Source organism: Salvelinus namaycush, chromosome 4 (genome assembly GCF_016432855.1).
Source record: "Salvelinus namaycush isolate Seneca chromosome 4, SaNama_1.0, whole genome shotgun sequence".
Lineage (NCBI taxonomy): Eukaryota > Metazoa > Chordata > Actinopteri > Salmoniformes > Salmonidae > Salvelinus > Salvelinus namaycush.
Window position 1 is genome coordinate 2,705,984 of NC_052310.1, and position 71,353 is coordinate 2,777,336.

Consider the following 71,353-nt stretch of genomic DNA (forward strand, 5'->3'; position numbering starts at 1 on the left):
CCCTCCCTCCCTCCCTCCCTCCCTCCCTCCCTCCCTCCCTCAGGCTCCTGCAGCGTTTGGCCTGGTCACCTTTCTGTTGCACGCAGGTTTAGAGAAGAGGCAGATTCAGAAGCATCTATTGGTCTTCTCTGCTGCAGCACCTGTTCTCTCCATCATTACATACATTATCCTGAACGCGGTGAGAAGAAGCAACAAACTACTTTTTAGTGACTTAGAACAATGTGCTATCATAATGGGAAGAAATGAGATTTATCTAATGGAAACCCTTTATAGTCATTGAAGTAGGAAATGATTGAAGATTGTGGTGAACTTAGCCTGGTTCTGAGAATTGATTTTTGCAGTCTTGCCAATAGCTGACAATAGAAGTTGGTAGGACAGCAAGCCTGGGATCAAGCTACGGGGAACTAGTTCAACACTGAAAGTTATTTGATAACCAACAGTAAAAGTTATCTGAAGGTTATTTTGTAATGTCTGTGTGTTGTGTGTTTCTTCCTCCTCCTACTGTAGAGTGGGGGTTCAGCCCAGCACCGTCTGAGCGCTACAGGTGTCGGGATGCTCTTCTCAGCCGGAACATTTCTCTATGTTGCTACGGTCCATGTACTACCAGAGGTCAGCTCCAGGGGGCAGCAGCAGAGCTTTGTAAATGTAATCTCTGGGACTGGGCACCTCGACGGGACTGGGACCGGGCAGCAGCAGCAGAGCTCTCCCCACCTCCATGGGACTGGGACCGGGCAGCAGGGCGACCTGGGGGTCCTGGAGAGCCTCACGCTGATACTGGGAGCAGGACTACCTGTGTTACTAGCCCTGGGACTACATGATGACTAGTCTTGTGAATCGATGCTATCCTACCAAGCACACATTCTTACATAGAGATCATTGAGGGTGTTTCTGTGCCAGATGCATTGTGTATCAGTGTCTTTTCATGAGAGGTCAAGGAGGTAGTGTTACTGATACTGACATGGGTTTGAACATACAAAAAGTACGGATAGAGTGTGTGTGTGTGTCATGCAAAATAGTGGGATCAGAGCAAGACAGAGTGATGTGTGTGTCAGAGATTTGTGTAGAGCTTTTGTAATTGTTTCTCTTGCCAAGTTCAATCTGTGTGGACATTCTGTTGAGTTTGTCTGAAAGAGCGAGGACATTTCCTGTAAGTGGATAACTGTTTCCTCATATTTGGCCTTTGTGCCTCGCCTGAACAAAGCATTTTTTTTTTTATTATGTTAGACGAAATCCAAACTAGATCAGATTTTAATCATATTGGTCATATTTCATCTTTTGTCATTTGTAAGAAAGGTTTTTGGCTGGGGTATGTTAGGTACTGAAATATTCAGGTCAGGTTGCGAAACGCCATCTTTATAAGCATTGGACGGTTGCCATAACACTGACGGTGCCTAAATAAACCACAGTGATGATTATTGATTTCTTATTTTGCATTGGATGTGATCATCTTTTTAGATTTGCTAATAATGGTTTACATTAAATATTCAGTAAAACAGTCCCGCTGACAAACCACAGCTCAGTGGACCTTCTAAACGGACCAGTGACCATACCGAGAAGAGACTAACACATTTCTCCATGGTTTACTATAGCCAGGACAATGTTGTCTGGCTACCAGTCTGTTAGGGTAACATTCCTCTAGCCTGGCTCCCAGTCTGTTTAGGTAACATTCCTCTAGCCTGGCTATCAGTCTGTTTAGGTAACATTCCTCTAGCCTGGCTCCCAGTCTGTTTAGGTAACATTCCTCTAGTCTGGCTATCAGTCTGTTTGGATAACATTCCTCTAGCCTGACTACCAGTCTGTTTAGGTAACATTCCTCTAGCCTGACTACCAGTCTGTTTAGGTAACATTCCTCTAGTCTGGCTACCAGTCTGTTTAGGTAACATTCCTCTAGTCTGGCTATCAGTCTGTTTGGATAACATTCCTCTAGCCTGACTACCAGTCTGTTTAGGTAACATTCCTCTAGCCTGGCTCCCAGTCTGTTTAGGTAACATTCCTCTAGCCTGACTACCAGTCTGTTTAGGTAACATTCCTCTAGCCTGACTACCAGTCTGTTTAGGTAACATTCCTCTAGCCTGACTACCAGTCTGTTTAGGTAACATTCCTCTAGTCTGGCTACCAGTCTGTTTAGGTAACATTCCTCTAGCCTGGCTACCAGTCTGTTTAGGTAACATTCCTCTAGCCTGGCTACCAGTCTGTTTAGGTAACATTCCTCTAGCCTGGCTACCAGTCTGTTTAGGTAACATTCCTCTAGTCTGGCTACCAGTCTGTTTAGATAACATTCCTCTAGTCTGGCTACCAGTCTGTTTAGGTAACATTCCTCTAGCCTGGCTACCAGTCGGTTTAGGTAACATTCCTCTAGCCTGGCTACCAGTCTGTTTAGGTAACATTCCTCTAGCCTGGCTACCAGTCTGTTTAGGTAACATTCCTCTAGCCTGGCTACCAGTCTGTTTGGATAACATTCCTCTAGTCTGGCTACCAGTCTGTTTAGGTAACATTCCTCTAGTCTGACTACCAGTCTGTTTGGATAACATTCCACTAGCCTGGCTACCAGTCTGTTTAGATAACATTCCTCTAGCCTGGCTACCAGTCTGTTTAGATAACATTCCTCTAGCCTGGCTACCAGTCTGTTTAGATAACATTCCTCTAGCCTGGCTACCAGTCTGTTTGGATAACATTCCTCTAGTCTGGGTACCAGTCTGTTTAGATAACATTCCTCTAGTCTGGCTACCAGTCTGTTTAGGTAACATTCCTCTAGCCTGGCTACCAGTCTGTTTAGGTAACATTCCTCTAACCTAGGTAACATTCCTCTAGCCTGGCTACCAGTCTGTTTAGATAACATTCCTCTAGCCTGGCTACCAGTCTGTTTAAGTAACATTCCTCTAGCCTAGGTAACATTCCTCTAGCCTGGCTACCAGTCTGTTTAGATAACATTCCTCTAGCCTGGCTACCAGTCTGTTTAGATAACATTCCTCTAGCCTGGCTACCAGTCTGTTTAGGTAACATTCCTCTAGCCTGGCTACCAGTCTGTTTAGGTAACATTCCTCTAGCCTGGCTACCAGTCTGTTTGGATAACATTCCTCTAGTCTGGCTACCAGTCTGTTTAGGTAACATTCCTCTAGTCTGGGTACCAGTCTGTTTAGATAACATTCCACTAGTCTGACTACCAGTCTGTTTGGATAACATTCCACTAGCCTGGCTACCAGTCTGTTTGGATAACATTCCACTAGCCTGGCTACCAGTCTGTTTAGATAACATTCCTCTAGCCTGGCTACCAGTCTGTTTGGATAACATTCCTCTAGTCTGGGTACCAGTCTGTTTAGATAACATTCCTCTAGCCTGGCTACCAGTCTGTTTAGATAACATTCCTCTAGCCTGGCTACCAGTCTGGTTAGGTAACATTCCTCTAGCCTAGGTAACATTCCTCTAGCCTGGCTACCAGTCTGGTTAGGTAACATTCCTCTAGCCTAGGTAACATTCCTCTAGCCTGGCTACCAGTCTGTTTAGATAACATTCCTCTAGTCTGGCTACCAGTCGGTTTAGGTAACATTCCTCTAGCCTGGCTACCAGTCTGTTTAGGTAACATTCCTCTAGCCTGGCTACCAGTCTGTTTAGGTAACATTCCTCTAGCCTGGCTACCAGTCTGTTTGGATAACATTCCTCTAGTCTGGCTACCAGTCTGTTTAGGTAACATTCCTCTAGTCTGACTACCAGTCTGTTTGGATAACATTCCACTAGCCTGGCTACCAGTCTGTTTAGATAACATTCCTCTAGCCTGGCTACCAGTCTGTTTAGATAACATTCCTCTAGCCTGGCTACCAGTCTGTTTAGATAACATTCCTCTAGCCTGGCTACCAGTCTGTTTGGATAACATTCCTCTAGTCTGGGTACCAGTCTGTTTAGATAACATTCCTCTAGTCTGGCTACCAGTCTGTTTAGGTAACATTCCTCTAGCCTGGCTACCAGTCTGTTTAGGTAACATTCCTCTAGTCTGGGTACCAGTCTGTTTAGATAACATTCCACTAGTCTGACTACCAGTCTGTTTGGATAACATTCCACTAGCCTGGCTACCAGTCTGTTTAGATAACATTCCTCTAGCCTGGCTACCAGTCTGTTTAGATAACATTCCTCTAGCCTGGCTACCAGTCTGTTTGGATAACATTCCTCTAGTCTGGGTACCAGTCTGTTTAGATAACATTCCTCTAGCCTGGCTACCAGTCTGTTTAGATAACATTCCTCTAGCCTGGCTACCAGTCTGGTTAGGTAACATTCCTCTAGCCTAGGTAACATTCCTCTAGCCTGGCTACCAGTCTGGTTAGGTAACATTCCTCTAGCCTAGGTAACATTCCTCTAGCCTGGCTACCAGTCTGTTTAGATAACATTCCTCTAGTCTGGCTACCAGTCGGTTTAGGTAACATTCCTCTAGCCTGGCTACCAGTCTGTTTAGGTAACATTCCTCTAGCCTGGCTACCAGTCTGTTTAGGTAACATTCCTCTAGCCTGGCTACCAGTCTGTTTGGATAACATTCCTCTAGTCTGGCTACCAGTCTGTTTAGGTAACATTCCTCTAGTCTGACTACCAGTCTGTTTGGATAACATTCCACTAGCCTGGCTACCAGTCTGTTTAGATAACATTCCTCTAGCCTGGCTACCAGTCTGTTTAGATAACATTCCTCTAGCCTGGCTACCAGTCTGTTTAGATAACATTCCTCTAGCCTGGCTACGTCTGTTTGGATAACATTCCTCTAGTCTGGGTACCAGTCTGTTTAGATAACATTCCTCTAGTCTGGCTACCAGTCTGTTTAGGTAACATTCCTCTAGCCTGGCTACCAGTCTGTTTAGGTAACATTCCTCTAACCTAGGTAACATTCCTCTAGCCTGGCTACCAGTCTGTTTAGATAACATTCCTCTAGCCTGGCTACCAGTCTGTTTAGGTAACATTCCTCTAGCCTAGGTAACATTCCTCTAGCCTGGCTACCAGTCTGTTTAGATAACATTCCTCTAGCCTGGCTACCAGTCTGTTTAGATAACATTCCTCTAGCCTGGCTACCAGTCTGTTTAGGTAACATTCCTCTAGCCTGGCTACCAGTCTGTTTAGGTAACATTCCTCTAGCCTGGCTACCAGTCTGTTTGGATAACATTCCTCTAGTCTGGCTACCAGTCTGTTTAGGTAACATTCCTCTAGTCTGGGTACCAGTCTGTTTAGATAACATTCCACTAGTCTGACTACCAGTCTGTTTGGATAACATTCCACTAGTCTGACTACCAGTCTGTTTGGATAACATTCCACTAGCCTGGCTACCAGTCTGTTTAGATAACATTCCTCTAGCCTGGCTACCAGTCTGTTTAGATAACATTCCTCTAGCCTGGCTACCAGTCTGTTTGGATAACATTCCTCTAGTCTGGGTACCAGTCTGTTTAGATAACATTCCTCTAGCCTGGCTACCAGTCTGTTTAGATAACATTCCTCTAGCCTGGCTACCAGTCTGGTTAGGTAACATTCCTCTAGCCTAGGTAACATTCCTCTAGCCTGGCTACCAGTCTGGTTAGGTAACATTCCTCTAGCCTAGGTAACATTCCTCTAGCCTGGCTACCAGTCTGTTTAGATAACATTCCTCTAGTCTGGCTACCAGTCTGTTTAGATAACATTCCTCTAGCCTGGCTACCAGTCTGTTTAGATAACATTCCTCTAGTCTGGCTACCAGTCTGTTTAGATAACATTCCTCTAGTCTGGGTACCAGTCTGTTTAGGTAACATTCCTCTAGCCTGGCTACCAGTCTGTTTAGGTAACATTCCTCTAGCCTGGCTACCAGTCTGTTTAGGTAACATTCCTCTAGTCTGGCTACCAGTCTGTTTAGATAACATTCCTCTAGTCTGGCTACCAGTCTGTTTAGATAACATTCCTCTAGCCTGACTACCAGTCTGTTTAGATAACATTCCTCTAGTCTGACTACCAGTCTGTTTAGATAACATTCCTCTAGTCTGGCTACCAGTCTGTTTAGGTAACATTCCTCTAGCCTGGCTACCAGTCTGTTTATGTAACATTCCTCTAACCTAGGTAACATTCCTCTAGCCTGGCTACCAGTCTGTTTAGATAACATTCCTCTAGCCTGGCTACCAGTCTGGTTAGGTAACATTCCTCTAGCCTAGGTAACATTCCTCTAGCCTGGCTACCAGTCTGGTTAGGTAACATTCCTCTAGCCTAGGTAACATTCCTCTAGCCTGGCTACCAGTCTGTTTAGATAACATTCCTCTAGTCTGGCTACCAGTCTGTTTAGATAACATTCCTCTAGCCTGGCTACCAGTCTGTTTAGATAACATTCCTCTAGTCTGGCTACCAGTCTGTTTAGATAACATTCCTCTAGTCTGGCTACCAGTCTGTTTAGATAACATTCCTCTAGTCTGGCTACCAGTCTGTTTAGATAACATTCCTCTAGTCTGGCTACCAGTCTGTTTAGGTAACATTCCTCTAGTCTGGCTACCAGTCTGTTTAGGTAACATTCCTCTAGTCTGGCTACCAGTCTGTTTAGGTAACATTCCTCTAGTCTGGCTACCAGTCTGTTTAGGTAACATTCCTCTAGTCTGGCTACCAGTCTGTTTAGGTAACATTCCTCTAGTCTGGCTACCAGTCTGTTTAGGTAACATTCCTCTAGTCTGGCTACCAGTCTGTTTAGATAACATTCCTCTAGTCTGGCTACCAGTCTGTTTAGATAACATTCCACTAGTCTGGGTACCAGTCTGTTTGGATAACATTCCTCTAGTCTGGCTACCAGTCTGTTTAGGTAACATTCCTCTAGCCTGGCTACCAGTCTGTTTAGATAACATTCCTCTAGTCTGGGTACCAGTCTGTTTAGGTAACATTCCACTAGTCTGGGTACCAGTCTGTTTAGGTAACATTCCTCTAGTCTGGGTACCAGTCTGTTTAGGTAACATTCCTCTAGTCTGGGTACCAGTCTGTTTAGGTAACATTCCTCTAGTCTGGCTACCAGTCTGTTTAGATAACATTCCTCTAGTCTGGCTACCAGTCTGTTTAGATAACATTCCTCTAGTCTGGCTACCAGTCTGTTTAGATAACATTCCTCTAGTCTGGCTACCAGTCTGTTTAGATAACATTCCTCTAGTCTGGCTACCAGTCTGTTTAGATAACATTCCTCTAGTCTGGCTACCAGTCTGTTTAGATAACATTCCTCTAGCCTGGCTACCAGTCTGTTTAGATAACATTCCTCTAGTCTGGCTACCAGTCTGTTTAGATAACATTCCTCTAGTCTGGGTACCAGTCTGTTTAGGTAACATTCCTCTAGCCTGGCTACCAGTCTGTTTAGGTAACATTCCTCTAGCCTGACTACCAGTCTGTTTAGATAACATTCCTCTAGTCTGGCTACCAGTCTGTTTAGATAACATTCCTCTAGCCTGACTACCAGTCTGTTTAGATAACATTCCTCTAGTCCGGCTACCAGTCTGTTTAGATAACATTCCTCTAGCCTGACTACCAGTCTGTTTAGATAACATTCCTCTAGTCCGGCTACCAGTCTGTTTAGATAACATTCCTCTAGTCTGGCTACCAGTCTGTTTAGATAACATTCCTCTAGCCTGGCTACCAGTCTGTTTAGATAACATTCCTCTAGTCTGGCTACCAGTCTGTTTAGATAACATTCCTCTAGCCTGGCTACCAGTCTGTTTAGATAACATTCCTCTAGTCTGGCTACCAGTCTGTTTAGATAACATTCCTCTAGTCTGGGTACCAGTCTGTTTAGATAACATTCCTCTAGTCTGGCTACCAGTCTGTTTAGGTAACATTCCTCTAGTCTGGGTACCAGTCTGTTTATGTAACATTCCTCTAGTCTGGGTACCAGTCTGTTTAGATAACATTCCTCTAGTCTGGCTACCAGTCTGTTTAGATAACATTCCTCTAGTCTGGCTACCAGTCTGTTTAGGTAACATTCCTCTAGTCTGGCTACCAGTCTGTTTAGGTAACATTCCTCTAGTCTGGCTACCAGTCTGTTTAGGTAACATTCCTCTAGTCTGGCTACCAGTCTGTTTAGGTAACATTCCTCTAGTCTGGCTACCAGTCTGTTTAGATAACATTCCTCTAGCCTGGGTACCAGTCTGTTTAGATAACATTCCTCTAGTCTGGCTACCAGTCTGTTTAGATAACATTCCTCTAGTCTGACTACCAGTCTGTTTAGATAACATTCCACTAGTCTGGGTACCAGTCTGTTTGGATAACATTCCTCTAGTCTGGCTACCAGTCTGTTTAGGTAACATTCCTCTAGCCTGGCTACCAGTCTGTTTAGATAACATTCCTCTAGTCTGGCTACCAGTCTGTTTAGGTAACATTCCACTAGTCTGGGTACCAGTCTGTTTAGGTAACATTCCTCTAGTCTGGGTACCAGTCTGTTTAGGTAACATTCCTCTAGTCTGGCTACCAGTCTGTTTAGATAACATTCCTCTAGTCTGGCTACCAGTCTGTTTAGATAACATTCCTCTAGTCTGGCTACCAGTCTGTTTAGATAACATTCCTCTAGTCTGGCTACCAGTCTGTTTAGATAACATTCCTCTAGTCTGGCTACCAGTCTGTTTAGATAACATTCCTCTAGTCTGGCTACCAGTCTGTTTAGGTAACATTCCTCTAGTCTGGCTACCAGTCTGTTTAGATAACATTCCTCTAGCCTGGCTACCAGTCTGTTTAGGTAACATTCCTCTAGCCTGGCTACCAGTCTGTTTAGGTAACATTCCTCTAGTCTGGCTACCAGTCTGTTTAGATAACATTCCTCTAGTCTGACTACCAGTCTGTTTAGATAACATTCCTCTAGTCTGGCTACCAGTCTGTTTAGATAACATTCCTCTAGTCTGGCTACCAGTCTGTTTAGATAACATTCCTCTAGTCTGGCTACCAGTCTGTTTAGGTAACATTCCTCTAGTCTGGGTACCAGTCTGTTTAGGTAACATTCCTCTAGTCTGGGTACCAGTCTGTTTAGATAACATTCCTCTAGTCTGGCTACCAGTCTGTTTAGATAACATTCCTCTAGTCTGGCTACCAGTCTGTTTAGGTAACATTCCTCTAGTCTGGCTACCAGTCTGTTTAGGTAACATTCCTCTAGTCTGGCTACCAGTCTGTTTAGATAACATTCCTCTAGTCTGGCTACCAGTCTGTTTAGGTAACATTCCTCTAGTCTGGCTACCAGTCTGTTTAGGTAACATTCCTCTAGTCTGGGTACCAGTCTGTTTAGGTAACATTCCACTAGTCTGGGTACCAGTCTGTTTAGGTAACATTCCTCTAGTCTGGGTACCAGTCTGTTTAGGTAACATTCCTCTAGTCTGGCTACCAGTCTGTTTAGATAACATTCCTCTAGTCTGGCTACCAGTCTGTTTAGATAACATTCCTCTAGTCTGGCTACCAGTCTGTTTAGATAACATTCCTCTAGTCTGGCTACCAGTCTGTTTAGATAACATTCCTCTAGCCTGGCTACCAGTCTGTTTAGATAACATTCCTCTAGCCTGGCTACCAGTCTGTTTAGATAACATTCCTCTAGTCTGGCTACCAGTCTGTTTAGATAACATTCCTCTAGTCTGGGTACCAGTCTGTTTAGGTAACATTCCTCTAGCCTGGCTACCAGTCTGTTTAGGTAACATTCCTCTAGCCTGACTACCAGTCTGTTTAGATAACATTCCTCTAGTCTGGCTACCAGTCTGTTTAGATAACATTCCTCTAGTCTGGCTACCAGTCTGTTTAGGTAACATTCCTCTAGTCTGGCTACCAGTCTGTTTAGGTAACATTCCTCTAGTCTGGCTACCAGTCTGTTTAGGTAACATTCCTCTAGTCTGGCTACCAGTCTGTTTAGATAACATTCCTCTAGCCTGGGTACCAGTCTGTTTAGATAACATTCCTCTAGTCTGGCTACCAGTCTGTTTAGATAACATTCCTCTAGTCTGACTACCAGTCTGTTTAGATAACATTCCACTAGTCTGGGTACCAGTCTGTTTGGATAACATTCCTCTAGTCTGGCTACCAGTCTGTTTAGGTAACATTCCTCTAGCCTGGCTACCAGTCTGTTTAGATAACATTCCTCTAGTCTGGCTACCAGTCTGTTTAGGTAACATTCCACTGGTCTGGGTACCAGTCTGTTTAGGTAACATTCCTCTAGTCTGGGTACCAGTCTGTTTAGGTAACATTCCTCTAGTCTGGCTACCAGTCTGTTTAGATAACATTCCTCTAGTCTGGCTACCAGTCTGTTTAGATAACATTCCTCTAGTCTGGCTACCAGTCTGTTTAGATAACATTCCTCTAGTCTGGCTACCAGTCTGTTTAGATAACATTCCTCTAGTCTGGCTACCAGTCTGTTTAGATAACATTCCTCTAGTCTGGGTACCAGTCTGTTTAGATAACATTCCTCTAGTCTGGGTACCAGTCTGTTTAGATAACATTCCTCTAGTCTGGGTACCAGTCTGTTTAGATAACATTCCTCTAGTCTGGGTACCAGTCTGTTTAGGTAACATTCCACTAGTCTGGGTACCAGTCTGTTTAGGTAACATTCCTCTAGTCTGGGTACCAGTCTGTTTAGGTAACATTCCTCTAGTCTGGCTACCAGTCTGTTTAGATAACATTCCTCTAGTCTGGCTACCAGTCTGTTTAGATAACATTCCTCTAGTCTGGCTACCAGTCTGTTTAGATAACATTCCTCTAGTCTGGCTACCAGTCTGTTTAGATAACATTCCTCTAGTCTGGCTACCAGTCTGTTTAGATAACATTCCTCTAGTCTGGCTACCAGTCTGTTTAGATAACATTCCTCTAGCCTGGCTACCTGTCTGTTTAGATAACATTCCTCTAGTCTGGCTACCAGTCTGTTTAGATAACATTCCTCTAGTCTGGCTACCAGTCTGTTTAGGTAACATTCCTCTAGCCTGGCTACCAGTCTGTTTAGGTAACATTCCTCTAGCCTGACTACCAGTCTGTTTAGATAACATTCCTCTAGTCTGGCTACCAGTCTGTTTAGATAACATTCCTCTAGTCTGGCTACCAGTCTGTTTAGATAACATTCCTCTAGCCTGACTACCAGTCTGTTTAGATAACATTCCTCTAGTCCGGCTACCAGTCTGTTTAGATAACATTCCTCTAGTCTGGCTACCAGTCTGTTTAGATAACATTCCTCTAGTCTGGCTACCAGTCTGTTTAGATAACATTCCTCTAGTCTGGCTACCAGTCTGTTTAGGTAACATTCCTCTAGTCTGGGTACCAGTCTGTTTATGTAACATTCCTCTAGTCTGGGTACCAGTCTGTTTAGATAACATTCCTCTAGTCTGGCTACCAGTCTGTTTAGATAACATTCCTATAGTCTGGCTACCAGTCTGTTTAGGTAACATTCCTCTAGTCTGGCTACCAGTCTGTTTAGGTAACATTCCTCTAGTCTGGCTACCAGTCTGTTTAGATAACATTCCTCTAGCCTGGGTACCAGTCTGTTTAGGTAACATTCCACTGGTCTGGGTACCAGTCTGTTTAGGTAACATTCCTCTAGTCTGGGTACCAGTCTGTTTAGGTAACATTCCTCTAGTCTGGCTACCAGTCTGTTTAGATAACATTCCTCTAGTCTGGCTACCAGTCTGTTTAGATAACATTCCTCTAGTCTGGCTACCAGTCTGTTTAGATAACATTCCTCTAGTCTGGCTACCAGTCTGTTTAGATAACATTCCTCTAGTCTGGCTACCAGTCTGTTTAGATAACATTCCTCTAGTCTGGCTACCAGTCTGTTTAGATAACATTCCTCTAGCCTGGCTACCAGTCTGTTTAGATAACATTCCTCTAGTCTGGGTACCAGTCTGTTTAGATAACATTCCTCTAGCCTGGCTACCAGTCTGTTTAGATAACATTCCTCTAGTCTGGGTACCAGTCTGTTTAGATAACATTCCTCTAGTCTGGGTACCAGTCTGTTTAGATAACATTCCTCTAGTCTGGCTACCAGTCTGTTTAGATAACATTCCTCTAGTCTGGCTACCAGTCTGTTTAGATAACATTCCTCTAGTCTGGCTACCAGTCTGTTTAGATAACATTCCTCTAGTCTGGCTACCAGTCTGTTTAGGTAACATTCCTCTAGTCTGGGTACCAGTCTGTTTAGGTAACATTCCTCTAGTCTGGCTACCAGTCTGTTTAGGTAACATTCCTCTAGTCTGGCTACCAGTCTGTTTAGGTAACATTCCTCTAGTCTGGCTACCAGTCTGTTTAGGTAACATTCCTCTAGTCTGGCTACCAGTCTGTTTAGGTAACATTCCTCTAGTCTGGCTACCAGTCTGTTTAGGTAACATTCCTCTAGTCTGGCTACCAGTCTGTTTAGGTAACATTCCTCTAGTCTGGCTACCAGTCTGTTTAGATAACATTCCTCTAGTCTGGCTACCAGTCTGTTTAGATAACATTCCTCTAGTCTGGCTACCAGTCTGTTTAGATAACATTCCTCTAGTCTGGGTACCAGTCTGTTTAGATAACATTCCTCTAGTCTGGGTACCAGTCTGTTTAGATAACATTCCTCTAGTCTGGGTACCAGTCTGTTTAGATAACATTCCTCTAGTCTGGGTACCAGTCTGTTTAGATAACATTCCTCTAGTCTGGCTACCAGTCTGTTTAGATAACATTCCTCTAGTCTGGCTACCAGTCTGTTTAGGTAACATTCCTCTAGTCTGGGTACCAGTCTGTTTAGGTAACATTCCTCTAGTCTGGGTACCAGTCTGTTTAGGTAACATTCCTCTAGTCTGGCTACCAGTCTGTTTAGATAACATTCCTCTAGTCTGGCTACCAGTCTGTTTAGGTAACATTCCTCTAGTCTGGCTACCAGTCTGTTTAGGTAACATTCCTCTAGTCTGGCTACCAGTCTGTTTAGGTAACATTCCTCTAGTCTGGCTACCAGTCTGTTTAGATAACATTCCTCTAGTCTGGCTACCAGTCTGTTTAGATAACATTCCTCTAGTCTGGCTACCAGTCTGTTTAGATAACATTCCTCTAGTCTGGGTACCAGTCTGTTTAGATAACATTCCTCTAGTCTGGGTACCAGTCTGTTTAGATAACATTCCTCTAGTCTGGGTACCAGTCTGTTTAGATAACATTCCTCTAGTCTGGGTACCAGTCTGTTTAGATAACATTCCTCTAGTCTGGGTACCAGTCTGTTTAGATAACATTCCTCTAGTCTGGGTACCAGTCTGTTTAGATAACATTCCTCTAGTCTGGGTACCAGTCTGTTTAGATAACATTCCTCTAGTCTGGGTACCAGTCCTCTAGTCTGGGTACCAGTCTGTTTAGATAACATTCCTCTAGTCTGGGTACCAGTCCTCTAGTCTGGGTACCAGTCCTCTAGTCTGGGTACCAGTCTGTTTAGGTAACATCCCACTAGTCTGGGTACCAGTCTGTTTAGGTAACATTCCTCTAGTCTGGCTACCAGTCTGTTTAGGTAACATTCCTCTAGTCTGGCTACCAGTCTGTTTAGGTAACATTCCTCTAGTCTGGGTACCAGTCTGTTTGGATAACATTCCTCTAGTCTGGGTACCAGTCTGTTTGGATAACATTCCTCTAGTCTGACTACCAGTCTGTTTGGATAACATTCCTGGTACCCAGACTAGAGGAATGTTATCTAAACAGACTGGTACCCAGACTAGAGGAATGTTATCTAAACAGACTGGTAGCCAGACTAGAGGAATGTTATCTAAACAGACTGGTAGCCAGACTAGAGGAATGTTATCTAAACAGACTGGTAGCCAGACTAGAGGACTGGTACCCAGACTAGAGGACTGGTACCCATACTAGAGGAATGGTACCCAGACTAGAGGAATGTTATCTAAACAGACTGGTACCCAGACTAGAGGACTGGTACCCAGACTAGAGGACTGGTACCCAGACTAGAGGAATGTTACCTAAACAGACTGGTACCCAGACTAGAGGACTGTTACCTAAACAGACTGGTACCCAGACTAGAGGAATGTTACCTAAACAGACTGGTACCCAGACTAGAGGAATGTTATCTAAACAGACTGGTACCCAGGCTAGAGGAATGTTACCTAAACAGACTGGTAGCCGGACTAGAGGAAAACTATTTTTTATTAATACTTTGTCATAACTATCCCTGAAAATAATAGATAAAATAGCATGACATGTAAACTGTTGATAATAAAGCTAGATTGTTTTGAATATGTCTGTTCTATTCCAATGTCAGATGTTGCTGTCACCAACAGCTTGTAATGTCACAGGTCAGGGACCGTGTCACAGTACTGTTACCAAGGGGTTCCGCACTAACAGGACTACACAGCATTAGAGCTGTTCTGTAACAGGACAGCAGAGATTACATTTACAAAAAAAGATTTATTAAAGATGTAACAAAAAATACATTTTCATGATCTAGAGTCTAGATAGATTTTTCTAGTGATTTATTTGTTGTTGTAACGTCTAGATTCTAGACGTTACAACAACAAATAAATCACTAGAAAAATACTGGAATAAAGTGTATACAAATTTCCTGAGCAACTATACAATAGCAAAACAATGTGTCTGTTGTCACTTTAATAATAAATACAAAATCTATATTTGAAAAAAAGATCCCATTTAAACTACAGTAGAAATACAGTATATATTTTCTCTACCATAACTATTTCCAGAGACAGTATATTTTATATGTGTAGTTAAATCTAGTTCCGGCCTCCATTCAAGAACAGGATTGTCTTCAAGTCAAATTGATATCAATAGTTACCTAAACTTGTCTTAAGCTAATTATTCCCTTATTATACACAGCAATCCAAACACTTTGTTTGATGAAGACTACCTCAATAGATCTATTGTTTCAGAAGTATCACCTCGTTTTTACTTGCCACTGGAAGAATTACAGGTAATTAACATAACAAACATGAATGTAGCAAAGTAGCCCAGGCCATTTACAAGCTTTGTTGTAGCTCATATCAGGACTGGGCCCTATCACTTTGTACTCGTCTCTTAGTATTTGTTTGTAGTGGTTTGTAATACTGTACGACTTAGTATTTGTGTGTAGTGGTTTGTAATACTGTACGACATAGTATTTGTGTGTAGTGGTTTGTAATACTGTACGACTTAGTATTTGTGTGTAGTGGTTTGTAATACTGTACGACATAGTATTTGTGTGTAGTGGTTTGTAATACTGTACGACTTAGTATTTGTGTGTAGTGGTTTGTAATACTGTACGACATAGTATTTGTGTGTAGTGGTTTGTAATACTGTACGACTTAGTATGTGTGTGTAGTGGTGAATGTATAAGGACAGATGTTCATATTTTTCCACGGTCCAGCAGGGAGGCAGCTAGCTGAGCCTGCAGAGCCATCTGGTGGAAAGTCCTGCCGTCCGTCGCCTCCCTCACCTTCTCCCTCATATGGAAGGAGGCGCGAGCCACTCTACGAGCCTCCTCCTGCACCTCCTCTCTCTGCCTCTGCAGACGCTCCCTCCGACGCTCCTTCAAATCAGAATCAAACTTTTTTTAATGTGCATTTAAAAATCGCTGAGACACACTTTACAGTAAAATAATAGAATGTCTGTCCCAAATGAACCCTATTCCCTCCAAATGAACCCTATTCCCTCCAAATGGAACCCTATTCCCTCCAAATGAACCCTATTCCCTCCAAATGGAACCCTATTCCCTCCAAATGGAACCCTATTCCCTTTACATGGAACCCTATTCTCTCCAAATGGAACCCTATTCCCTCCAAATGAATAAATGGACCCTATTCCCTCCAAATGAATAAATGGACCCCATTCCCTCCAAATGGGACCTTATTCCCTCCAAATGAACCCTATTCCCTTTACATGGACCCTATTCCCTCCAAATGGAACCCTATTCCCTCCAAATGGGACCCTATTCCCTCCAAATGGGACCCTATTCCCTCCAAATGGGACCCTATTCCCTCCAAATGGGACCCTATTCCCTCCAAATGGACCCTATTCCCTCCAAATGAATAAATGGACCCTATTCCCTCCAAATGGACCCTATTCCCTCCAAATGGAACCCTATTCCCTCCAAATGGAACCCTATTCCCTCCAAATGGAACCCTATTCCCTCCAAATGGAACCCTATTCCCTCCAAATGGAACCCTATTCCCTCCAAATGGAACCCTATTCCCTCTAAATGGAACCCTATTCCCTCCAAATGGAACCCTATTCCCTCCAAATGGGCCCTATTCCCTCCAAATGGGCCCTATTCCCTCCAAATGGAACCCTATTCCCTCCAAATGGAACCCTATTCCCTCCAAATGGAACCCTATTCCCTCCAAATGGAACCCTATTCCCTCCAAATGGAACCCTATTCCCTCCAAATGGAACCCTATTCCCTCCAAATGGAACCCTATTCCCTCCAAATGGAACCCTAGTCCCTCCAAATGGAACCCTAGTCCCTCCAAATGGAACCCTATTCCCTCCAAATGGAACCCTATTCCCTCCAAATGGAACCCTATTCCCTCCAAATGGGCCCTATTCCCTCCAAATGGGCCCTATTCCCTCCAAATGGAACCCTATTCCCTCCAAATGGAACCCTATTCCCTCCAAATGGAACCCTATTCCCTCCAAATGGAACCCTATTCCCTCTAAATGAAATATAAGCACCCCCTCCCCAACACCACACCCTACCACACACCTCTTCTCCTCCAACACCACACACCTCTTCTCCTCCAACACCACACACACACCTTCAACACCACACACACCCTACCACACACACACCTTCAACACCACACACACCCTACCACACACACACCTTCTCCTTCAACACCACACACACCCTACCACACACACACACACACCTTCTCCTCCAACACCACACACACATACCCTACCACACACACACCTTCTCCTTCAACATCACACACACACCCTGCCACACAGGTCCTAACCCCCCCCCCCCTAACACCACACCTTCAGGGAGAGGCAGCATTCTCTCAGCTGCCTCTCAGTCTCCTCCTCTCTCTGTACCCTGTCTAGGAGACGCTGGTGGCAGAGGAGTCTCTCCATGTTTTCCTGCTGTGCCCGCTGTGCCCTGCTCCTCCTCTGGGTGTGAGCGTTCTGGCTTGCCTGCTCCATACGACGCTGACTCAACTGGGCCAGTACCTGGACAAATACAATACAACGTTATTGTCCAATGTGAGCTGCTTAGGGTTTAAGTGCATTGCTCAAGAGCACAACGGCATCAGAGATTCTAATGCCAGCAACCCTCTAGTTGCAGGCTCATTCCTGTCAGATTTTCTCCGTATCACTGGGATTCTAACCCTATATACCCCCCCCATCTCTCTGACAAATGTAAAAGGATTCCCAGGCCTAATATTTAAGTTGAGAAAATGTGATCATAATTATTATTTTAGCGATCCATGCTGGACAAAGGTTAGATGCTGGACAGGCTAGTAAAGGTCAGACGCTGGACAGGCTAGTAAAGGTCAGACGCTGGACAGGCTAGTAAAGGTTAGACGCTGGACAGGCTAGTAAAGGTTAGACGCTGGACAGGCTAGTAAAGGTCAGACGCTGGACAGGCTAGTAAAGGTCAGACGCTGGACAGGCTAGTAAAGGTCAGACGCTGGACAGGCTAGTAAAGGTCAGACGCTGGACAGGCTAGTAAAGGTTAGACGCTGGACAGGCTAGTAAAGGTTAGACGCTGGACAGGCTAGTAAAGGTTAGACGCTGGACAGGCTAGTAAAGGTTAGACGCTGGACAGGCTAGTAAAGGTTAGACGCTGGACAGGCTAGTAAAGGTTAGACGCTGGACAGGCTAGTAAAGGTTAGACGCTGGACAGGCTAGTAAAGGTTAGACGCTGGACAGGCTAGTAAAGGTTAGACGCTGGACAGGCTAGTAAAGGTTAGACGCTGGACAGGCTAGTAAAGGTTAGACGCTGGACAGGCTAGTAAAGGTTAGACGCTGGACAGGCTAGTAAAGGTTAGACGCTGGACAGGCTAGTAAAGATAAGACGCTGGACAGGCTAGTAAAGATAAGACGCTGGACAGGCTAGTAAAGATAAGACGCTGGACAGGCTAGTAAAGATAAGATGCTGGACAGGCTAGTAAAGGTCAGATGCTGGACAGGCTAGTAAAGGTCAGACGCCGGACAGGCTAGTAAAGGTCAGACGCCGGACAGGCTAGTAAAGGTCAGACGCCGGACAGGCTAGTAAATGTTAGACGCCGGACAGGCTAGTAAATGTTAGACGCCGGACAGGCTAGTAAAGGTTAGACGCTGGACAGGCTAGTAAAGGTTAGACGCTGGACAGGCTAGTAAAGGTTAGACGCTGGACAGGCTAGTAAAGGTTAGATGCTGGACAGCGCACTAACACTTGATAGGCATTTATGGATGAGAAAGTGAACTTGCCATTTCCAAAACGGAGCTCAGGGAGGAATCAGAGATTCCATGTTTTGCTATCTGTTGCATAGTCAACAGCCAGGGTTTCATTAAATATTCCTAGGCACTATATATCCTGTATATTATTGCACATTTAATTAAAATGGATGCATTGTGCGATGTTCAACTTCAATTAATTGGCACAAATTATGCGTCAGACAAAAACCTTTGGCACAGGTGGTCACCTAAATGTATTATAGTAGACTGGGCCTAATATAGGCTAGCATACGAATGGTGGATTATTAGCCCAGCCTATGAATTAACTTCCATTTACACATCTGTCTTAACGGTTCCCAGTAGCCTAGCCCAATGTGTGTCCCAGAAGAAGCTATATAGTTGTCACTTTATTTTTTACCCCAATTTTGTGATATCCAAATTGGTAGTTAGTCTTGTCCCATCGCTGCGACTCCCGTACGGACTCGGGAGAGGCGAAGGTCAAGAGCCATTTGTCCTCCGAAACACAACCCTGCCAAGCCGCACTGCTTCTTGACACAATGCCTGCTTAACCCCAGAAGCCAGCCGCACCAATGTGTCAGAGGAAACACCTGGCGGCCGTGTCAGCGTGCACTGCGCCCGGGCCCACCTCAGGAGTCGCTAGAGCGAGATGGGACAAGGACATCTCGGCCCGGCCAAACCCTCTCCTAACCCGGATGATGCTGGGCCAATTGTGCGTCACCTCATGGGTCTCCCGGTCGCGACACAGCCCGGGATCGAACCCAGATCTGTGGTGACGCCTCAAGCACTGCAGTGCCTTAGACCGCAGCGCCACTCAGGAGGCCCCTGGTCACTTATTTGGAGCAACTCCTATTGAAAGAAGCACCTTGCTTGCTGGATATTAAACAGGCTACAGCGTTCACAAAGCAGTGGCGGGGAAGTCTTGAACGGTCGAGAGCTTCTCTGGTGTTATGTGATCACATTGGCTGGTGGTAAAAACTAAATAAACAGGAATCCTCCCCGTTCCTGTTGTTTATGTTTACAATGAAATGTATCATGTCAGAATGCCCAACGCTAGAATGTTAACAATCAAATGTATCACTTCAGAATGCCCAACGCTAGAATGTTAACAATCAAATGTATGAATGAAATTAGAACGTTTTCCTATTAGTCTAATTTGCATAAACATTGTTATTGGAAGATGGCTGTGAGGGTTATCGATTCAGGATCAAATCCTCTGATCTCCTTGAGCTCATTAATGATACAATGTTCAGAATTGAAGACTGCTGAAAGGCCAGTCTTTTTGTCAATGCCAAGGAGTGGAATGTTAGCTGAAGAGAACAGTACTCTGGCTATTACAGTATGCCAGGGACTGTGGAAATGTGTGTGCTCACTTTCCAGTATTGTTTATTGCATGTATTATAGTGTATAGTTGTGTGTATGGTTTCTGTATATCTGTGTGCTGTCCTCACCTCTTTCTCTCTGAGCTGCTGTTGGCTGTGCCAGGAGGCTCGAAGCTGGGCCCTCTGGATCTGCTCCTCCTCCCTAGCCGATCTCTCCTGCAGCTCCCCGAGCCGCAACGCCACTGCCTGGGCCCTCTTCTCCCAGGAGCGCTGCCGTTTCTCCTCCAAGGCACTCCTCGTCAGCGCCTCCTCCTCCTCCATCTGCTGCTGCACCTCCCTCTTCAGGAGGAGGCATCTGAGATGCTCCCTCTGGTTCTCCTGTTGGAGTCTCTTCCTCTCCCTCCTCTCTCGGATCACCCTGCTCCTCCTGGCCCTCTGCTCCTTCTCCTGCGACAGCTGCACCTCCTTCTCTCTCCCTGCCTGCTCTAGACGCTCCATGTCTTTGAGCAGCTGCTCCTGGAGGCATTTGCGCTCCTCCGCTTCTCTCCTCGCCATCTCTTTCTTGTCTCTTTTCCGCACCTCCTGCTCCTCTGTGAGCCTCCTCCAGCGATCCTCCTGTAGTAGCACCTCCTGCTCGCGCTGACCGGCCAACTCCTTCTCCTGGCGCTCCTTCTGCCTCCTCCGCGCCTCCAGCCCATCCTGCCACCGCTGCATGCTCTTCTCCAGCTCCTTCTTCCTCCTGCGCTCCGCCTGGACCCGTCGCACCTCCTCCTGCCTCCGGGCCTCCTCTCTCTCCTGCTCCTCTTGCTGGCTCAACCTCAGCCTGGTCTGCTCCTCTTGGTGCTTCACCAACATCAGAGCTGCTATCTTACGGTCTTTCTCTGGGACTGTCACATTCATCTTCTTCCTGATGTCTCGAGTGAGCCTCTCCAACTGTCTTTCTGTGGCTGGGGAGTGTCTGAGGTCACCAAGACTTAGGCTGGACACCATCATGTTCTTGTCAGTTGGTCTCAAGCTGTTTCTGTTTTGTTCTCTGGTGATAGCAGCAGAATAAGAGGACCTGCCATTGCGCACAGATTTCCTTCTGGGGCTGTGGTCCACAGATTGAGTAGTTCCCGTTCTCAAACCATCACAGGTGTCCTCTGTTGATTTGGGATCTTCGAGAGAGTTCCGACTTTCTACCTCGACGACAGTTTCGAGGGCTGACAGTTTAACGGACGGTCGTCTTTCTTTCGTTTCTAAAATAATCTTCTCTCTCTCTTCACGGCAAAGGCGCAAAATCCCCCTGCCTTCCCTTTCGTACGCCTCGTACAGAACTGCCAGGGCCTTAAACGGGATATCTGGGTTTACGTTGTCATCAACGAAATCGCTTAGAGATTTTATTAAAAGTTGAACGGGTTTGACGCCGAGTCTTGCACATGATTCCAACGACCGCGGACTGGTTAAAACATACGTGCTGTCCTCAGCGTCCGTTGTATCAAAGTTGTCGAGATCCAAGTGCAGCGTTGGACCCGGCGGACTGCTTTCTCCCATGACAGCTAGCTAGAGTGCTTATAGCTACTTATCTAGCTAGCGTGCTTATAGCTACTTATCTAGCTAGCTAGCGTGTTTATAGCTACTTATCTAGCTAGCTAGCTAACATTAGCCTTTACTCTGGACACCATAGCATTGCAGACAGGCAAACCAACAGGTACCACACCAAAAAAAAAATAGCAAGTAAAGTTGATATTTCTTATGAAATGCGTTCAGCATTTTGATCGCTGTCAAATAAGAAGGAGAGTCCTTTCAAAACATTGCCTAACGGTGGAAAGTTAGCGACGCTATTTTTGTTGTGACCATGGCTGCAAAACTCAAAGAAATCTCGGGAAAAGAGGGATTATTACTTCTCAATAGATTATTTGAGCACCCTCTATCGGTTGACGTTCCTTGGATGAGGTGACTCAGCTAGAAAACGCAAAAGTTCATCATCTTGACATCTCCCATTTCTATTAGGAAATTAACGGCATTTGTTATTTCTACAATACATGTTTTCACAGTGGACAGTCACAAGAAAACGGTTTACATTTGTGTTTTTTTTTAAGGAATGGCTATTTTTTGTCGCCATCGGGTGGTCATTTGTAGACATAAACGGAAAGGTACATTCACGCACACGGCGTTGGTGTTTGGTTGGAAAAATATCCGAGACGTTTGGATAATTTGACTTTAACGGGGAGGTCTGTTCTGTTTATTCTATTTCACATGACTGTTGTCAATGTTTACTGTTCTGAACTACCTTATATTTGTCTGGTGATAACCTACATAGGTTTAGCAGTGCTTGATTTAGGCCAGAGCAGCCCTGTGCGCCTTATCTGCATTTTTGGGGGGAACCGAATGCGGTCTCCTTTATAAAACAAAGTGGCCTATCACCGGACCGGATTCACACATGGCGGCAAAAAAACGTTGATTAAGGCGGGATCTGGCATTGAATAGAAATGGAGGCGGTGCATTCATATCCTGATTCCGCGTTGTTCACGTTTATTTGACAGTATGAATTCCGGTGTATATGTGCCAGTAGACTGTTCGAGTTTGAGAATGCGCTAGCCTAAATGCGCTTTTCCAAGTTGTCAAATGAGGGCTCTTATGGTCATGAAAATCAGGACCGGCTCTAGCCTTTTGGGGGACCTAAGCGAGCCCCCCCGCCCAACCAAGCGGGGAATTGACGGCCCAGGAAAAGAATGCAGTTTTATTTATTTTTAAATCCCAAATCAAGCACTGGTTAATTGACATTCCTTATGCCCAATATGATGTGCTAGGATATAACTTCCATTCGCGCTGTTCACCAACGTTTATGAAACGTTTCGATATTGAATGCTGCTCTGCACGTCCTCTCTGACCAAAACTTCCGTCTTCAAGCATTCGATTCGTGCCAAACACAGACATGCCTGCAAAATAAACCGATTGACTCTTTGAGGGCTCTCAACAAAGCCTCTCCTGTGAGTATGTATATATATTATATTATAAAGTAGATTTTCGGAAATCGAACATCTAAATGATTATGTAGTCAGCAAATTGTATACCATCTAGTCAACAAAAAAAAACATCAAGTGGGTGATTTGAAATCGCCATAACTTCTTTATCTGACGGCGGATGCTAGCTACGTTAACGTTAGCGGGTAACGTTGGAGTGAAGTTAGGTCAAATTTGTAGCAACAACAAAAAAAAACGAAAAGAAAACAACAAAACGGGAAAACAGCAAACATTTAAGGTCAGTCATTTGTATTTGAATAATCATGAATAGCAAACATTTGAAACCATAACTGATGTTTAGCTATTAACTGATGTTTAGCTATTAACTGATGTTTAGCTATTAACGGATGTTTAGCTATTAACTGATGTTTAGCTATTAACGGATGTTTAGCTATTAACTGATGTTTAGCTATTAACTGATGTTTAGCTATTAACTGATGTTTAGCTATTAACTGATGTTTAGCTATTAACTGATGTTTAGCTATTAACTGATGTTTAGCTATTAACTGATGTTTAGCTATTAACTGATGTTTAGCTATTAACTGATGTTAAGCTATTAGCTGATGTTTAGCTAGCTATTTCGGGAACATCTAGATAAGTGTTGGGCTCAATCATATTTTAATTCAGTCACTTCAAGTTTGCTAACTGAATTCCACTTTCAGATGTCCTTTTTGAAAATCATTGAGGAAAACATTTAATTGCATTTGGAATTTCAGTTTACATCCTGAATTCAAATGAACCTTAACCCTGCCAGATAGCATGTGGTGCTACTAAGTTAACCATCTCATCAACACTTTGTCCCCTCACCTTAGCTTGAAAGAAGGGGCGAAAGCCTAAACCCAAAAGGATAGAGGAGGGCGGACTACCAACCAACCAATCAACCGACCACACAAAATACCAAAACACCAGTATCCAAGATGAAGCGAGCCGGCCGAGGAGGGGATGAATCTGGTACCGGTACCCACCGTCAGAACGGTGTGTCTGGGGGGAGAGGCGGCGCAAAGGGAGTGGTTGCAGAGCGGGGGGATGCAGCAGCCGGTGGTGATGATGATGAGGCCGGGTGCAGCCCAGCAGACATGCAGGATGAGGACAATGATCCAGCACGGAGGAGAGAGATCAGGAGCAAGTACAGGGACCTCATCAACTCTGTTCAACGTGAGTAGTGGATACGAGGGTCTGCTAAATGACTAAAATGTAAAGGTAATGTAAGGTAGTGGGAACTGTCTGGAAATGGAATCCATGGGCCATTAGTTCCCAATTCTCCACACTTTTCAAAAAGTGTATTCTCCCTTTCATTGATTTAAAAGTATTGGATTGGTATAAGCATTGGCTGGAGGGAATTACCACCATTTTTTAAATCCGTAATGGGGCGTGTGCAAGGGTCCACTTCTGGAGAAGGGTGGAGAATCTGGAGGCAGATGCCGGCCTGTGACAGGTTTGTGTTAAAACTCCCAGGTGCCTGGACACCTGGCAAGTTAAAGGTCAGTAGGTAACTTTGTGGGCAACCTGACCAAATTCACATAGAAATGTGAGTTCTAGATCTGTTATTCTCATTGAACGCAAGTCTAATACAGCAGCTTCAAACAGCTGAAAACACTAGCTGTATTTTGGTTCTATTTCACAGCGGTTTAGATTGTACAATGATTCTCTACATGACTTGTTTTGCCATATTATATAATTTTTATTAGGCGAATGTGAAAGAATTTTATCAACCAGGAAATGGGGGAGTGATTTCTACCTATTGTACCTTTTTAACCAATCAATTTCTTCTCTCGTCTTCCCAGAGAACAGAGAGGACATGTTGAGTCCCACCAACAACAAACTGACAGACGTGTTGGAGGAGGCCAACAAACTGTTTGCAGAAGGTATGATACGATCTGTCATCATTCTTCCTTCCTTCCTCGAAGTAGCCACTGATCTAACATAGTCAGATTGGTGAGAGCTAACCCCTGCTTTAACCTATCTAGTAATGTCTGAATCAGTGGTTATTCAGAGGAAGGATGTTCTACTATCTTAATCGAATGTCCTCCCTGTCTTCTTCTTCTTCCTCCCTGTCTTCTTCTTCTTCCTCCCTGTCTTCTTCTTCTTCCTCCCTGTCTTCTTCTTCTTCCTCCCTGTCTTCTTCTTCTTCCTCCCTGTTCTGTTTTGTCTCCTCTCTCCCAGTCCGTCAGGCCCGTGAAGCGGCTTTAGATGCCCAGCTCCTGGTGCTGGCTACAGACCTGGGGAAGGAGAAGGCCAGCCAGCTACACGCAGAGGGTTCAGCCTTCGACCCCGCAGCCTTCGCTGAACACCTGGTGAGGAGGAAGGAGGATGGGGGGAGGTAGAGGAGGGGGATGGGGGGAGGTAGAGGAGGGGGATGGGGGGAGGTAGAGGAGGAGGATGGGGGGAGGTAGAGGAGGAGGATGGGGGCAGGTGGAGGAGGAGGATGGGGGCAGGTGGAGGATGGGGGGGGTAGAGGTGGAGGAGGAGGATGGGGGAGGTAGAGGAGGAGGATGGGCAAGGTAGAGGAGGATGGGGGGATAAAGGGAGGTGACGAAGGTGAAGGCTACTGGTTGTCAGATTGCTAACCCTTTATCCTTTGTGTTTCTGTTGGTCCACCAAGCTGTCATTCATGGGTCTGAATCGCCTGGAGGAGGAAGATGAAGATGTGGAGGGTGGAGCGAGCGGCGGCTACCTCCCCCAGGACGCCTGGCAGAGGGTAGCTAACAGAGCTCAGTGCTGCTTCAGGACTGCCCCCTCTTTCCACTATATGTAAGTGTGTGTGTGTGTGTGTGTTTAGAGAGCAGAGGGTAGCTAACAGAGCTCAGTGCTGCTTCAGGACTGCCCCCTCGTTCCTGTGTGTGTGTGTGTGTGTTTAGAGAGCAGAGGGTAGCTAACAGAGCTCAGTGCTGCTTCAGGACTGCCCACTCTTTCCACTACAAGTGAATCAGTGTGTTTGAGGGGATCAGTTTCAGCACGGCGAGGCCCAGAAGTCCTAGTATTGAGCACAAAACAAGTAGTTTGATTTGTCGATCAGTGATTCTGATTCTGCATGTAGACGAACGCAAACATCATCATCCTCTTTGGGATGCTTGAGTCAAAAGTGATTCGCTCACTTAAATATAAACGAGAACATTTTTAAAACTCTCTTACTAACTCTCTGTGTGTCTCTCTACCAGGATGGGATCGTTCCTGGTTGAGCTACCTCCACCTCGCCAGAGGGTAGAGAGACAGAGGAAAGTTCCCGGCAAGGAAGCCAAGAGGATCATGCCCACTCAGGTCTCCGCTTTAACACTGTTGTGCTGACCCCAACCTGACTGTCCTGGAAGAGTCACCAGGCCATCCCAGTACACCTTGGTTTGGTCTGGCTTGGCTGTGTATGGTCCAGTAGTGTGATATGGCCTTTTGGTGTTTTATATAGTTACTATATAGTAGGGCTTTGAAATAAGGAGATCGGTTTGATCAGCCAGGATGTATGTTTTTAATATTTCTGTCCAGCTGTTGACGAGGAGGGAAGCTCCCCTGGTTTTAACTGTATATCTCTGCTTTGGAAAATAGATTTTTATGTCAAGGAGACTAACCTGGTTAAATAAAAAAATCTATATTTTATGTCATTGTCTGTTCCAGTTGAAGAGGATGGAGGAGTCTCACCAGGAAGCTACAGAGAAGGAGGTAGAGAGGATTCTGGGATACCTGCGGAGCTACTTCTTTGACGACCGTAAGTCATGACTCTTATTATTATAAGAACATATTTATAAAGCGATTTTCAAGGACCCAAAGTCGCTTTACAATTGGAAAAAAAACGACAACAAAAAACAAGACCGACTAGGGGGAGGGACCTTAGATCCTCTGCTCCAATAGGCTTCGAGAGGAATCAAGGGTTTGTTGACTAGTAACATTTCTGAAAATATGTTCGTTCAATAGAGAACTACATCAGAAAAACAAAAGTCCAAACTGTATGTCTCTAGCATGTATGGTTTGAAAGTTACAGCCGATTTACTCAGAGAATTTAGAATGATTAGAGGGAATATAATTTCATAATGGCCATGGTCAAAAGTGGATCCTCGTCTTGGAGACTACTCAGTAGAACTCGCTGCTCCGTGGGCGGAACGGCCGCTAACTTCCAACGTCAACTGACAAGCTAGCTAGTGTGGCTGCAGGTTCGTGTGTGATAACATGAGCTTTTTCTAAATGAAATCCAAGAAGTACAAAACTAAATGTAGCCTATACTGTAGCCAAACCAGAACCTGTTCCCTCCTCCCGCTGCTGCTGGTTTTTACGCAGATTCTGCCGTTAAGGTACTAAAGTCCCTAATAGGCAACAACAGAGGTCGGCAACCTTGGAGTGCCAAGTTATCGTGCCATTTTCGAATGATCTCCCTGCCAGTTAGGATTTTTATATGCACATTTTCGTGGAACAGTTTAATTTATAATAAAGTCTCCATATCTCAAAATGTATATTATGTGGTTATTCAAAACTCTTATCTAAATGATAAAGACCTAAAAAAGTAACTTCTATTACCATTTGTTAACTGTGTAGAAATAACCTACAGGTTTCCTAATCCAGGCACTTGTAATGTCCCGTCTGGACTAGTGCATCTCTCTGTTGGCTGGGCTCCCCGCTTGTGACATCCAACCCCTGCAACTGATCTAGAACGCAGCAGCCCGCCTGGTGTTCAACCTCCCCAAGTCCTTAAATAATCCTCCTCACCTCAACCCCCCCCAATTTAAAGGCTGGCCACAATGGGGATTGTGCATGGTGGTGGAATTTGCGGTTTGCCTTCAAAATGAAGGTGTCTATTGGACGGTGACGCGGTTTGTCTATCGGACGGTGACGCGGTTTGTCTATCGGACGGTGACGCGGTTTGTCTATCGGACGGTGACGCGGTTTGTCTATCGGACGGTGACGCGGTTTGTCTATCGGACGGTGACGCGGTTTGTCTATCGGACGGTGACGCGGTTTGTCTATCGGACGGTGACGCGGTTTGTCTATCGGACGGTGACGCGGTTTGTCTATCGGACGGTGACGCGGTTTGTCTATCGGACGGTGACGCGGTTTGTCTATCATTTAGTAGAACAGTGGCCCCCAAATTTAAATAAATAAATAACACGTAACCAGCACTTGCACTTTAATCTGTCCACTCCTACAATGACAACGGAACGACTGTAATAATATATTGAATGCTTGAACAGAAATTACCGTAACCAAACAAACATTGTCGATTTTATAAATTATGGTAAATGGTGCTACTGTTGTGTCATCCCCGTGGCCTCCGCAATGGATCAGTCCACTGAGACAGACCTCCGCAATGGATCAGTCCACTGGGACAGGCCTCCGCAATCAAATGTATTTATATAGCCATTCTTACATCAGCTGATATCTCAAAGTGCTGTACAGAAACCCAGCCTAAAACCCCAAACAGCAAGCAATGCAGGTGTAGAAGCACGGTGGCTAGGAAAAACTCCCTAGAAAGGCCAAAACCTAGGAAGAAACCTAGAGAGGAACCAGGCTCTGAGGGGTGGCCAGTCCTCTTCTGGCTGTGCCGGGTGGAGATTATAACAGAACATGGCCAAGATGTTCAAATGTTCATAAATGACCAGCATGGTCAAATAATAATAATCACAGTAGTTGTCGAGGGTGCAACAAGTCAGCACCTCAGGAGTAAATGTCAGTTGGCTTTTCATAGCCGATCATTAAGAGTATCTCTACTGCTCCTGCAATGGAGCGCAATGGATCAGTCCACTCGGACAGGCCTCCGCAATGGATCAGTCCACTGAGACAGGCGTGAATCAGACGGGTGTCTCGTGTGCCATACATTTTAAATATATTTGCCACTGCTCGACTAAATTAATCTTGGTCGACCAACAGCCTATCGACCGAACAATCGATCAGTCGTCTAAATGGGATCAGCCCTACGTTCTTATTTCATCAGCACTGTTAAAGTACGAGAATATTTAATATTGTAGCGAACAATCTAATGATTAATTGTATGTCATTCATAATGGCATAAGGCTAAAGAATACAACGTGTAGACATTAATTAACTAGCACCCTCTTAAAATGACCCGTATTTCACTACATTCTAGAGCAGTGAGTGGACGCCCTATAAGGTGTAACACAACGTTTTATAAAACTCTGCTGTAGACATTTTAATTAGGGTAGAAATGATTTGATATTAGTTGGTTAAAGAGCTATTTGTGATGTACCTTTTCTCCCCTTGTATCTCCAGCCACATCTCCCATCTCCTACTATGAGTTTGTCATAGACCCCACCTCCTTCTCCCGCTCTGTGGAGAACATCTTCCACACCTCCTTCCTGGTCAGGGTGAGTGGGTTATCCTGCAGGCATTACATTCAGGTCTGGTCAGGATGAGGAGTGGGTTATCCTGCAGGCATTACATTCAGGTCTGGTCAGAATGAGGAGTGGGTTATCCTGCAGGCATTACATTCAGGTCTGGTCAGGATGAGGAGTGGGTTATCCTGCAGGCATTACATTCAGGTCTGGACAGAATGAGGAGTGGGTTATCCTGCAGGCATTACATTCAGGTCTGGACAGAATGAGGAGTGGGTTATCCTGCAGGCATTACATTCAGGTCTGGTCAGAATGAGGAGTGGGTTATCCTGCAGGCATTACATTCAGGTCTGGTCAGGGTGAGTGGGTTATCCTGCAGGCATTACATTCAGGTCTGGTCAGAATGAGGAGTGGGTTATCCTGCAGGCATTACATTCAGGTCTGGTCAGAATGAGGAGTGGGTTATCCTGCAGGCATTACATTCAGGTCTGGTCAGAATGAGGAGTGGGTTATCCTGCAGGCATTACATTCAGGTCTGGTCAGGATGAGGAGTGGGTTATCCTGCAGGCATTACATTCAGGTCTGGTCAGAATGAGGAGTGGGTTATCCTGCAGGCATTACATTCAGGTCTGGTCAGGGTGAGGAGTGGGTTATCCTGCAGGCATTACATTCAGGTCTGGTCAGAATGAGGAGTGGGTTATCCTGCAGGCATTACATTCAGGTCTGGTCAGGATGAGGAGTGGGTTATCCTGCAGGCATTACATTCAGGTCTGGTCAGAATGAGGAGTGGGTTATCCTGCAGGCATTACATTCAGGTCTGGTCAGGATGAGGAGTGGGTTATCCTGCAGGCATTACATTCAGGTCTGGTCAGAATGAGGAGTGGGTTATCCTGCAGGCATTACATTCAGGTCTGGTCAGAATGAGGAGTGGGTTATCCTGCAGGCATTACATTCAGGTCTGGTCAGAATGAGGAGTGGGTTATCCTGCAGGCATTACATTCAGGTCTGGTCAGGATGAGGAGTGGGTTATCCTGCAGGCATTACATTCAGGTCTGGTCAGAATGAGGAGTGGGTTATCCTGCAGGTATTACATTCAGGTCTGGTCAGAATGAGGAGTGGGTTATCCTGCAGGCATTACATTCAGGTCTGGTCAGAATGAGGAGTGGGTTATCCTGCAGGCATTACATTCAGGTCTGGTCAGGATGAGGAGTGGGTTATCCTGCAGGCATTACATTCAGGTCTGGTCACAATGAGGAGTGGGTTATCCTGCAGGCATTACATTCAGGTCTGGTCAGAATGAGGAGTGGGTTATCCTGCAGGCATTACATTCAGGTCTGGTCAGAATGAGGAGTGGGTTATCCTGCAGGCATTACATTCAGGTCTGGTCAGGATGAGGAGTGGGTTATCCTGCAGGCATTACATTCAGGTCTGGTCAGAATGAGGAGTGGGTTATCCTGCAGGCATTACATTCAGGTCTGGTCAGAATGAGGAGTGGGTTATCCTGCAGGCATTACATTCAGGTCTGGTCAGAATGAGGAGTGGGTTATCCTGCAGGCATTACATTCAGGTCTGGTCAGAATGAGGAGTGGGTTATCCTGCAGGCATTACATTCAGGTCTGGTCAGGATGAGGAGTGGGTTATCCTGCAGGCATTACATTCAGGTCTGGACAGAATGAGGAGTGGGTTATCCTGCAGGCATTACATTCAGGTCTGGTCAGAATGAGGAGTGGGTTATCCTGCAGGCATTACATTCAGGTCTGGTCAGAATGAGGAGTGGGTTATCCTGCAGGCATTACATTCAGGTCTGGTCAGAATGAGGAGTGGGTTATCCTGCAGGCATTACATTCAGGTCTGGTCAGGATGAGGAGTGGGTTATCCTGCAGGCATTACATTCAGGTCTGGTCAGAATGAGGAGTGGGTTATCCTGCAGGCATTACATTCAGGTCTGGTCAGGATGAGGAGTGGGTTATCCTGCAGGCATTACATTCAGGTCTGGTCAGGATGAGGAGTGGGTTATCCTGCAGGCATTACATTCAGGTCTGGACAGAATGAGGAGTGGGTTATCCTGCAGGCATTACATTCAGGTCTGGTCAGAATGAGGAGTGGGTTATCCTGCAGGCATTACATTCAGGTCTGGTCAGGATGAGGAGTGGGTTATCCTGCAGGCATTACATTCAGGTCTGGTCAGGATGAGGAGTGGGTTATCCTGCAGGCATTACATTCAGGTCTGGACAGAATGAGGAGTGGGTTATCCTGCAGGCATTACATTCAGGTCTGGTCAGAATGAGGAGTGGGTTATCCTGCAGGCATTACATTCAGGTCTGGTCAGGGTGAGTGGGTTATCCTGCAGGCATTACATTCAGGTCTGGTCAGGATGAGGAGTGGGTTATCCTGCAGGCATTACATTCAGGTCTGGTCAGAATGAGGAGTGGGTTATCCTGCAGGCATTACATTCAGGTCTGGTCAGAATGAGGAGTGGGTTATCCTGCAGGCATTACATTCAGGTCTGGTCAGGGTGAGTGGGTTATCCTGCAGGCATTACATTCAGGTCTGGTCAGGATGAGGAGTGGGTTATCCTGCAGGCATTACATTCAGGTCTGGTCAGGATGAGGAGTGGGTTATCCTGCAGGCATTACATTCAGGTCTGGTCAGAATGAGGAGTGGGTTATCCTGCAGGCATTACATTCAGGTCTGGTCAGGGTGAGGAGTGGGTTATCCTGCAGGCATTACATTCAGGTCTGGTCAGAATGAGGAGTGGGTTATCCTGCAGGCATTACATTCAGGTCTGGTCAGAATGAGGAGTGGGTTATCCTGCAGGCATTACATTCAGGTCTGGTCAGGATGAGGAGTGGGTTATCCTGCAGGCATTACATTCAGGTCTGGTCAGGATGAGGAGTGGGTTATCCTGCAGGCATTACATTCAGGTCTGGTCAGGATGAGGAGTGGGTTATCCTGCAGGCATTACATTCAGGTCTGGTCAGGATGAGGAGTGGGTTATCCTGCAGGCATTACATTCAGGTCTGGACAGAATGAGGAGTGGGTTATCCTGCAGGCATTACATTCAGGTCTGGACAGAATGAGGAGTGGGTTATCCTGCAGGCATTACATTCAGGTCTGGTCAGAATGAGGAGTGGGTTATCCTGCAGGCATTACATTCAGGTCTGGACAGAATGAGGAGTGGGTTATCCTGCAGGCATTACATTCAGGTCTGGTCAGAATGAGGAGTGGGTTATCCTGCAGGCATTACATTCAGGTCTGGTCAGAATGAGGAGTGGGTTATCCTGCAGGCATTACATTCAGGTCTGGTCAGGATGAGGAGTGGGTTATCCTGCAGGCATTACATTCAGGTCTGGTCAGAATGAGGAGTGGGTTATCCTGCAGGCATTACATTCAGGTCTGGTCAGGATGAGGAGTGGGTTATCCTGCAGGCATTACATTCAGGTCTGGTCAGAATGAGGAGTGGGTTATCCTGCAGGCATTACATTCAGGTCTGGTCAGGATGAGGAGTGGGTTATCCTGCAGGCATTACATTCAGGTCTGGTCAGGATGAGGAGTGGGTTATCCTGCAGGCATTACATTTAGGTCTGGTCAGAATGAGGAGTGGGTTATCCTGCAGGCATTACATTCAGGTCTGGTCAGGATGAGGAGTGGGTTATCCTGCAGGCATTACATTCAGGTCTGGACAGAATGAGGAGTGGGTTATCCTGCAGGCATTACATTCAGGTCTGGTCAGAATGAGGAGTGGGTTATCCTGCAGGCATTACATTCAGGTCTGGACAGAATGAGGAGTGGGTTATCCTGCAGGCATTACATTCAGGTCTGGTCAGAATGAGGAGTGGGTTATCCTGCAGGCATTACATTCAGGTCTGGACAGAATGAGGAGTGGGTTATCCTGCAGGCATTACATTCAGGTCTGGTCAGAATGAGGAGTGGGTTATCCTGCAGGCATTACATTCAGGTCTGGTCAGGATGAGGAGTGGGTTATCCTGCAGGCATTACATTCAGGTCTGGTCAGGATGAGGAGTGGGTTATCCTGCAGGCATTACATTCAGGTCTGGTCAGAATGAGGAGTGGGTTATCCTGCAGGCATTACATTCAGGTCTGGTCAGGATGAGGAGTGGGTTATCCTGCAGGCATTACATTCAGGTCTGGTCAGAATGAGGAGTGGGTTATCCTGCAGGCATTACATTCAGGTCTGGACAGAATGAGGAGTGGGTTATCCTGCAGGCATTACATTCAGGTCTGGTCAGAATGAGGAGTGGGTTATCCTGCAGGCATTACATTCAGGTCTGGTCAGGATGAGGAGTGGGTTATCCTGCAGGCATTACATTCAGGTCTGGACAGAATGAGGAGTGGGTTATCCTGCAGGCATTACATTCAGGTCTGGTCAGAATGAGGAGTGGGTTATCCTGCAGGCATTACATTCAGGTCTGGTCAGGGTGAGTGGGTTATCCTGCAGGCATTACATTCAGGTCTGGACAGAATGAGGAGTGGGTTATCCTGCAGGCATTACATTCAGGTCTGGTCAGAATGAGGAGTGGGTTATCCTGCAGGCATTACATTCAGGTCTGGTCAGGATGAGGAGTGGGTTATCCTGCAGGCATTACATTCAGGTCTGGTCAGGATGAGGAGTGGGTTATCCTGCAGGCATTACATTCAGGTCTGGTCAGAATGAGGAGCGGGTTAGTCTGGTCAGGATGAGGAGCGGGTTAGTCTGGTCAGGATAGGAAGTGTGTTTGGACTAGTCCCTGTATAGGAAGTGTGTTTGGACTAGTCCCTGGATAGGAAGTGTGTTTGGGACTAGTCCCTGGATAGGAAGTGTGTTTGGGACTAGTCCCTGGATAGGAAGTGTGTTTGGGACTAGTCCCTGGATAGGAAGTGTGTTTGGGACTAGTCCCTGGATAGGAAGTGTGTTTGGGACTAGTCCCTGGATAGGAAGTGTGTTTGGGACTAGTCCCTGGATAGGAAGTGTGTTTGGGACTAGTCCCTGGATAGGAAGTGTGTTTGGGACTAGTCCCTGGATAGGAAGTGTGTTTGGGACTAGTCCCTGGATAGGAAGTGTGTTTGGGACTAGTCCCTGGATAGGAAGTGTGTTTGGGACTAGTCCCTGGATAGGAAGTGTGTTTGGGACTAGTCCCTGGATAGGAAGTGTGTTTGGGACTAGTCCCTGGATAGGAAGTGTGTTTGGGACTAGTCCCTGGATAGGAAGTGTGTTTGGGACTAGTCCCTGGATAGGAAGTGTGTTTGGGACTAGTCCCTGGATAGGAAGTGTCTGATAGATGTTATTATTAGATAGCAGGAAGTCACTTCAAGACACTTCTCCTATTGATATGTCATGTGGATGGTTGGTGATGGCGTTGTTTGTGTTTCTCAGGATGGTTTGGCGAAAATGTACCTGGATAATCACAAACTTCCTTGTATAGGTAAGAGAGAATCTCCTATTGTGACAAAATGACTTTTCTTGCTAAGCTGTTTGGGGTAATCATTTTTCACGATAGTTTTCTTTGTCGTAAGCCGTCATTAACGTGTCTTTATCTCTGACAGCCCCTGTGGAGGAAGGGGAGGTGGAGGCTGGAGGAGCGACTAACAGGCAGCAGTGTGTCATCTCTATCAGCCCCAAGAGCTGGAAGGTAACACACACACACACACACACACACACACACACACACATACATACACACTGGGACAGGGACACACATACACACTGGGACAGGGACACACATACACACTGGGACAGGGACACACATACAGACACACTGGGACAGGGACACACATACAGACACACTGGGACAGGGACACACATACAGACACACTGGGACAGGGACACACATACAGACACACTGGGACAGGGACACACATACAGACACACTGGGACAGGGACACACATACAGACACACTGGGACAGGGACACACATACAGACACACTGGGACAGGGACACACATACAGACACACTGGGACAGGGACACACATACAGACACACTGGGACAGAACAAATGCACATGCACACACCCACTGGGACAGAACACATACACACACACACACACACACACACACACACACCCACTGGGACAGAACACATACACATGGATTTTAGCATAGTTTCTTGGAAATCTTTCTCTGTACATAATTTAGTAGATAACAGTAGAGTAGCACCTCGTATTCAACAGCGGTTAAGAAATATATTACCATCAACAGTGTTATCTTGTGTTTTAAAGACGTCAATGTTTTGTGATTATTGGTGTCGTAAAAAACAATTAGCATGTTTGACATTTTCGTAAAAAACAATTAGCATGTTTGACATTTTAACTACTACGATCATCTTTTTGATAAGCGGTTTTAGCCCCCCAAAAATTCCATCCTGTATTATTGGCATACGGTCCCCAGTTATTGGCCACCTCACTATTTTGTTAATTAAATTAATATATCTTTAACATTTTTTGTTCAATAAAAGAGACGCCAACCTCGCATCCGAAGTGTTTACTAGATAGTTGACGAGCCTCCCGGTAAAGAAAACAGGACTTGGCTCCCGGTAAAGAAAACAGGACTTGGCTCCCGGTAAAGAAAACAGGACTTGGCTCCCGGTAAAGAAAACAGGACTTGGCTCCCGGTAAAGAAAACAGGACTTGGCTCCCGGTAAAGAAAACAGGACTTGGCTCCCGGTAAAGAAAACAGGACTTGGCTCCCGGTAAAGAAAACAGGACTTGGCTCCCGGTAAAGAAAACAGGACTTGGCTCCCGGTAAAGAAAACAGGACTTGGCTCCCGGTAAAGAAAACAGGACTTGGCTCCCGGTAAAGAAAACAGGACTTGGCTCCCGGTAAAGAAAACAGGACTTGGCTCCCGGTAAAGAAAACAGGACTTGGCTCCCGGTAAAGAAAACAGGACTTGGCTCCCGGTAAAGAAAACAGGACTTGGCTCCCGGTAAAGAAAACAGGACTTGGCTCCCGGTAAAGAAAACAGGACTTGGCTCCCGGTAAAGAAAACAGGACTTGGCTCCCGGTAAAGAAAACAGGACTTGGCTGTCAACTTTTCATTGCGTAGCCCGATACGCCATCCTGTAAACTCCTAAAAATGGTTCTTCGCCAAAATATTCTTCAGTGTTGTTTTACGGATAAAATCTTATGTTTTGAGAAAGTAGATAACAGTTTAATACTAACATATAAATTGAGTATGAATAATTTAGGTAAAAAGTTGGATATTAAATGATGTGGGGTCTGTCGCGTAGTCAAATTTTACAATATACATCGTGTCCCACAAAATGTGTGTGTGTGTGTGTATATATTACTTTTTTGAAAACTCTCAAAACCTAATTTAACTTACCGTACGTAAACTGCAATGATCGGTGGTCAGCTAGCTAGAAGGGTATCTTTAGTTGCAAAATGTACCGTTATTTACCAACCTATTTAAATGTTGAGCTCGAGGTAATTTAATCCTCCAAACGCTAGAGGGTGTCTGAAGTTGGTGGGGAAATTAGAGTTTGTAAAGGAGTTGTTTGTTGTTGTTGATGATGATGTTATATCACAAGATGATCAACTGTTTTCTTCTAAAGTAGTTAAATGATGATGATGTTATATCACAAGATCATCAACTGTTTTCTAATGAAGTAGTTAAATGATGATGATGATGTTATATCACAAGATCATCAACTGTTTTCTTCTGAAGTAGTTAAATGATGATGATGTTATATCACAAGATCATCAACTGTTTTCTTCTGGAGTTAAATGATGATGTTATATCACAAGACGATCAACTGTTTTCTTCTGAAGGAGTTGGATGATGATGTTTTCTTCTGTTCTGTCTCTCTCTCTCTCTAGGAGTTAATCGAGGCCTTTGATATCACCGAGCCACTGATCCAGGTTCCCAGCACACAGCACACAGAATGATGCTGATATAACAGCGATTTCCTTTTAAAACATTAGAGCATTTTATCGACTTTAACTCTAGCTATAAATATTAGTTTTCTATTCATAGGTCTTGTTCGCGGTTTTTTGTATTATTTGATTAAAGGGAGTGAACCCAAAGACAGGGATTGTGTGTTTGACTTCAAGGAAGAAAATGAGGGTGATCTACGCATCCTAAACGTCTATTTTGCCGAACTAAAACATCACAATCAGATAAAGGAATGAGAGAATATTGCTGCTCGCCTGGGTTTTCTTTTCCCAGGTACCCAGATATACGTTTTGCTTTGCAGAAGTCTTCAAACCTATAGTTCCCCACAGTCCTTTTGTCCAAAGGGTTTAGATGTTCCTGCAAGCCTACTGTGATTTTCTGCTCCAGCTGCGTTTGATAGTGATTTAAATGCATTCCTGTGTCGTGTGTGTTTAGGGGGAAATCATTCATCATGTAACTAATGGGTGTCTAGGGGACGTTTCATGTAACTGCAGGTAAATAATGGGTGTCTTGGGGACGTTTCATGTAACTGCAGGTAAATAATGGGTGTCTAGGGGACGTTTCATCATGTAACTGCAGGTAAATAATGGGTGTCTGGGGGATGTTTCATCATGTAACTGCAGGTGAATAATGGGTGTCTAGGGGATGTTTCATCATGTAACTGCAGGTAAATAATGGGTGTCTAGGGGACGTTTCATCATGTAACTGCAGGTAAATAATGGGTGTCTAGGGGACGTTTCATCATGTAACTGCAGGTAAATAATGGGTGTCTAGGGGACGTTTCATCATTTAACTGCAGGTAAATAATGGGTGTCTAGGGGACGTTTCATCATGTAACTGCAGGTAAATAATGGGTGTCTAGGGGACGTTTCATCATGTAACTGCAGGTAAATAATGGGTGTCTAGGGGACGTTTCATCATGTAACTGCAGGTAAATAATGGGTGTCTAGGGGACGTTTCATCATGTAACTGCAGGTAAATAATGGGTGTCTAGGGGACGTTTCATCATGTAACTGCAGGTAAATAATGGGTGTCTAGGGGACGTTTCATGTAACTGCAGGTAAATAATGGGTGTCTAGGGGACGTTTCATCATGTAACTGCAGGTAAATAATGGGTGTCTGGGGGACGTTTCATCAGGTAACTGCAGGTAAATAATGGGTGTCTAGGGGACGTTTCATCATGTAACTGCAGGTAAATAATGGGTGTCTAGGGGACGTTTCATCATGTAACTGCAGGTAAATAATGGGTGTCTAGGGGACGTTTCATCATGTAACTGCAGGTAAATAATGGGTGTCTAGGGGACGTTTCATCATGTAACTGCAGGTAAATAATGGGTGTCTAGGGGACGTTTCATCATGTAACTGCAGGTAAATAATGGGTGTCTAGGGGACGTTTCATCATTTAACTGCAGGTAAATAATGGGTGTCTAGGGGACGTTTCATCATGTAACTGCAGGTAAATAATGGGTGTCTGGGGGATGTTTCATCATGTAACTGCAGGTAAATAATGGGTGTCTAGGGGACGTTTCATCATGTAACTGCAGGTAAATAATGGGTGTCTAGGGGACGTTTCATCATGTAACTGCAGGTAAATAATGGGTGTCTAGGGGACGTTTCATCATGTAACTGCAGGTAAATAATGGGTGTCTAGTGGACGTTTCATCATGTAACTGCAGGTAAATAATGGGTGTCTAGTGGACGTTTCATCATGTAACTGCAGGTAAATAATGGGTGTCTAGGGGACGTTTCATCAGGTAACTGCAGGTAAATAATGGGTGTCTAGGGGACGTTTCATCATGTAACTGCAGGTAAATAATGGGTGTCTAGGGGACGTTTCATCATGTAACTGCAGGTAAATAATGGGTGTCTAGTGGACGTTTCATCATGTAACTGCAGGTAAATAATGGGTGTCTAGTGGACGTTTCATCATGTAACTGCAGGTAAATAATGGGTGTCTAGGGGACGTTTCATCAGGTAACTGCAGGTAAATAATGGGTGTCTAGGGGACGTGTCATCATGTAACTGCAGGTAAATAATGGGTGTCTAGGGGACGTTTCATCATGTAACTGCAGGTAAATAATGGGTGTCTAGGGGACGTTTCATCAGGTAACTGCAGGTAAATAATGGGTGTCTAGTGGACGTTTCATCATGTAACTGCAGGTAAATAATGGGTGTCTAGGGGACGTTTCATCATGTAACTGCAGGTAAATAATGGGTGTCTAGGGGACGTTTCATCATGTAACTGCAGGTAAATAATGGGTGTCTAGTGGACGTTTCATCATGTAACTGCAGGTAAATAATGGGTGTCTAGTGGACGTTTCATCATGTAACTGCAGGTAAATAATGGGTGTCTAGGGGACGTTTCATCATGTAACTGCAGGTAAATAATGGGTGTCTAGGGGACGTTTCATCATGTAACTGCAGGTAAATAATGGGTGTCTAGTGGACGTTTCATCATGTAACTGCAGGTAAATAATGGGTGTCTAGGGGACGTTTCATCATGTAACTGCAGGTAAATAATGGGTGTCTAGTGGACGTTTCATCATGTAACTGCAGGTAAATAATGGGTGTCTAGGGGACGTTTCATCATGTAACTGCAGGTAAATAATGGGTGTCTAGGGGACGTTTCATCATGTAACTGCAGGTAAATAATGGGTGTCTAGTGGACGTTTCATCATGTAACTGCAGGTAAATAATGGGTGTCTAGGGGACGTTTCATCATGTAACTGCAGGTAAATAATGGGTGTCTAGGGGACGTTTCATCATGTAACTGCAGGTAAATAATGGGTGTCTAGGGGACGTTTCATCAGGTAACTGCAGGTAAATAATGGGTGTCTAGTGGACGTTTCATCATGTAACTGCAGGTAAATAATGGGTGTCTAGGGGACGTTTCATCATGTAACTGCAGGTAAATAATGGGTGTCTAGGGGACGTTTCATCATGTAACTGCAGGTAAATAATGGGTGTCTAGGGGACGTTTCATCATGTAACTGCAGGTAAATAATGGGTGTCTAGGGGACGTTTCATCATGTAACTGCAGGTAAATAATGGGTGTCTAGGGGACGTTTCATCATGTAACTGCAGGTAAATAATGGGTGTCTAGGGGACGTTTCATGTAACTGCAGGTAAATAATGGGTGTCTAGGGGATGTTTCATCATGTAACTGCAGGTAAATAATGGGTGTCTGGGGGACGTTTCATCATGTAACTGCAGGTAAATAATGGGTGTCTAGGGGACGTTTCATCATGTAACTGCAGGTAAATAATGGGTGTCTGGGGGACGTTTCATCAGGTAACTGCAGGTAAATAATGGGTGTCTAGTGGACGTTTCATCATGTAACTGCAGGTAAATAATGGGTGTCTTGGGGACGTTTCATGTAACTGCAGGTAAATAATGGGTGTCTAGGGGACGTTTCATGTAACTGCAGGTAAATAATGGGTGTCTAGGGGACGTTTCATCATGTAACTGCAGGTAAATAATGGGTGTCTAGGGGACGTTTCATCATGTAACTGCAGGTAAATAATGGGTGTCTAGGGGACGTTTCATCATGTAACTGCAGGTAAATAATGGGTGTCTAGTGGACGTTTCATCATGTAACTGCAGGTAAATAATGGGTGTCTAGGGGACGTTTCATCAGGTAACTGCAGGTAAATAATGGGTGTCTAGGGGACGTTTCATCATGTAACTGCAGGTAAATAATGGGTGTCTAGGGGACGTTTCATCATGTAACTGCAGGTAAATAATGGGTGTCTAGTGGACGTTTCATCATGTAACTGCAGGTAAATAATGGGTGTCTAGTGGACGTTTCATCATGTAACTGCAGGTAAATAATGGGTGTCTAGGGGACGTTTCATCAGGTAACTGCAGGTAAATAATGGGTGTCTAGGGGACGTGTCATCATGTAACTGCAGGTAAATAATGGGTGTCTAGGGGACGTTTCATCATGTAACTGCAGGTAAATAATGGGTGTCTAGGGGACGTTTCATCAGGTAACTGCAGGTAAATAATGGGTGTCTAGTGGACGTTTCATCATGTAACTGCAGGTAAATAATGGGTGTCTAGGGGACGTTTCATCATGTAACTGCAGGTAAATAATGGGTGTCTAGGGGACGTTTCATCATGTAACTGCAGGTAAATAATGGGTGTCTAGTGGACGTTTCATCATGTAACTGCAGGTAAATAATGGGTGTCTAGTGGACGTTTCATCATGTAACTGCAGGTAAATAATGGGTGTCTAGGGGACGTTTCATCATGTAACTGCAGGTAAATAATGGGTGTCTAGGGGACGTTTCATCATGTAACTGCAGGTAAATAATGGGTGTCTAGTGGACGTTTCATCATGTAACTGCAGGTAAATAATGGGTGTCTAGGGGACGTTTCATCATGTAACTGCAGGTAAATAATGGGTGTCTAGTGGACGTTTCATCATGTAACTGCAGGTAAATAATGGGTGTCTAGGGGACGTTTCATCATGTAACTGCAGGTAAATAATGGGTGTCTAGGGGACGTTTCATCATGTAACTGCAGGTAAATAATGGGTGTCTAGTGGACGTTTCATCATGTAACTGCAGGTAAATAATGGGTGTCTAGGGGACGTTTCATCATGTAACTGCAGGTAAATAATGGGTGTCTAGGGGACGTTTCATCATGTAACTGCAGGTAAATAATGGGTGTCTAGGGGACGTTTCATCAGGTAACTGCAGGTAAATAATGGGTGTCTAGTGGACGTTTCATCATGTAACTGCAGGTAAATAATGGGTGTCTAGGGGACGTTTCATCATGTAACTGCAGGTAAATAATGGGTGTCTAGGGGACGTTTCATCATGTAACTGCAGGTAAATAATGGGTGTCTAGGGGACGTTTCATCATGTAACTGCAGGTAAATAATGGGTGTCTAGGGGACGTTTCATCATGTAACTGCAGGTAAATAATGGGTGTCTAGGGGACGTTTCATCATGTAACTGCAGGTAAATAATGGGTGTCTAGGGGACGTTTCATGTAACTGCAGGTAAATAATGGGTGTCTAGGGGATGTTTCATCATGTAACTGCAGGTAAATAATGGGTGTCTGGGGGACGTTTCATCATGTAACTGCAGGTAAATAATGGGTGTCTAGGGGACGTTTCATCATGTAACTGCAGGTAAATAATGGGTGTCTGGGGGACGTTTCATCATGTAACTGCAGGTAAATAATGGGTGTCTAGGGGACGTTTCATCATGTAACTGCAGGTAAATAATGGGTGTCTTGGGGACGTTTCATGTAACTGCAGGTAAATAATGGGTGTCTAGGGGACGTTTCATGTAACTGCAGGTAAATAATGGGTGTCTAGGGGACGTTTCATCATGTAACTGCAGGTAAATAATGGGTGTCTAGGGGACGTTTCATCATGTAACTGCAGGTAAATAATGGGTGTCTAGGGGACGTTTCATCATGTAACTGCAGGTAAATAATGGGTGTCTAGTGGACGTTTCATCATGTAACTGCAGGTAAATAATGGGTGTCTAGGGGACGTTTCATCAGGTAACTGCAGGTAAATAATGGGTGTCTAGGGGACGTTTCATCATGTAACTGCAGGTAAATAATGGGTGTCTAGGGGACGTTTCATCATGTAACTGCAGGTAAATAATGGGTGTCTAGTGGACGTTTCATCATGTAACTGCAGGTAAATAATGGGTGTCTAGTGGACGTTTCATCATGTAACTGCAGGTAAATAATGGGTGTCTAGGGGACGTTTCATCAGGTAACTGCAGGTAAATAATGGGTGTCTAGGGGACGTGTCATCATGTAACTGCAGGTAAATAATGGGTGTCTAGGGGACGTTTCATCATGTAACTGCAGGTAAATAATGGGTGTCTAGGGGACGTTTCATCAGGTAACTGCAGGTAAATAATGGGTGTCTAGTGGACGTTTCATCATGTAACTGCAGGTAAATAATGGGTGTCTAGGGGACGTTTCATCATGTAACTGCAGGTAAATAATGGGTGTCTAGGGGACGTTTCATCATGTAACTGCAGGTAAATAATGGGTGTCTAGTGGACGTTTCATCATGTAACTGCAGGTAAATAATGGGTGTCTAGTGGACGTTTCATCATGTAACTGCAGGTAAATAATGGGTGTCTAGGGGACGTTTCATCATGTAACTGCAGGTAAATAATGGGTGTCTAGGGGACGTTTCATCATGTAACTGCAGGTAAATAATGGGTGTCTAGTGGACGTTTCATCATGTAACTGCAGGTAAATAATGGGTGTCTAGGGGACGTTTCATCATGTAACTGCAGGTAAATAATGGGTGTCTAGTGGACGTTTCATCATGTAACTGCAGGTAAATAATGGGTGTCTAGGGGACGTTTCATCATGTAACTGCAGGTAAATAATGGGTGTCTAGGGGACGTTTCATCATGTAACTGCAGGTAAATAATGGGTGTCTAGTGGACGTTTCATCATGTAACTGCAGGTAAATAATGGGTGTCTAGGGGACGTTTCATCATGTAACTGCAGGTAAATAATGGGTGTCTAGGGGACGTTTCATCATGTAACTGCAGGTAAATAATGGGTGTCTAGGGGACGTTTCATCAGGTAACTGCAGGTAAATAATGGGTGTCTAGTGGACGTTTCATCATGTAACTGCAGGTAAATAATGGGTGTCTAGGGGACGTTTCATCATGTAACTGCAGGTAAATAATGGGTGTCTAGGGGACGTTTCATCATGTAACTGCAGGTAAATAATGGGTGTCTAGGGGACGTTTCATCATGTAACTGCAGGTAAATAATGGGTGTCTAGGGGACGTTTCATCATGTAACTGCAGGTAAATAATGGGTGTCTAGGGGACGTTTCATCATGTAACTGCAGGTAAATAATGGGTGTCTAGGGGACGTTTCATCATGTAACTGCAGGTAAATAATGGGTGTCTAGGGGACGTTTCATGTAACTGCAGGTAAATAATGGGTGTCTAGGGGACGTTTCATCATGTAACTGCAGGTAAATAATGGGTGTCTGGGGGACGTTTCATCATGTAACTGCAGGTAAATAATGGGTGTCTAGGGGACGTTTCATCATGTAACTGCAGGTAAATAATGGGTGTCTGGGGGACGTTTCATCAGGTAACTGCAGGTAAATAATGGGTGTCTAGGGGACGTTTCATCATGTAACTGCAGGTAAATAATGGGTGTCTAGGGGACGTTTCATCATGTAACTGCAGGTAAATAATGGGTGTCTAGGGGACGTTTCATCATGTAACTGCAGGTAAATAATGGGTGTCTAGGGGACGTTTCATCATGTAACTGCAGGTAAATAATGGGTGTCTTGGGGACGTTTCATGTAACTGCAGGTAAATAATGGGTGTCTAGGGGACGTTTCATCATGTAACTGCAGGTAAATAATGGGTGTCTAGGGGACGTTTCATCATGTAACTGCAGGTAAATAATGGGTGTCTAGGGGACGTTTCATCATGTAACTGCAGGTAAATAATGGGTGTCTAGGGGACGTTTCATTATGTAACTGCAGGTAAATAATGGGTGTCTAGGGGACGTTTCATCATGTAACTGCAGGTAAATAATGGGTGTCTAGGGGACGTTTCATCATGTAACTGCAGGTAAATAATGGGTGTCTAGGGGACGTTTCATCATGTAACTGCAGGTAAATAATGGGTGTCTAGGGGACGTTTCATCAGGTAACTGCAGGTAAATAATGGGTGTCTAGGGGACGTTTCATCATGTAACTGCAGGTAAATAATGGGTGTCTAGGGGACGTTTCATCATGTAACTGCAGGTAAATAATGGGTGTCTAGTGGACGTTTCATCATGTAACTGCAGGTAAATAATGGGTGTCTAGTGGACGTTTCATCATGTAACTGCAGGTAAATAATGGGTGTCTAGGGGACGTTTCATCATGTAACTGCAGGTAAATAATGGGTGTCTAGGGGACGTTTCATCATGTAACTGCAGGTAAATAATGGGTGTCTAGTGGACGTTTCATCATGTAACTGCAGGTAAATAATGGGTGTCTAGGGGACGTTTCATCATGTAACTGCAGGTAAATAATGGGTGTCTAGTGGACGTTTCATCATGTAACTGCAGGTAAATAATGGGTGTCTAGGGGACGTTTCATCATGTAACTGCAGGTAAATAATGGGTGTCTAGGGGACGTTTCATCATGTAACTGCAGGTAAATAATGGGTGTCTAGTGGACGTTTCATCATGTAACTGCAGGTAAATAATGGGTGTCTAGGGGACGTTTCATCATGTAACTGCAGGTAAATAATGGGTGTCTAGGGGACGTTTCATCATGTAACTGCAGGTAAATAATGGGTGTCTAGGGGACGTTTCATCATGTAACTGCAGGTAAATAATGGGTGTCTAGTGGACGTTTCATCATGTAACTGCAGGTAAATAATGGGTGTCTAGGGGACGTTTCATCATGTAACTGCAGGTAAATAATGGGTGTCTAGGGGACGTTTCATCATGTAACTGCAGGTAAATAATGGGTGTCTAGGGGACGTTTCATCATGTAACTGCAGGTAAATAATGGGTGTCTAGGGGACGTTTCATCATGTAACTGCAGGTAAATAATGGGTGTCTAGGGGACGTTTCATCATGTAACTGCAGGTAAATAATGGGTGTCTAGGGGACGTTTCATGTAACTGCAGGTAAATAATGGGTGTCTAGGGGATGTTTCATCATGTAACTGCAGGTAAATAATGGGTGGGGACGTTTCATCATGTAACTGCAGGTAAATAATGGGTGTCTAGGGGACGTTTCATCATGTAACTGCAGGTAAATAATGGGTGTCTGGGGGACGTTTCATCATGTAACTGCAGGTAAATAATGGGTGTCTAGTGGACGTTTCATCATGTAACTGCAGGTAAATAATGGGTGTCTGGGGACGTTTCATGTAACTGCAGGTAAATAATGGGTGTCTAGGGGACGTTTCATGTAACTGCAGGTAAATAATGGGTGTCTAGGGGACGTTTCATCATGTAACTGCAGGTAAATAATGGGTGTCTAGGGGACGTTTCATCATGTAACTGCAGGTAAATAATGGGTGTCTAGGGGACGTTTCATCATGTAACTGCAGGTAAATAATGGGTGTCTAGGGGACGTTTCATCATGTAACTGCAGGTAAATAATGGGTGTCTAGGGGACGTTTCATCATGTAACTGCAGGTAAATAATGGGTGTCTAGGGGACGTTTCATCAGGTAACTGCAGGTAAATAATGGGTTGGGAAGTTTCATCATGTAACTGCAGGTAAATAATGGGTGTCTGGGGGACGTTTCATCATGTAACTGCAGGTAAATAATGGGTGTCTAGGGGACGTTTCATCATGTAACTGCAGGTAAATAATGGGTGTCTAGGGGACGTTTCATCATGTAACTGCAGGTAAATAATGGGTGTCTAGGGGACGTTTCATCAGGTAACTGCAGGTAAATAATGGGTGTCTAGGGGACGTGTCATCATGTAACTGCAGGTAAATAATGGGTGTCTAGGGGACGTTTCATCATGTAACTGCAGGTAAATAATGGGTGTCTAGGGGACGTTTCATCAGGTAACTGCAGGTAAATAATGGGTGTCTAGTGGACGTTTCATCATGTAACTGCAGGTAAATAATGGGTGTCTTGGGGACGTTTCATCATGTAACTGCAGGTAAATAATGGGTGTCTAGGGGACGTTTCATCATGTAACTGCAGGTAAATAATGGGTGTCTAGTGGACGTTTCATCATGTAACTGCAGGTAAATAATGGGTGTCTAGTGGACGTTTCATCATGTAACTGCAGGTAAATAATGGGTGTCTAGGGGACGTTTCATCATGTAACTGCAGGTAAATAATGGGTGTCTAGGGGACGTTTCATCATGTAACTGCAGGTAAATAATGGGTGTCTAGTGGACGTTTCATCATGTAACTGCAGGTAAATAATGGGTGTCTAGGGGACGTTTCATCATGTAACTGCAGGTAAATAATGGGTGTCTAGTGGACGTTTCATCATGTAACTGCAGGTAAATAATGGGTGTCTAGGGGACGTTTCATCATGTAACTGCAGGTAAATAATGGGTGTCTAGGGGACGTTTCATCATGTAACTGCAGGTAAATAATGGGTGTCTAGTGGACGTTTCATCATGTAACTGCAGGTAAATAATGGGTGTCTAGGGGACGTTTCATCATGTAACTGCAGGTAAATAATGGGTGTCTAGGGGACGTTTCATCATGTAACTGCAGGTAAATAATGGGTGTCTAGGGGACGTTTCATCAGGTAACTGCAGGTAAATAATGGGTGTCTAGTGGACGTTTCATCATGTAACTGCAGGTAAATAATGGGTGTCTAGGGGACGTTTCATCATGTAACTGCAGGTAAATAATGGGTGTCTAGGGGACGTTTCATCATGTAACTGCAGGTAAATAATGGGTGTCTAGGGGACGTTTCATCATGTAACTGCAGGTAAATAATGGGTGTCTAGGGGACGTTTCATCATGTAACTGCAGGTAAATAATGGGTGTCTAGGGGACGTTTCATCATGTAACTGCAGGTAAATAATGGGTGTCTAGGGGACGTTTCATGTAACTGCAGGTAAATAATGGGTGTCTAGGGGATGTTTCATCATGTAACTGCAGGTAAATAATGGGTGTCTGGGGGACGTTTCATCATGTAACTGCAGGTAAATAATGGGTGTCTAGGGGACGTTTCATCATGTAACTGCAGGTAAATAATGGGTGTCTGGGGGACGTTTCATCAGGTAACTGCAGGTAAATAATGGGTGTCTAGGGGACGTTTCATCATGTAACTGCAGGTAAATAATGGGTGTCTAGGGGACGTTTCATCATGTAACTGCAGGTAAATAATGGGTGTCTAGGGGACGTTTCATCATGTAACTGCAGGTAAATAATGGGTGTCTAGGGGACGTTTCATCATGTAACTGCAGGTAAATAATGGGTGTCTTGGGGACGTTTCATGTAACTGCAGGTAAATAATGGGTGTCTAGGGGACGTTTCATCATGTAACTGCAGGTAAATAATGGGTGTCTAGGGGACGTTTCATCATGTAACTGCAGGTAAATAATGGGTGTCTAGGGGACGTTTCATCATGTAACTGCAGGTAAATAATGGGTGTCTAGGGGACGTTTCATTATGTAACTGCAGGTAAATAATGGGTGTCTAGGGGACGTTTCATCATGTAACTGCAGGTAAATAATGGGTGTCTAGGGGACGTTTCATCATGTAACTGCAGGTAAATAATGGGTGTCTAGGGGACGTTTCATCATGTAACTGCAGGTAAATAATGGGTGTCTAGGGGACGTTTCATCAGGTAACTGCAGGTAAATAATGGGTGTCTAGGGGACGTTTCATCATGTAACTGCAGGTAAATAATGGGTGTCTAGGGGACGTTTCATCATGTAACTGCAGGTAAATAATGGGTGTCTAGTGGACGTTTCATCATGTAACTGCAGGTAAATAATGGGTGTCTAGTGGACGTTTCATCATGTAACTGCAGGTAAATAATGGGTGTCTAGGGGACGTTTCATCAGGTAACTGCAGGTAAATAATGGGTGTCTAGGGGACGTGTCATCATGTAACTGCAGGTAAATAATGGGTGTCTAGGGGACGTTTCATCATGTAACTGCAGGTAAATAATGGGTGTCTAGGGGACGTTTCATCAGGTAACTGCAGGTAAATAATGGGTGTCTAGTGGACGTTTCATCATGTAACTGCAGGTAAATAATGGGTGTCTAGGGGACGTTTCATCATGTAACTGCAGGTAAATAATGGGTGTCTAGGGGACGTTTCATCATGTAACTGCAGGTAAATAATGGGTGTCTAGTGGACGTTTCATCATGTAACTGCAGGTAAATAATGGGTGTCTAGTGGACGTTTCATCATGTAACTGCAGGTAAATAATGGGTGTCTAGGGGACGTTTCATCATGTAACTGCAGGTAAATAATGGGTGTCTAGTGGACGTTTCATCATGTAACTGCAGGTAAATAATGGGTGTCTAGTGGACGTTTCATCATGTAACTGCAGGTAAATAATGGGTGTCTAGGGGACGTTTCATCATGTAACTGCAGGTAAATAATGGGTGTCTAGGGGACGTTTCATCATGTAACTGCAGGTAAATAATGGGTGTCTAGGGGACGTTTCATCATGTAACTGCAGGTAAATAATGGGTGTCTAGGGGACGTTTCATCATGTAACTGCAGGTAAATAATGGGTGTCTAGGGGACGTTTCATCATGTAACTGCAGGTAAATAATGGGTGTCTAGGGGACGTTTCATGTAACTGCAGGTAAATAATGGGTGTCTAGGGGATGTTTCATCATGTAACTGCAGGTAAATAATGGGTGTCTGGGGGACGTTTCATCATGTAACTGCAGGTAAATAATGGGTGTCTAGGGGACGTTTCATCATGTAACTGCAGGTAAATAATGGGTGTCTGGGGGACGTTTCATCAGGTAACTGCAGGTAAATAATGGGTGTCTAGTGGACGTTTCATCATGTAACTGCAGGTAAATAATGGGTGTCTTGGGGACGTTTCATGTAACTGCAGGTAAATAATGGGTGTCTAGGGGACGTTTCATGTAACTGCAGGTAAATAATGGGTGTCTAGGGGACGTTTCATCATGTAACTGCAGGTAAATAATGGGTGTCTAGGGGACGTTTCATCATGTAACTGCAGGTAAATAATGGGTGTCTAGGGGACGTTTCATCATGTAACTGCAGGTAAATAATGGGTGTCTGGGGGATGTTTCATCATGTAACTGCAGGTAAATAATGGGTGTCTAGGGGACGTTTCATCATGTAACTGCAGGTAAATAATGGGTGTCTAGGGGACGTTTCATCATGTAACTGCAGGTAAATAATGGGTGTCTAGGGGACGTTTCATCATGTAACTGCAGGTAAATAATGGGTGTCTAGGGGACGTTTCATCATGTAACTGCAGGTAAATAATGGGTGTCTTGGGGACGTTTCATGTAACTGCAGGTAAATAATGGGTGTCTAGGGGACGTTTCATCATGTAACTGCAGGTAAATAATGGGTGTCTAGGGGACGTTTCATCATGTAACTGCAGGTAAATAATGGGTGTCTAGGGGACGTTTCATCATGTAACTGCAGGTAAATAATGGGTGTCTAGGGGACGTTTCATTATGTAACTGCAGGTAAATAATGGGTGTCTAGGGGACGTTTCATCATGTAACTGCAGGTAAATAATGGGTGTCTAGGGGACGTTTCATCATGTAACTGCAGGTAAATAATGGGTGTCTAGGGGACGTTTCATCATGTAACTGCAGGTAAATAATGGGTGTCTAGGGGACGTTTCATTATGTAACTGCAGGTAAATAATGGGTGTCTAGGGGACGTTTCATCAGGTAACTGCAGGTAAATAATGGGTGTCTAGGGGACGTTTCATCAGGTAACTGCAGGTAAATAATGGGTGTCTAGTGGACGTTTCATCATGTAACTGCAGGTAAATAATGGGTGTCTAGGGGACGTTTCATCATGTAACTGCAGGTAAATAATGGGTGTCTAGGGGACGTTTCATCATGTAACTGCAGGTAAATAATGGGTGTCTAGGGGACGTTTCATCATGTAACTGCAGGTAAATAATGGGTGTCTAGGGGACGTTTCATCATGTAACTGCAGGTAAATAATGGGTGTCTAGGGGACGTTTCATCATGTAACTGCAGGTAAATAATGGGTGTCTAGGGGACGTTTCATCATGTAACTGCAGGTAAATAATGGGTGTCTGGGGGATGTTTCATCATGTAACTGCAGGTAAATAATGGGTGTCTAGGGGACGTTTCATCATGTAACTGCAGGTAAATAATGGGTGTCTAGGGGACGTTTCATGTAACTGCAGGTAAATAATGGGTGTCTAGGGGACGTTTCATCATGTAACTGCAGGTAAATAATGGGTGTCTTGGGGACGTTTCATGTAACTGCAGGTAAATAATGGGTGTCTAGGGGACGTGTCATCATGTAACTGCAGGTAAATAATGGGTGTCTTGGGGACGTTTCATCATGTAACTGCAGGTAAATAATGGGTGTCTAGGGGACGTTTCATCAGGTAACTGCAGGTAAATAATGGGTGTCTAGGGGACGTTTCATCATGTAACTGCAGGTAAATAATGGGTGTCTAGGGGACGTTTCATCATGTAACTGCAGGTAAATAATGGGTGTCTAGGGGACGTTTCATCATGTAACTGCAGGTAAATAATGGGTGTCTAGGGGACGTTTCATCATGTAACTGCAGGTAAATAATGGGTGTCTAGGGGACGTTTCATCATGTAACTGCAGGTAAATAATGGGTGTCTAGGGGACGTTTCATCATGTAACTGCAGGTAAATAATGGGTGTCTAGGGGACGTTTCATCATGTAACTGCAGGTAAATAATGGGTGTCTAGGGGACGTTTCATCATGTAACTGCAGGTAAATAATGGGTGTCTAGGGGACGTTTCATCATGTAACTGCAGGTAAATAATGGGTGTCTAGGGGACGTTTCATCATGTAACTGCAGGTAAATAATGGGTGTCTAGGGGACGTTTCAGTTTCATAATGTGTTACTATTTTGTCACGGCATCAGCCCATGTTCATTTTAAAACCCACACATTCCTACAGTGTGTCATGTTTTCCTCTGCCCTATTTCAGATGAGTGCACTACTTTCTAATGCTGTTTTTATAGTTGCATGAATGCAGACATGCGTCATCAACCAAGACTCTCCTTGCCTCTGGGTCTGTGTTTTAGAGAGGCACGGTCCTTTCACGCTCCTCGCTGCCTCCTCTCCTCCCTTGTCACGTGATCAGGTGTTTTTTCCCTCCAGTTGCTGTGTTCCTCTGCCTAATATACATTATACCATGAGATGGGATCTTATTGATACGAGGAAAGTATACATAAATAAATCGCTCTCGTTTCACTTTTAATTGAATTTGCATATAACGTAGCTAGCTAGAGTTGGACCACGGAGTGAAGGAAAAGCAGCCAACAAGTGCTCAGCATATGTGGGGAACTCCTTCAAGACTGTTGGAAAAGCATTCCAGGTGAAGTTGGTTAAGAGAATGCCAAGAGTGGGCAAAGCTGTCAAGGCAAACGGTGACTACATTGAAGAATCTTTTTAACACTTTTTTTGGTTACTACATGATTCCATATGTGTTATTTCATAGTGTTGATGTCTTCACTATTATTCTACAATGTAGAAAATAGTCAAAAATTCATTAAAACCCTGGAATGAGATGGTGTCCAAACTTTTGACTGGTACTGTAGGTCAAATGTTAACCCTGGGTGGTGCAGGCAAAGCATGTATTAGTCCCTGTCTCACACACTTTCTCTCACGTGCATACACACAACGGGACTCACACACTCTCACTCACGTGCATACACACAACGGGACTCTCACTCACGTGCATACACACAATGGGACTCACACACAGAGAGAGAGACAGATACACACATGCATGTGCAGCGGCGGGTAGCCTAGTGGTTAGCGCGTTGGGCCAGTAACTGAAAGGTTGCTGGATCGAATCCTCGAGCTGACCCACTGTTCTAGGTATCCCCCTTTCCACGGGCGTCGAAGACGTATATGCCGATTTAAGGCAGCCCCCCCCCACACCTCTCTGATTCAGAGGGGTTGGGTTAAATGCGGAAGACAAATTTCAGTTGTACAACTGACTAGGTATCCCCCTTTTCCTCACAGACACACACAAACACACACACACACAGTTGACACACACTTCCTCTGTTGCGTCTCCCTCCCGCAGCACATCCTCCTCCTAGCCTGCTCCAGCTCTCCTCTGTGATGCTTCCGTAGCCATGTCTCTGCTGTGGCGTTAACTGCCTGAGATGCAGTTCTGCAGAGAGGTGTTCTGTCAGCCCTGTAGCACCACTACAGCCACATCGCCGGTACTAGATGATATGGAATGCAGGATGGGGAGCTGTATAGGAATCGCACCACGCAGCAGTAGCCAGGTAGGAACAACAATCTCTCTATATCCTTCTCTCTGTGTGTGAGAGAGAGAGAGGTGGGCTGAAACATTTCTCAGAAAATCAGCTGTGTTGGTGGCTAAATGCTTGTCGTGGATGGAGAGGAAGAACGGAGAGAGGGAGAAGATGAGAGATGCAAATGGATGTATTTCGGTGTTTGCATGCAGTGGCTGTGGAGAGGCAGAGTGTGGGTGTACTGCTGTGTGTTGGAGGGCTGATGTCAGGAGCTGGAGAGACCGAGAGAAGGGGGAATGAGGAAGACAAGAAAGGGGGAGGGAGAAGCCAGCGGATGTGGACTAAAGCGTGAGATGGGGAAAGGCAGAAGAGTAGAAAGGATAGAGAGATGAGAATGAAACAGAGAGCAGGGACACTGGGTGGCAGAGAGAGAGAGAGAGAAAGAACGGGGGATATTGGAGGGAGAGAGAGAGGGATCTTAGAGCGAGAGAAAGATTTTAAAGAGAGAAGGGATCTGGTTGTAAAAATTGAATAACAGATTAAGGGACTGTATCTAGAGAAGGAAACATGGATTTGTCTAAAGGGAAGAGAAAGATTTCTAACCCGTTGTTTCTTGGGGATACGGTATAGGCAAAGCGCTCAATATACAGCTCTCTATATCCCTCAGTACTACAACACCTTTGGATTGGATACTTGCAGAGATCTCACACTGTGTAGTCAGAGGCTAGGATTAGGGTTAGATTGGATACATGCAGAGATCTCACACTGTGTCGTCAGTGGCTATAGGATGATCGAAACAAAACTGAGGAGACTGATTACATCATCAGGCATGGGATATTTATTTATAGCCATGACAGACTGGTTCAGAAAGCCTGTTCTGTTCTGTCCAGCTTGTGACTGAAGCCAATAGAGGAGGAATGAACTCAAGAGAATGAAGACTATTATCCAAAGTATTATTAATGCTTATCCTGACTATTAGTTTCCACTTCACACACGTCACAATAATCTTTATTGACATACAGTGGCAAGAAAGATTTATGTGAACCCTTTGGAATTATCTGGATTTCTGCATAAATTGGTCATCAAATTTGATCTGATCTTCATCTAAGTCACAACAACAGACAAACACAGTCTGCTTAAACTAATAACACACAAATTATTGTATGTTTCTTGTCTAGATTGAATACATTATTTAAACATTCACAGTGTAGGTTGGGAAAAGTATGTGAACCCCTAGGCTAATAACTTCTCCAAAAGCTAATTGGAGTCAGGAGTCAGCTAACCTGGAGTCCAATCAATGAGACGAGATCGGAGATGTTGGTTAGAGCTGCCTTGGCCTACAAAAAACACTCACAAAATATGAGTTTGCTGTTCACATGAAGCATTGCCTGATGTGAACCATGCCTCGAACAAAAGAGATCTCAGAAGACCTAAGATTAAGAATGGTTAACTTGCATAAAGCTGGAAAGGGTTACAAAAGTATCTCTAAAATCCTTGATGCTCATCCTGCCATGGGAAGACAAATTATCTATAAATGGAGAAAGTTCAGCACTGTTGCTACTGACTGCTGACTGCCAGAGCACAGTGCAGAATGCTCAATGAGGTTAAGAAGAATCCTAGAGTATCAGCTAATAACTTACAGAAATCTCTGGAACATGCTAACATCTCTGTTGACGAGTCTACGATACGTAAAACACTAAACAAGAATGGTGTTCATGGGAGGACACCACGGAAGAAGCCACTGCTGTCCAAAAAACATTGCTGCACGTCTGAAGTTTGAAAAAGTGCACCTGGATGTTTCACAGCGCTACTGGCAAAATATTCTGTGGACGGATGAAACTACAGTTGAGTTGTGTGGAAGGAACACAACACTGTGTGGAGAAGAAAGGCACAGCACTCCAACATCAAAACCTCATCCCAACTGTAAAGTATGGTGGAGGGAGCATCATGGTTTGGGGCTGTTTTGCTGCCTCAGGGCCTGGACAGCTAGCTATCGTCGACGGAAAATTAATTCCCAAGTTTATCAAGACATTTTGCAGGAGAATGTAAGGTTATCTGTCCGCCAATTGAAGCTCAACATAATTTGGGTGATGCAACAGGACAACGACTCAAAACACAGAAGTAAATCAACAACAGAAGAAAATACACCTTCTGGAGTGGCCCAGTCAGAGTCCTGACCTCAACCCAATTTAAAATGCTGTGGCATGACCTCAAGAGAGCGGTTCACACCAGACATCCCAAGAATATTGCTGAACTGAAACAGTTTTGTAAAGAGGAATGGTCCAAAATTCCTCCCGACCGTTGTGCAGGTCTGATCCACAACTACAGAAAACGTTTGGTTGAGGTTATTGCTGCCAAAGTGAGGGTCAACCAGTTATTAAATCCAAGGGTTCACATACTTTTCCCACCCTGCACTGTGAATGTTTACACGGTGTGTTCAATAAAGACATGAAAACATATAATTGTTTGTGTTATTAGTTTAAGCCGACTGTGTTTGTCTATTGTTGTCTTAGATGAAGATCAGATCAAATTTTATGACCAATTTATTCAGAAATCCAGGTAATTCCAAAGGGTTCACATACTTTTTCTTGCCACTGTACAGTAATTACTAATGATTTTACTGCTTTACTGTTTCCGTGTATGTATGATTGATTGATTGATTGATTGTCCCCCTCCTCTCCCGTCTCTTCACCACTCCCACCCTCAAGGAGAGTCGGCGAGGAGAGTGAACGAGGATGAAAATGCACTTGATTGAAATGAGATGTTCCTCCTCCACTCACACATCGTTAGACAAGTTTACAGGGCTGGATCCTCAAATAAAGGATGTTAACAGGGGTGGATCCCATAATAAATGATGTTTACAGGGGTGGATCCCATAATAAATGATGTTTACAGGGGTGGATCCCATAATAAATGATGTTTACAGGGGTGGATCCCATAATAAATGATGTTTACAGGGTTGGATCCCCAGAATAAATTATGTTTACAGGGTGGATCCCCAGAATAAATGATGTTTACAGGGGTGGATCCCCAGAATAAATGATGTTTACAGGGTGGATCCCCAGAATAAATGATGTTTACAGGGGTGGATCCCAGAATAAATGATGTTTACAGGGGTGGATCCCATAATAAATGATTCTTACAGGAGTGGATCCCATAATAAATGATGTTTACAGGGGTGGATCCCCAGAATAAATGATGTTTACAGGGGTGGATCCCCAGAATAAATGATGTTTACAGGGTTGGATCCCCAGAATAAATGATGTTTACAGGGTGGATCCCCAGAATAAATGATGTTTACAGGGTGGATCCCCAGAATAAATGATGTTTACAGGGTGGATCCCCAGAATAAATGATGTTTACAGGGTGGATCCCCAGAATAAATGATGTTTACAGGGTGGATCCCCAGAATAAATGATGTTTACAGGGTGGATCCCCAGAATAAATTATGTTTACAGGGTGGATCCCCAGAATAAATTATGTTTACAGGGGTGGATCCCATAATAAATGTGTAAAGTGATCAAAACAAATTAAGCTAGCTGTGCAAGACATTTTCCAGATAAAACACTAAGTAGCATATAGTTTTTAAACGTGTACTTGTTTTTCTCTGACAAAACAAAGCTGATTCAAAGGGTTTGTGACACCTCCGTGGTAGGATACACATGATGAAAGGTGGTGAACCTGGTGTTCCCATTGACTGGGGCTGTTCTGCCTCTCTCTGCTAGTAGACTGAGTATCTGTAGTAGAGGAACCTGGTGTTCCCCTTGACTGGGGCTGTTCCGCCTCTCTCTGCTAGTAGACTGAGTATCTGTAGTAGAGGAACCTGGTGTTCCCATTGACTGGGGCTGTTCTGCCTCTCTCTGCTAGTAGACTGAGTATCTATAGTAGAGGAACCTGGTGTTCCCATTGACTGGGGCTGTTCTGCCTCTCTCTGCTAGTAGACTGAGTATCTATAGTAGAGGAACCTGGTGTTCCCCTTGACTGGGGCTGTTCCGCCTCTCTCTGCTAGTAGACTGAGTATCTGTAGTAGAGGAACCTGGTGTTCCCATTGACTGGGGCTGTTCTGCCTCTCTCTGCTAGTAGACTGAGTATCTATAGTAGAGGAACCTGGTGTTCCCATTGACTGGGGCTGTTCTGCCTCTCTCTGCTAGTAGACTGAGTATCTATAGTAGAGGATCATGGTATTCCCTTTCAGTCATTCAACTTCGGTTCAACAACCTACTGGGGAGTCGCACTCTCGCGACTTCGTTTGAAAGATCTACAGTCATGCCCGACAAGGCCGAGGAAATCCGCACCTAGCTGGAAGCACCGCCTTCCACAGGTAATAATCGTGAGGCTCAGATTCATTCCTTCAACTATGCCTCTCTTCACCTCGGTGTGAACAGGAACAATTCACGCTACACGAGACTGTGTTACGTTGCAGCAACTAAACTGTCCCCATAGTGGAAGAGCTTGCTCACCCCCTGGACGTTGTGTGCTGAAGGACGGACTTGTTTAAAACATGAAGTGAAGCCACACAACATTAGTAAACAACATACAATACAAAACAAAAAACAACACTGACAAACAGTTGACAGAAAACGAAGACCAATACATGTGTTCTCTACGAAACTGAAATTGTGATTGGAGCTTGGGAAAATAAAATGGGTGCATCAATCCGGACCTGTACAAACCACCCAGAAAAACAGTGTTTCACCCGCTCTCACTGACATTACATATGAGGACTGCATCTGTCCAACACACCCAGTTTCCACCACCCAACTCATCCAACCTTTGATTGGCTGACTAAAGTTTGTCAGCGCTAAGGCAAACACAAAAAAATGCGCAGGCCCCTGAGACAAGGCCTGGGAGACACCGATCCAGCACACATGGTATTCAAACCCTTGGGCAGAGTATCGGGAAAGCTCCCTCGGAACGTGGTCGATGAGTGACTTCCACATTTTAATAAAACTATTTTCATTACCGTGTAGGACTCCTGACAGCCTCTTCAACTGAAGAATCCTAAATATTTATCTGTACCACATTGTTACAGTAGGTGGCGTGTTGGCAACCCATTCATGAAGAATACATGTCCTTGCCAACAAAAGCAGCTTTTCCAAAAGTTGTTGTTCGATCATATCCAACCCAGACAGATCATGATGTACATTGAGTAACAACAACCCTGGGTCTTTGTACATTCTTGAATTGAACATTGTGCTCAATTAAATAGAGATTGTTTTGGAGAAAAAAACTCAATCTTCGGGCAAGACCAGAAACATTGAAAGTAAGACCCAATGCCTGTTTGGTATTTAAACCAAATGGGGAGATCTGTGGGCCGAACTTGCTCGGAGTCTGAGGGGTTAAATAGGGCCTATTTAAAACGGGTTTCTCTGAGCCTATTGCAGAAGAAAGTAGTATTTATGCAATTCATAGCTTTCTTCCATTCTTCCTCCTTGCGTACAGTCCCCAGATCCCTTTCCCAGTGCCCCTGTTTTTTCTATGCAGTCTGGGTTTAACATAATTCCATAAAAACGAGAGAGGAACGTTGTCTTATTTCTATACTTAAGCAGACGGTCTTCTACAGAGCTTCTAAAGTCAATATTGTTGAGTACACAACTTTAAAGAGGAAATACAATTATGAATTTGTAGGAATCCCAAAAAAAGTGGTTACCTGGGATACCATTTAGTTTGAATCTGTTGGAAAGACATGAACACTTTATCCTAGAATAGATCATCCTCTATCCTCACCCCTCTGGTGTGCCACGAGTCAAAGATACCACTTTCAATACCTGGAGGAAAGGCCTTGTTTTTTTTGTCATTGGTACGAGGGACGGACAGAGTCTCCTTTCTCCCTGTATATTCTGATATATCATGCCATTTTCCTATTGTCCTGCCAACAATGGGGTTCTGCCCGATCTTTGGAGGGAGTTTAGGAAGATCACTGGTAAGCAAACTCAGCATGGTTAATGGAGCACAACACCACAAATCTACATTGTTTTGTACCCCAGTCCAGGTAGTCATGGAGCCATTGAGAAATAGTTATTGCATGGCAGGCCCAATTGTAGAACATAGTATTTGCTACAGCCAGGGCCACCTCTCTTCAGTGTTAGTTTTAACAGTATATACATTTTAGAGGATTATCTCCAGTTCAGCTCCTAGTTTCTTAGTTATCATTAAAGGAAACATTCGCAGAAGGTTCGAGGAGTCGTGGTAGTGTATTCATTTTGATTAGGTTGATTCTACCAAGCCAGGAAATATGGGGAGACCAGTCCATCATCGTTCTAGATCTATTTTTACTGTTCTTTATAAGAGGAAGGAAGTTTATTTTGAGCAAATCTTTGATATTGAGTGTGACTGATAAATCAATATAGAGAAAGCCAGAGGTAGAAGACTTAAATGGGAAATTTGAAAGAGCTGTGACATCATCAAAGTCTCCCAGCGGCATTGTCTCAGACTTATCACTAAAGTTTATTTTGGAGCTGGATAGTCTGCTAAATGCATTAATAATATCAAGGATGACAGGGATATGTATTTCCGGATTAGATACAAATAGCAATATGTCATCGGTCTATAATGCAATATGTTGGGTTGATGCTCCAACTTAATGCTCTCAATAGCAGCATGGTTCCAGGTGGATTCAGCAAGTGGTTCTATGGCCAGCACAAACAAGAATGGGGACAACGGACATCCCTGTCGGCTTCCCCTCTCCAAACAGAACTCTGTGGAGCTAGAACCCTGGCCCTATGAGAGGGATATAGCAGTTGTGTCCATCTGATAAATTCCACCCCAATCCAAACCTTTTTAGACCATCAAATGGAAAACCACTCAATCCTATCAAAAGCCTTTTGGGAATCCAGTGAACTGACAAGGCCTCTGACTTTAGTAGTACTAGTATGATGAATAACATTAATACGTCGTGTAACATTAGCACAACCAATGCTTAATGTATCCTGTTTGATCAGAAATAATCAAATAAGGTAAGTATGCCTATTGCCTCCTCGGGAGAAGCTTGAAAAGTATCTTACAATCGTTGTCGATAAGGATTATTAGTCTATAGGAATTGCATCGTTCAGGAGGCTTGATCTTTTTGAGGATCAGAGAGATATTTTACCAAATTCAGTTTGTGGAAGGTGTCTCTTCTCTAGGGAGTCAACATACAGTGGGGAGAACAAGTATTTGATACACTGCCGATTTTGCAGGTTTTCCTACTTACAAAGCATGTCATTTTTTATCATAGGTACACTTCAACTGTGAGAGACAGAATCTAAAACAAAAATCCAGAAAATCACATTGTATGATTTTTAAGTAATTAATTTGCATTTTATTGCATGACATAAGTATTTGATACATCAGAAAAGCAGAACTTAATATTTGGTACAGAAACCTTTGTTTGCAATTACAGAGATCATACGTTTCCTGTAGTTCTTGACCAGGTTTGCACATACTGCAGCAGGGATTTTGGCCCACTCCTCCATACAGACCTCCAGATTCTTCAGGTTTCGGGGCTGTCGCTGGGCAATACGGACTTTCAGCTCCCTCCAAAGATTTTCTATTGGGTTCAAGTCTGGAGACTGGCTAGGCCACTCCAGGACCTTGAGATGCTTCTTATGGAGCCACTCCTTAGTTGCCCTGGCTGTGTGTTTCGGGTCGTTGTCATGCTGGAAGACCCAGCCACGACCCATCTTCAATGCTCTTACTGAGGGAAGTAGGTTGTTGGCCAAGATCTCGCGATACATGGCCCGATCCATCCTTCCCTCAATACGGTGCAGTCGTCCTGTCCCCTTTGCAGAAAAGCATCCCCAAAGAATGATGTTTCCACCTCCATGCTTCACGGTTGGGATGGTGTTCTTGGGGTTGTACTCATCCTTCTTCTTCCTCCAAACACGGCGAGTGGAGTTTAGACCAAAAAGCTCTATTTTTGTCTCATCAGACCACATGACCTTCTCCCATTCCTCCTCTGGATCATCCAGATGGTCATTGGCAAACTTCAGACGGGCCTGGACATGCGCTGGCTTGAGCAGGGGGATCTTGCGTGTGCTGCAGGATTTTAATCCATGACGGCGTAGTGTGTTACTAATGGTTTTCTTTGAGACTGTGGTCCCAGCTCTCTTCAGGTCATTGACCAGGTCCTGCCGTGTAGTTCTGGGCTGATCCCTCACTTTCCTCATGATCATTAATGCCCCACGAGGTGAGATCTTGCATGGAGCCCCAGACCGAGGGTGATTGACCCTCATCTTGAACTTCTTCCATTTTCTAATAATTGCGCCAACAGTTGTTGCCTTCTCACCAAGCTGCTTGCCTGTTGTCTTGTAGCCCATCCCAGCCTTGTGCAGGTCTACAATTTTATCCCTGATGTCCTTACACAGCTCTCTGGTCTTGGCCATTGTGGAGAGGTTGGAGTCTGTTTGATTGAGTGTGTGGACAGGTGTCTTTTATACAGGTAACGAGTTCAAACAGGTGCAGTTAATACAGGTAATGAGTGGAGAACAGGAGGGCTTCTTAAAGAAAAACTAACAGGTCTGTGAGAGCCGGAATTCTTACTGGTCGGTAGGTGATCAAATACTTATGTCATGCAATAAAATGCAAATGAATTACTTAAAAATCATTCAATGTGATTTTCTGGATTTTTGTTTTAGATTCCGTCTCTCACAGTTGAAGTGTACCTATGATAAAAATTACAGACCTCTACATGCTTTGTAAGTAGGAAAACCTGCAAAATCGGCAGTGTTTCAAATACTTGTTCTCCCCACTGTACATACGAGTAAGCGGGGAGAAGATGAGAGATGCAAATGGATGTATTTCGGTGTTTGCATGCAGTGGCTGTGGAGAGGCAGAGTGTGGGTGTACTGCTGTGTGTTGGAGGGCTGATGTCAGGAGCTGGAGAGACCGAGAGAAGGGGGAATGAGGAAGACAAGAAAGGGGGAGGGAGAAGCCAGCGGATGTGGACTAAAGCGTGAGATGGGGAAAGGCAGAAGAGTAGAAAGGATAGAGAGATGAGAATGAAACAGAGAGCAGGGACACAGTGGCAAGAAAGATTTATGTGAACCCTTTGGAATTATCTGGATTTCTGCATAAATTGGTCATCAAATTTGATCTGATCTTCATCTAAGTCACAACAACAGACAAACACAGTCTGCTTAAACTAATAACACACAAATTATTGTATGTTTCTTGTCTAGATTGAATACATTATTTAAACATTCACAGTGTAGGTTGGGAAAAGTATGTGAACCCCTAGGCTAATAACTTCTCCAAAAGCTAATTAGAGTCAGGAGTCAGCTAACCTGGAGTCCAATCAATGAGACGAGATCGGAGATGTTGGTTAGAGCTGCCTTGGCCTACAAAAAACACTCACAAAATATGAGTTTGCTGTTCACATGAAGCATTGCCTGATGTGAACCATGCCTCGAACAAAAGAGATCTCAGAAGACCTAAGATTAAGAATGGTTAACTTGCATAAAGCTGGAAAGGGTTACAAAAGTATCTCTAAAATCCTTGATGCTCATCCTGCCATGGGAAGACAAATTATCTATAAATGGAGAAAGTTCAGCACTGTTGCTACTGACTGCTGACTGCCAGAGCACAGTGCAGAATGCTCAATGAGGTTAAGAAGAATCCTAGAGTATCAGCTAATAACTTACAGAAATCTCTGGAACATGCTAACATCTCTGTTGACGAGTCTACGATACGTAAAACACTAAACAAGAATGGTGTTCATGGGAGGACACCACGGAAGAAGCCACTGCTGTCCAAAAAACATTGCTGCACGTCTGAAGTTTGAAAAAGTGCACCTGGATGTTCCACAGCGCTACTGGCAAAATATTCTGTGGACGGATGAAACTACAGTTGAGTTGTGTGGAAGGAACACAACACTGTGTGGAGAAGAAAGGCACAGCACTCCAACATCAAAACCTCATCCCAACTGTAAAGTATGGTGGAGGGAGCATCATGGTTTGGGGCTGTTTTGCTGCCTCAGGGCCTGGACAGCTAGCTATCGTCGACGGAAAATTAATTCCCAAGTTTATCAAGACATTTTGCAGGAGAATGTAAGGTTATCTGTCCGCCAATTGAAGCTCAACATAATTTGGGTGATGCAACAGGACAACGACTCAAAACACAGAAGTAAATCAACAACAGAAGAAAATACACCTTCTGGAGTGGCCCAGTCAGAGTCCTGACCTCAACCCAATTTAAAATGCTGTGGCATGACCTCAAGAGAGCAGTTCACACCAGACATCCCAAGAATATTGCTGAACTGAAACAGTTTTGTAAAGAGGAATGGTCCAAAATTCCTCCCGACCGTTGTGCAGGTCTGATCCACAACTACAGAAAACGTTTGGTTGAGGTTATTGCTGCCAAAGTGAGGGTCAACCAGTTATTAAATCCAAGGGTTCACATACTTTTCCCACCCTGCACTGTGAATGTTTACACGGTGTGTTCAATAAAGACATGAAAACATATAATTGTTTGTGTTATTAGTTTAAGCCGACTGTGTTTGTCTATTGTTGTCTTAGATGAAGATCAGATCAAATTTTATGACCAATTTATTCAGAAATCCAGGTAATTCCAAAGGGTTCACATACTTTTTCTTGCCACTGTACAGTAATTACTAATGATTTTACTGCTTTACTGTTTCCGTGTATGTATGATTGATTGATTGATTGATTGTCCCCCTCCTCTCCCGTCTCTTCACCACTCCCACCCTCAAGGAGAGTCGGCGAGGAGAGTGAACGAGGATGAAAATGCACTTGATTGAAATGAGATGTTCCTCCTCCACTCACACATCGTTAGACAAGTTTACAGGGCTGGATCCTCAAATAAAGGATGTTAACAGGGGTGGATCCCATAATAAATGATGTTTACAGGGGTGGATCCCATAATAAATGATGTTTACAGGGGTGGATCCCATAATAAATGATGTTTACAGGGGTGGATCCTATAATAAATGATGTTTACAGGGGTGGATCCCCAGAATAAATTATGTTTACAGGGGTGGATCCCCAGAATAAATGATGTTTACAGGGTGGATCCCCAGAATAAATGATGTTTACAGGGGTGGATCCCCAGAATAAATGATGTTTACGGTGTGGATCCCCAGAATAAATGATGTTTACAGGGGTGGATCCCCAGAATAAATGATTCTTACAGGAGTGGATCCCATAATAAATGATGTTTACAGGGGTGGATCCCCAGAATAAATGATGTTTACAGGGGTGGATCCCCAGAATAAATGATGTTTACAGGGGTGGATCCCCAGAATAAATGATGTTTACAGGGTGGATCCCCAGAATAAATGATGTTTACAGGGTGGATCCCCAGAATAAATGATGTTTACAGGGTGGATCCCCAGAATAAATGATGTTTACAGGGTGGATCCCCAGAATAAATGATGTTTACAGGGTGGATCCCCAGAATAAATGATGTTTACAGGGTGGATCCCCAGAATAAATTATGTTTACAGGGTGGATCCCCAGAATAAATTATGTTTACAGGGGTGGATCCCATAATAAATGTGTAAAGTGATCAAAACAAATTAAGCTAGCTGTGCAAGACATTTTCCAGATAAAACACTAAGTAGCATATAGTTTTTAAACGTGTACTTGTTTTTCTCTGACAAAACAAAGCTGATTCAAAGGGTTTGTGACACCTCCGTGGTAGGATACACATGATGAAAGGTGGTGAACCTGGTGTTCCCATTGACTGGGGCTGTTCCACCTCTCTGCTAGTAGACTGAGTATCTGTAGTAGAGGAACCTGGTGTTCCCATTGACTGGGGCTGTTCCGCCTCTCTCTGCTAGTAGACTGAGTATCTGTAGTAGAGGAACCTGGTGTTCCCCTTGACTGGGGTTGTTCCACCTCTCTCTGCTAGTAGACTGAGTATCTATAGTAGAGGAACCTGGTGTTCCCATTGACTGGGGCTGTTCTGCCTCTCTCTGCTAGTAGACTGAGTATCTATAGTAGAGGAACCTGGTGTTCCCATTGACTGGGGCTGTTCCACCTCTCTCTGCTAGTAGACTGAGTATCTGTAGTAGAGGAACCTGGTGTTCCCCTTGACTGGGGCTGTTCCACCTCTCTCTGCTAGTAGACTGAGTATCTGTAGTAGAGGAAGCTGGTGTTCCCATTGACTGGGGCTGTTCCACCTCTCTCTGCTAGTAGACTGAGTATCTGTAGTAGAGGAACCTGGTGTTCCCCTTGACTGGGGCTGTTCCACCTCTCTCTGCTAGTAGACTGAGTATCTGTAGTAGAGGAACCTGGTGTTCCCATTGACTGGGGTTGTTCCGCCTCTCTCTGCTAGTAGACTGAGTATCTGTAGTAGAGGAACCTGGTGTTCCCCTTGACTGGGGCTGTTCCACCTCTCTCTGCTAGTAGACTGAGTATCTGTAGTAGAGGAACCTGGTGTTCCCATTGACTGGGGTTGTTCCGCCTCTCTCTGCTAGTAGACTGAGTATCTGTAGTAGAGAAACCTGGTGTTCCCATTGACTGGGGCTGTTCTGCCTCTCTCTGCTAGTAGACTGAGTATCTGTAGTAGAGGAACCTGGTGTTCCCATTGACTGGGGCTGTTCCACCTCTCTCTGCTAGTAGACTGAGTATCTGTAGTAGAGGAACCTGGTGTTCCCATTGACTGGGGTTGTTCCGCCTCTCTCTGCTAGTAGACTGAGTATCTATAGTAGAGGAAGCTGGTGTTCCCATTGACTGGGGCTGTTCTGCCTCTCTCTGCTAGTAGACTGAGTATCTATAGTAGAGGAACCTGGTGTTCCCATTGACTGGGGCTGTTCTGCCTCTCTCTGCTAGTAGACTGAGTATCTATAGTAGAGGAACCTGGTGTTCCCATTGACTGGGGCTGTTCTGCCTCTCTCTGCTAGTAGACTGAGTATCTATAGTAGAGGAACCTGGTGTTCCCATTGACTGGGGCTGTTCCGCCTCTCTCTGCTAGTAGACTGAGTATCTGTAGTAGAGGAACCTGGTGTTCCCATTGACTGGGGCTGTTCTGCCTCTCTCTGCTAGTAGACTGAGTATCTATAGTAGAGGAACCTGGTGTTCCCATTGACTGGGGCTGTTCTGCCTCTCTCTGCTAGTAGACTGAGTATCTATAGTAGAGGATCATGGTATTCCCTTTCAGTCATTCAACTTCGGTTCAACAACCTACTGGGGAGTCGCACTCTCGCGACTTCGTTTGAAAGATCTACAGTCATGCCCGACAAGGCCGAGGAAATCCGCACCTAGCTGGAAGCACCGCCTTCCACAGGTAATAATCGTGAGGCTCAGATTCATTCCTTCAACTATGCCTCTCTTCACCTCGGTGTGAACAGGAACAATTCACGCTACACGAGACTGTGTTACGTTGCAGCAACTAAACTGTCCCCATAGTGGAAGAGCTTGCTCACCCCCTGGACGTTGTGTGCTGAAGGACGGACTTGTTTAAAACATGAAGTGAAGCCACACAACATTAGTAAACAACATACAATACAAAACAAAAAACAACACTGACAAACAGTTGACAGAAAACGAAGACCAATACATGTGTTCTCTACGAAACTGAAATTGTGATTGGAGCTTGGGAAAATAAAATGGGTGCATCAATCCGGACCTGTACAAACCACCCAGAAAAACAGTGTTTCACCCGCTCTCACTGACATTACATATGAGGACTGCATCTGTCCAACACACCCAGTTTCCACCACCCAACTCATCCAACCTTTGATTGGCTGACTAAAGTTTGTCAGCGCTAAGGCAAACACAAAAAAATGCGCAGGCCCCTGAGACAAGGCCTGGGAGACACCGATCCAGCACACATGGTATTCAAACCCTTGGGCAGAGTATCGGGAAAGCTCCCTCGGAACGTGGTCGATGAGTGACTTCCACATTTTAATAAAACTATTTTCATTACCGTGTAGGACTCCTGACAGCCTCTTCAACTGAAGAATCCTAAATATTTATCTGTACCACATTGTTACAGTAGGTGGCGTGTTGGCAACCCATTCATGAAGAATACATGTCCTTGCCAACAAAAGCAGCTTTTCCAAAAGTTGTTGTTCGATCATATCCAACCCAGACAGATCATGATGTACATTGAGTAACAACAACCCTGGGTCTTTGTACATTCTTGAATTGAACATTGTGCTCAATTAAATAGAGATTGTTTTGGAGAAAAAAACTCAATCTTCGGGCAAGACCAGAAACATTGAAAGTAAGACCCAATGCCTGTTTGGTATTTAAACCAAATGGGGAGATCTGTGGGCCGAACTTGCTCGGAGTCTGAGGGGTTAAATAGGGCCTATTTAAAACGGGTTTCTCTGAGCCTATTGCAGAAGAAAGTAGTATTTATGCAATTCATAGCTTTCTTCCATTCTTCCTCCTTGCGTACAGTCCCCAGATCCCTTTCCCAGTGCCCCTGTTTTTTCTATGCAGTCTGGGTTTAACATAATTCCATAAAAACGAGAGAGGAACGTTGTCTTATTTCTATACTTAAGCAGACGGTCTTCTACAGAGCTTCTAAAGTCAATATTGTTGAGTACACAACTTTAAAGAGGAAATACAATTATGAATTTGTAGGAATCCCAAAAAAAGTGGTTACCTGGGATACCATTTAGTTTGAATCTGTTGGAAAGACATGAACACTTTATCCTAGAATAGATCATCCTCTATCCTCACCCCTCTGGTGTGCCACGAGTCAAAGATACCACTTTCAATACCTGGAGGAAAGGCCTTGTTTTTTTTGTCATTGGTACGAGGGACGGACAGAGTCTCCTTTCTCCCTGTATATTCTGATATATCATGCCATTTTCCTATTGTCCTGCCAACAATGGGGTTCTGCCCGATCTTTGGAGGGAGTTTAGGAAGATCACTGGTAAGCAAACTCAGCATGGTTAATGGAGCACAACACCACAAATCTACATTGTTTTGTACCCCAGTCCAGGTAGTCATGGAGCCATTGAGAAATAGTTATTGCATGGCAGGCCCAATTGTAGAACATAGTATTTGCTACAGCCAGGGCCACCTCTCTTCAGTGTTAGTTTTAACAGTATATACATTTTAGAGGATTATCTCCAGTTCAGCTCCTAGTTTCTTAGTTATCATTAAAGGAAACATTCGCAGAAGGTTCGAGGAGTCGTGGTAGTGTATTCATTTTGATTAGGTTGATTCTACCAAGCCAGGAAATATGGGGAGACCAGTCCATCATCGTTCTAGATCTATTTTTACTGTTCTTTATAAGAGGAAGGAAGTTTATTTTGAGCAAATCTTTGATATTGAGTGTGACTGATAAATCAATATAGAGAAAGCCAGAGGTAGAAGACTTAAATGGGAAATTTGAAAGAGCTGTGACATCATCAAAGTCTCCCAGCGGCATTGTCTCAGACTTATCACTAAAGTTTATTTTGGAGCTGGATAGTCTGCTAAATGCATTAATAATATCAAGGATGACAGGGATATGTATTTCCGGATTAGATACAAATAGCAATATGTCATCGGTCTATAATGCAATATGTTGGGTTGATGCTCCAACTTAATGCTCTCAATAGCAGCATGGTTCCAGGTGGATTCAGCAAGTGGTTCTATGGCCAGCACAAACAAGAATGGGGACAACGGACATCCCTGTCGGCTTCCCCTCTCCAAACAGAACTCTGTGGAGCTAGAACCCTGGCCCTATGAGAGGGATATAGCAGTTGTGTCCATCTGATAAATTCCACCCCAATCCAAACCTTTTTAGACCATCAAATGGAAAACCACTCAATCCTATCAAAAGCCTTTTGGGAATCCAGTGAACTGACAAGGCCTCTGACTTTAGTAGTACTAGTATGATGAATAACATTAATACGTCGTGTAACATTAGCACAACCAATGCTTAATGTATCCTGTTTGATCAGAAATAATCAAATAAGGTAAGTATGCCTATTGCCTCCTCGGGAGAAGCTTGAAAAGTATCTTACAATCGTTGTCGATAAGGATTATTAGTCTATAGGAATTGCATCGTTCAGGAGGCTTGATCTTTTTGAGGATCAGAGAGATATTTTACCAAATTCAGTTTGTGGAAGGTGTCTCTTCTCTAGGGAGTCAACATACAGTGGGGAGAACAAGTATTTGATACACTGCCGATTTTGCAGGTTTTCCTACTTACAAAGCATGTCATTTTTTATCATAGGTACACTTCAACTGTGAGAGACAGAATCTAAAACAAAAATCCAGAAAATCACATTGTATGATTTTTAAGTAATTAATTTGCATTTTATTGCATGACATAAGTATTTGATACATCAGAAAAGCAGAACTTAATATTTGGTACAGAAACCTTTGTTTGCAATTACAGAGATCATACGTTTCCTGTAGTTCTTGACCAGGTTTGCACATACTGCAGCAGGGATTTTGGCCCACTCCTCCATACAGACCTCCAGATTCTTCAGGTTTCGGGGCTGTCGCTGGGCAATACGGACTTTCAGCTCCCTCCAAAGATTTTCTATTGGGTTCAAGTCTGGAGACTGGCTAGGCCACTCCAGGACCTTGAGATGCTTCTTATGGAGCCACTCCTTAGTTGCCCTGGCTGTGTGTTTCGGGTCGTTGTCATGCTGGAAGACCCAGCCACGACCCATCTTCAATGCTCTTACTGAGGGAAGTAGGTTGTTGGCCAAGATCTCGCGATACATGGCCCGATCCATCCTTCCCTCAATACGGTGCAGTCGTCCTGTCCCCTTTGCAGAAAAGCATCCCCAAAGAATGATGTTTCCACCTCCATGCTTCACGGTTGGGATGGTGTTCTTGGGGTTGTACTCATCCTTCTTCTTCCTCCAAACACGGCGAGTGGAGTTTAGACCAAAAAGCTCTATTTTTGTCTCATCAGACCACATGACCTTCTCCCATTCCTCCTCTGGATCATCCAGATGGTCATTGGCAAACTTCAGACGGGCCTGGACATGCGCTGGCTTGAGCAGGGGGATCTTGCGTGTGCTGCAGGATTTTAATCCATGACGGCGTAGTGTGTTACTAATGGTTTTCTTTGAGACTGTGGTCCCAGCTCTCTTCAGGTCATTGACCAGGTCCTGCCGTGTAGTTCTGGGCTGATCCCTCACTTTCCTCATGATCATTAATGCCCCACGAGGTGAGATCTTGCATGGAGCCCCAGACCGAGGGTGATTGACCCTCATCTTGAACTTCTTCCATTTTCTAATAATTGCGCCAACAGTTGTTGCCTTCTCACCAAGCTGCTTGCCTGTTGTCTTGTAGCCCATCCCAGCCTTGTGCAGGTCTACAATTTTATCCCTGATGTCCTTACACAGCTCTCTGGTCTTGGCCATTGTGGAGAGGTTGGAGTCTGTTTGATTGAGTGTGTGGACAGGTGTCTTTTATACAGGTAACGAGTTCAAACAGGTGCAGTTAATACAGGTAATGAGTGGAGAACAGGAGGGCTTCTTAAAGAAAAACTAACAGGTCTGTGAGAGCCGGAATTCTTACTGGTCGGTAGGTGATCAAATACTTATGTCATGCAATAAAATGCAAATGAATTACTTAAAAATCATTCAATGTGATTTTCTGGATTTTTGTTTTAGATTCCGTCTCTCACAGTTGAAGTGTACCTATGATAAAAATTACAGACCTCTACATGCTTTGTAAGTAGGAAAACCTGCAAAATCGGCAGTGTTTCAAATACTTGTTCTCCCCACTGTACATACGAGTAAGCGGGGAGAAGATGAGAGATGCAAATGGATGTATTTCGGTGTTTGCATGCAGTGGCTGTGGAGAGGCAGAGTGTGGGTGTACTGCTGTGTGTTGGAGGGCTGATGTCAGGAGCTGGAGAGACCGAGAGAAGGGGGAATGAGGAAGACAAGAAAGGGGGAGGGAGAAGCCAGCGGATGTGGACTAAAGCGTGAGATGGGGAAAGGCAGAAGAGTAGAAAGGATAGAGAGATGAGAATGAAACAGAGAGCAGGGACACAGTGGCAAGAAAGATTTATGTGAACCCTTTGGAATTATCTGGATTTCTGCATAAATTGGTCATCAAATTTGATCTGATCTTCATCTAAGTCACAACAACAGACAAACACAGTCTGCTTAAACTAATAACACACAAATTATTGTATGTTTCTTGTCTAGATTGAATACATTATTTAAACATTCACAGTGTAGGTTGGGAAAAGTATGTGAACCCCTAGGCTAATAACTTCTCCAAAAGCTAATTAGAGTCAGGAGTCAGCTAACCTGGAGTCCAATCAATGAGACGAGATCGGAGATGTTGGTTAGAGCTGCCTTGGCCTACAAAAAACACTCACAAAATATGAGTTTGCTGTTCACATGAAGCATTGCCTGATGTGAACCATGCCTCGAACAAAAGAGATCTCAGAAGACCTAAGATTAAGAATGGTTAACTTGCATAAAGCTGGAAAGGGTTACAAAAGTATCTCTAAAATCCTTGATGCTCATCCTGCCATGGGAAGACAAATTATCTATAAATGGAGAAAGTTCAGCACTGTTGCTACTGACTGCTGACTGCCAGAGCACAGTGCAGAATGCTCAATGAGGTTAAGAAGAATCCTAGAGTATCAGCTAATAACTTACAGAAATCTCTGGAACATGCTAACATCTCTGTTGACGAGTCTACGATACGTAAAACACTAAACAAGAATGGTGTTCATGGGAGGACACCACGGAAGAAGCCACTGCTGTCCAAAA

General features: G+C 44.3%; 3 protein-coding genes across 7 annotated transcripts in view; 2 read left to right on the forward strand and 1 right to left on the reverse strand.

Annotated features, from left to right (window-relative positions):
* The window catches only part of LOC120045402 (zinc transporter ZIP9-like), a 16,957-nt gene extending 16,132 nt beyond the window's left edge, over window positions 1-825 (forward strand). The window contains exons 6-8 of the mRNA XM_038990280.1: window positions 44-178; window positions 508-639; window positions 700-825. Coding sequence (XP_038846208.1) covers window positions 44-178; window positions 508-639; window positions 700-825 — 393 coding nt within the window. The remainder of the gene's footprint in view (window positions 1-43; window positions 179-507; window positions 640-699) is intronic.
* A 13,689-nt stretch (window positions 826-14,514) lies between these two features.
* Window positions 14,515-21,661, reverse strand: LOC120046059 (coiled-coil domain-containing protein 177). Of its 3 annotated transcripts, XM_038990979.1 has the most exons (4): window positions 19,767-21,659; window positions 16,897-17,088; window positions 15,229-15,445; window positions 14,515-15,152 (listed from the first exon to the last, which is right to left on the reverse strand). In XM_038990979.1, the coding sequence occupies exons 1-3, from the start codon at window positions 21,168-21,170 to the stop codon at window positions 15,263-15,265; spliced, it is 1,779 nt and encodes a 592-aa protein (XP_038846907.1). In that variant the 5' UTR covers window positions 21,171-21,659; the 3' UTR covers window positions 14,515-15,152; window positions 15,229-15,262. The 3 variants fall into 3 exon arrangements, with proteins under 3 accessions (XP_038846907.1, XP_038846908.1, XP_038846906.1); XM_038990980.1 differs by having other exon boundaries at window positions 14,515-15,445; window positions 16,954-17,088; window positions 19,767-21,661; XM_038990978.1 differs by having other exon boundaries at window positions 14,515-15,445; window positions 19,767-21,657.
* An 87-nt stretch (window positions 21,662-21,748) lies between these two features.
* Window positions 21,749-36,931, forward strand: nsmce4a (NSE4 homolog A, SMC5-SMC6 complex component). 3 transcript variants are annotated; one of them, XM_038990981.1, is made up of 11 exons: window positions 21,749-22,880; window positions 23,455-23,797; window positions 24,427-24,507; window positions 24,806-24,936; window positions 25,245-25,393; window positions 25,801-25,900; window positions 26,249-26,339; window positions 28,850-28,944; window positions 34,286-34,334; window positions 34,456-34,541; window positions 36,725-36,931. In XM_038990981.1, exons 2-11 carry the CDS (start codon window positions 23,560-23,562, stop codon window positions 36,791-36,793), a joined length of 1,089 nt encoding a protein of 362 aa, XP_038846909.1. In that variant the 5' UTR covers window positions 21,749-22,880; window positions 23,455-23,559; the 3' UTR covers window positions 36,794-36,931. The 3 variants fall into 3 exon arrangements, with proteins under 3 accessions (XP_038846909.1, XP_038846911.1, XP_038846910.1); XM_038990983.1 differs by having other exon boundaries at window positions 21,749-22,613; XM_038990982.1 differs by having other exon boundaries at window positions 21,749-22,609.
* Window positions 36,932-71,353: the final 34,422 nt, after the last annotated feature.

What these genes read in the sequence shown, in the direction of transcription:
- nsmce4a (XM_038990981.1), top strand. Translation starts at nt 23,560, where the DNA reads ATGAAGCGAGCCGGCCGAGGAGGGGATGAATCTGGTACCGGTACCCAC. An exon ending in CCTCATCAACTCTGTTCAAC is followed by an intron (nt 23,798 to 24,426) that starts GTGAGTAGTGGA and finishes TCGTCTTCCCAG; the next exon opens with AGAACAGAGAGGACATGTTG. An exon ending in TCAGCCCCAAGAGCTGGAAG is followed by an intron (nt 34,542 to 36,724) that starts GTAACACACACA and finishes CTCTCTCTCTAG; the next exon opens with GAGTTAATCGAGGCCTTTGA.
- LOC120046059 (XM_038990979.1), bottom strand. Translation starts at nt 21,170, where the DNA reads ATGGGAGAAAGCAGTCCGCCGGGTCCAACGCTGCACTTGGATCTCGAC. An exon ending in AGCAGCTCAGAGAGAAAGAG is followed by an intron (nt 17,089 to 19,766) that starts GTGAGGACAGCA and finishes GTATTTGTCCAG; the next exon opens with GTACTGGCCCAGTTGAGTCA. An exon ending in AATGCTGCCTCTCCCTGAAG is followed by an intron (nt 15,446 to 16,896) that starts GTGTGGTGTTAG and finishes TCTGATTTGAAG; the next exon opens with GAGCGTCGGAGGGAGCGTCT.